General features: G+C 38.8%; 3 protein-coding genes across 3 annotated transcripts; 1 reads left to right on the plus strand and 2 right to left on the minus strand.

Annotated features, from left to right (window-relative positions):
• Positions 1 to 1,275: 1,275 nt before the first annotated feature.
• Positions 1,276 to 29,722, minus strand: dnaaf9 (dynein axonemal assembly factor 9). Its single transcript, XM_042500469.2, has 37 exons — positions 29,536 to 29,722; positions 28,257 to 28,336; positions 27,952 to 28,077; positions 27,730 to 27,854; positions 27,193 to 27,289; positions 26,924 to 27,030; positions 26,679 to 26,756; positions 25,743 to 25,844; positions 25,496 to 25,551; positions 25,263 to 25,398; positions 24,538 to 24,619; positions 24,186 to 24,222; positions 23,991 to 24,075; positions 23,828 to 23,904; positions 23,664 to 23,708; positions 23,470 to 23,515; positions 23,284 to 23,395; positions 22,950 to 23,020; positions 22,681 to 22,728; positions 22,488 to 22,578; positions 21,975 to 22,078; positions 21,652 to 21,795; positions 21,183 to 21,268; positions 20,692 to 20,793; positions 19,906 to 20,023; positions 19,657 to 19,745; positions 19,375 to 19,509; positions 18,908 to 19,033; positions 15,185 to 15,222; positions 14,086 to 14,221; positions 12,585 to 12,671; positions 11,750 to 11,856; positions 11,369 to 11,443; positions 10,364 to 10,551; positions 10,157 to 10,222; positions 8,476 to 8,569; positions 1,276 to 7,401 (listed from the first exon to the last, which is right to left on the minus strand). Exons 1-37 carry the CDS (start codon positions 29,589 to 29,591, stop codon positions 7,295 to 7,297), a joined length of 3,459 nt encoding a protein of 1,152 aa, XP_042356403.2. The 5' UTR covers positions 29,592 to 29,722; the 3' UTR covers positions 1,276 to 7,294.
• Positions 29,723 to 31,509: 1,787 nt separating this feature from the next.
• LOC121954069 (GTPase IMAP family member 8-like) lies at positions 31,510 to 37,236 on the plus strand. Its single transcript, XM_042501392.2, has 3 exons — positions 31,510 to 31,668; positions 31,868 to 32,704; positions 33,736 to 37,236. Exons 1-3 carry the CDS (start codon positions 31,659 to 31,661, stop codon positions 34,449 to 34,451), a joined length of 1,563 nt encoding a protein of 520 aa, XP_042357326.1. The 5' UTR covers positions 31,510 to 31,658; the 3' UTR covers positions 34,452 to 37,236.
• On the minus strand, positions 36,515 to 38,825 carry cfd (complement factor D (adipsin)). The gene is made up of 5 exons (XM_042501393.2): positions 38,690 to 38,825; positions 37,947 to 38,103; positions 37,481 to 37,622; positions 37,060 to 37,350; positions 36,515 to 36,930 (listed from the first exon to the last, which is right to left on the minus strand). Exons 1-5 carry the CDS (start codon positions 38,751 to 38,753, stop codon positions 36,751 to 36,753), a joined length of 834 nt encoding a protein of 277 aa, XP_042357327.2. The 5' UTR covers positions 38,754 to 38,825; the 3' UTR covers positions 36,515 to 36,750.
• Positions 38,826 to 72,089: the final 33,264 nt, after the last annotated feature.

Consider the following 72,089-nt stretch of genomic DNA (forward strand, 5'->3'; position numbering starts at 1 on the left):
TACCAATTAAGGCCTTATTTCAAATGACTTCAATGCCTTTTAAGACTTTTTAAGGATCTGCGGGAACTCTGCATATTGGCAAAAAAATTCAACATTGTGCATTCCAAATAATTTGAATTTAACATTTATGAAGGTAAGAGTCACTGCAGCATTGGTGTATTAGATTGCATAGCTTTTAACTTGGCTTACATAGTAAACTGGCAACGGAGTGTATGTCGTGTTTAACAACATGAATTCAAACTCGTGGCATGCAGCCGGAAATAGTCAAAACCCAGGAGACGTTTTCAAGGCTGGTGATACTTTCCTTTCCACCCCACCGAAACACGCAACATATTGGCTTATTAGCTTCAGTTTAAAAGAACTCCCCTGCAATCTCACTTAATAAAAACGAACAAATCCAGCCCTGTACAGTGCACTATTGTTGCAGTGACCTGGGCCCACGCTGCAGGATTTGGCAGACGCCAGTGAGAGTGATGAGTGTTTACATGTGGCTGTCATAATAGCCCACAAATAGACTCGGCTCACTGCCTCGGTAAAAATACAATACAGGGGCGGGGAGGAGAAAACGGGCGGTTAGCGGTGTTAGCGTTATGGTAAGAGTGTGTTTTTAAGTGTGTTAAGTGTATCTGGGCGGGGGGCCTTGCCTTGAGTCGCTGGGGAGAAACTGGCGGCACAGTGGTGGCAGGAGAGAGGCGAGGAAACGCTGATGTCAGAGGTTAGCCATGTGGAGGACTGTATCTGCCTGGCAACAATACAAGGACACACAGACACACACAGACACACACACACACACACACACACAGAAACACACACACAGCATGAGGAAATGGAGGACTAAAACTGCATGCAAGGATTCCTCACATTCTTTCAGCACTATTTCAGCTGCCATTTTTTCTCAACTGATTTCGTTCGTAGCCAAACCACAAAAAAAACACAACTTTTACACACACTCCGCAGACAGTTTCTGTTTAGTCTACATCTCCTAGTCCCAATAATGGAGCGCTCCCTGCCTCAGTTGGTGCTGATACAGAGTTTGGATGCACAGAGTGAGTCAGTGTTCTCTCACCGAGTGACAAGTCCAACACTATGCTGAACTGGCTGCTAACATAAGAGAAAAACAGTTATCTCACATAGTGCAGCAACAAAATGTGGACCTTTAGGTGAAACTTAAATGACTACACGTTGCATAAAGTGATAACGGAACAAACATTATTGCATATAGTGATAAAAGAACAAACATTGTTGCATAAAGACATAAAAGAACAAACATTGATCAACCATATAAATATTTAATGGATTACGTGGTGCAAAAAAAACACAATCAGATTATAAAAGCATCAGTCACAGGAAAAAAACATAAGTTACAGTAGTTTTGTGCAAACGCAATTTCCGTGAACACCCTCAAAACAAAATGTGGAAGTCAGTTTGGCACTTTTGAAGTTAGTTGATTTTTTCTCTCATTACAATAGAGACCATAAGTTGTTTTTTCCTTTTTTACTCTGGACGGCCTGTAGATAGGGGAGAAGAAATGAGCCCTTTGCTTTTTTGTCCCCAGATCTAATTCTGCCATCACAACATCAAACACCTCACAACTTGAGTCGTTAGTGTTCCTCTACATGAATAACAACATCCTTTTTTTGTACGCGTCTGTGTGGCCAGCCGGTACTTTGCTACAGACAGAAGATATTAACCACAATTTCACCCCCATCTTCTTCTATAACACGCAGGTTTTAGGGCAAATATGTAATCTCAGGTATGGAAATAATAAGTACACCTGAGGAAATTCCTCTCGCTGTCTGTGAGGACTGTGGGGTGAAGAGCCCGCCATTCCCTTTTAACCTCGATGGGACAGAACAGCCCAAACAATTAGCATCAACAGTCCCCTGAGGCCTGAGAAATATTTGGACGGTTAAAAATCCATTTTCATGCTGCCTTCTCCAATAAGCAAAAAAAATACCTTAAAAATATCCACTTCTTCAGGAAGTGCATACATTCCACACTGTTGGCCTTTTAATAAACGTTGAAGCCAATCTTAAAAAAAAAAAGAACAAAACCCTCCACAGTGCGTTACCACATTGCAGTACAAGAATACCATATTCTCCCCCCTTTATATAAAACCAATTAACACCAAACTTTGTTTTTGTCCTATAACTTCAGCTACAAAATGGCTAGCCTCCACATACAGGATGAAGACACCAGGGTGCTCAGTTTGCCAGAGAGCTGCATAGCGGTCACACTGAGAGGCTTGTGGAGGGCTCTTCGGGCCCCCGATGTGCAATAAGAGGGAGTCACCTCACAAACTTAAGCCTTTTTTGTGTTTTGTCCTTTGATACAAAACGTTATTGTATCCCAACTAGGGCTGGGTATAAATCAAATCATTTCCATTTCCTTTAAAAAAAAAAAAAAGTTAATAGTTATAGTGTGTACGATTTAGTGCCATCTAGTGGTGAAGTTGCAGACTGCAACCAACCGAAATTTCTCCCGTGTGCCAACCCCCCTGCACCACACATCAATATGATGAGACAGATGGATGAGAATCAGATTGACAGCAATTCCAACATCTAACAACTGCGGATGCAGAAATATACGGTTTCAAGGTATACCATGAAATGAACATTAACCGTTATTTTACCATGTAAATTTGCTTATCTGCGGTATTAACAAAAATGTAGCTAGAAGGAGAATCTCAACTTCAACTTTTTTCAAACGATAAACTTTACCCACACACTACAAAAATGTTTTTAAGTTTCAAATATGAAACATCTGTTTAACTAAAAATAGCCCTTAATTCTGCTAATCTTTCTGAGAGGATTATCGTACTGAAGATTATCAAACCTTTACAACCCCACTAAAATGTTAGAATTTCACATTACGTGGATATAACCATTACAACATGTTGAAGACAACTAAAAGTTGTTATTCTACATCAAGATGACACAGACATGAGATGCTGGGAGAATGTTGGATTTTGGTTACTTATGAACACAATTTAAAAACAAAATATCATCGTCATTTATCGTCAGTACTCTACGTCAAATCGACGTTGGTGTTAGACATAATGGCAGTAAATCTAAACAGCTCATTCTAAGGTAACATAAAAAAAGATGAAGAATTCTTAATTTCAGGTGATTACACAGTTATAAATATTATATTTCCTTTCTGCCAATATATCCCCATTATCCTACACACTACTTTAAAGGAACGCTGACAAAAAACAGCTTAGTATTTCCACAAACAAAATTAATTTCATCTTATCCAGTTGAATTGGTAATAAATCAAAAAAAAAGAACGACCGAGAAATGTCATACCCAGCCCATACTCCAACATCTTTTTGGTTAGCTAAATATACCTGATTCGCTCTGAGCCCTCCGGCGGCCTCCCCCTGTGTGACCTCGCCTACTTTACCCTCTGACTTAGTAAAAACACATTGCTTTAAAGAACGACTCTATGGATTCCTTTCACCAACACTGTTGAAGGACGGATCCTCGCCTGACAACACCTCCTCCCCCTGTGACAGGGAGAGGGATGGAGCTCTGAATGCAGCTTTAATCTCTGCTTTTCTTAGCCGTAGCCAAGGCACTGCTGGATCAGAGAAACCTGACATCTCACAACCGATCAGATTCTCTTTTTTTTTCCTACAAAAAAAATTGCATCTGCTTTTGATTTTTTTTGTAGCTTGTGCGAGAAGAGACGTTTTGCTTGCATCAAGGATGTTCAATTCACAGTCTTACAAAAATACTATTTGTCATTTCGAGGTAATTCAAATTCTTAGCAGATATTTAAAATAAATGTGATTATTTTTCTCTTTGTTGTACCAGTTTGGTGAAAGGCAATTCTGTCAGAATATATGAAGTATCATATTCACATGACATCTCAACACATGCAAAATAGTGTACTTGTAGTAGCGTATACGTGTTAGTGGTAACTTTGATTTAAATATCACAAACATCTTACATAACCCTCAGCTCTTTAAGGACTCATTTTTGATCTCCTGGCCAATTACAGTTTCAGTTTTCTCTGCTCTTTGACATGTGGAGCAGGTTTCAAAGTTTTGGAACCTTCAGTCTCCCATACATCAGCCTCACAACTATTTCACTGTCAATCACAGTAAGTCTCTGCAGTATTACATAACTACAGAACGACAGCAACTGTTGCTCAAAACAGACTGCTTTGAGAGCGCATCCCTGAAACGCTAAACAGAGGATCCAGCTTAAACAACAGATATCATAATGTAAACAGAGGATTTAAGTTACATTTTGTCCACTTCCAGAAAAAAAGCTGTTTGCATTAAGCTCTATGTCATTTTTAAGTGGAATTAAAGCTAAAAATTAGGTGGCACCTAATTTTGCAACAAAACCTTTCACTTGTTGTTAAAGACCCTTTATGGTGTTATGTGAGCTACGAGCACTCAAAGGCAGAATCCAGCAGACCACAAACACAAGCGGTAAGAGACTGAGAATTTAACAGCTTATTTGTTTGCTTGACATTGTCCTTAAAGAGCTTTTTGAGGGTACTGTAAGTACAATATATAAAAACACAAGGTACAATTGCACTTCTTTTATAGAGTAAAGGAGAAGGGAGTGTCAGAGAGGAGTTAATGGAATGAGTAAGTTGGGGTGAGCTCCTCCTCTCCATGTGAACCCCTCTTTTGCTGGCTGCCAGGGTAATACATGTTAGAGGCATTGCTATGTTCTGTGCTATTCTATGCTTTGTATTATTCTTCTAAAAGACAGTGGCACATCTAGCGTAAGGTGGTATGGCTTCAGATCAAAGTGGACTGCGCTGAGAGGACGGATGGGGCCAGCAGTGTCAGGTTGAGCTCAGATTCAGGATTATTTGAATCATCTCACAGGTCATCTGGGGTGGAAAATAACTTGCTAACAATGTTTGTTCACTTTCTTTTTCTGCCAGCTGAAAACAAAATTGTTGATTCTTTTTACTGGCTGCTGACAGACTGACATGTAAAACATGACATAGCCCGCGTTGTAAAAGGCAACCTAAAATACACTAAGGTCACCACTGATCTAAAAATATCTTAGATAAGAACCCAACGGCAGCGAAAAAGTGTTCACCTCACTAGCAAGCATTTCCCCCCTCTCCTTGGGAATTAGATTATGGACTTAAAATATGCTCTTAGCAAAAAACACCCTTCCTCTCTTATCTGAAACGGTGAAAATCTCAGAGTACTCATCATTGAATACAGGCGATTTTTTGGTACAGTGTATAAAGGCCAATGTAATATATCCGTCTATTCTCATTCCAAAGGCGTCAAATACAGATAAATAACTTAAAAAATAAATAAATAAAAAGCTGCAATCACCCTTTAGTATCTTTATGAGATGCACAAGCGTTTTTCACTAATTCCAAGCATAGACTGAATACAAAAACGGATGACTTAGGAGCTCTCCATTTTAGTGTTATGGGACATGAGCCAAACTAGAAACTCAAAGTACACGTCAAATAAATTTCTCCCAAATATGGTTTCTGAAATTTAAGGTAGTCCTTATTAGCTTGATGTTTGTTCAAGTGATCATTTTTTCTTATAGGATTGGTTTAAATTGATAATTTGATGCGATCCCACAGGACATGATAAAGCATCTGTATCTAACAACATGGGAATAAGAGCAGGTTGAATATATTGTACCATTGTAGTAGCAGCATTATGTGCACACTTCTATGTGCATTTAAATGTTCGATAGTATTGATTCACTCAAGTCAAACTTAGCGCCACATGACCCGAAGATCAATTAGTCTGCATGTTACACTGCTGACCCCATAATAAATTTAAGCCATCAAATCTCCAGAGATTATTGCAGGGTTCCTACACCTTTTCACCTTCTACTAATTTACCACACAGCTGTGCGAATGACAACACAAGTTTTCCACAGAAATTACTAAGAGCTTATCAAACATATTTCAAATCCTGTGTAGGAACCCTGATAAGAGGAAGACATGCATAGAACATCAGTGTGACACAGAGCAAACTGTAGCATAACTACTCATTTAAACAGGACATAAAGTCTGATTCTCTGCAAAGTCACACCACCAATACAAAGCCTTACACCTTTCAATAAAGGCTCTACTCATGTTTACCCAAACCTGACCAAGTGAACTGAATCTAAATTTCCCAGATTATTTCAATCCCCCTTGTCCTTCCCAAAACCAAGACCCAAAACATAAACATGGGAATGTTCACACTTCTAACAAACGCAGTAACATTTTGACCAAAATGGTGAAATGCGTGATCCACACCTGGCTGCAGCGAGGCTTAGCTTCACTTTCTGTTTCTACCTGGTTTCTCACTGTTAACTAGCAGCATAAAAATAAACAGAATACAGTGCTCTGAGGAAAAGTTGGACATGGAACCTCAGTGATTTAATGTGTGTCTTGACGACCTCATCTGTTTCGTAACTACGACACTTTGATGCAAGGACTGAAGTCTGCTTTATTGCACTTTCATTAGATTCACTTTAGGAGTCTTAAAATAAAGCACTGGGATGGCGTTTAGCTATGTGATTAATGGCATCATTCATCAGTTGTCTGCAGCCAACAGGCTGTCCAATGTTTACAGCTCTATGGCCAAGCGCTCCCTCTGCTGCAGCGTGGCACGCAGACAAGATAACAGGTGGGCCATGGATTGGGTGACAACAGAGGAGGAGCGATTCTTGAGAAACCCCACCAGGGAGCCCACCAGAATCACACGGCTATCCATGCCTGTCCAGAAATAGAGGCATTAATTTGCCAACTGTGATAAACAGAAACGCACAAGCTGTAGGAGTGAACGCCTGGAAATTCCCTTCAATTGTGAAAGTCTCATAGCTTGCAGGCTTAGTGGCGTAATCACATCGGTTTAAATGTGGAGTCTTGTGTTGCGTTATGTTTCAGATTTGTCTGCAGTTGTGTGCAACTCTCATCTCTCGACAAACGTGTCTTAATTTGAATCAACACAAGTGACTTCATCAATTTGCCACTTTGATTTGATAAATATGATCTCTAACTCGCCAAAGTGCCAACTGTATAGTGGTGTTGCAGTGGGAAGTAAAGCAAACAGCCACACCGTAACATTACTGGCTCTGATCAGTGATGTCATTGTTTAAAAGCTCATCTGCTCGCAACCTTATTTATGCCACCAAATTAGAAAACAAAAGTGACATAGTATGTGGTGTGAACACACATTGACCATTCTCTTGGAGTATTCAGTATGTAACCCCCGCGCCCTCCCTGTCCCTCCCACAGCGGTTCCCTTAGAGTTAAATAAGACAGATGGAGGCAGTGGACATGCAGACAGATTCTATCAGGGATCAAACAGGTCGGGCTGGCCCTGCAGCTCCAGCTGACGGTTGAATAGCTCGATCTCTTTGTTGGCCTCTGTGAGATACTCTTTGATAAACTCCTCCATGTCTGCAGCAACAGCATTATAAGGGAAACAACAGCACAGTCACACAACAGCAAAAGAGGCAAGCAGATCTGCACAATGGTCCATGATTACGGCTCTCTTTAGGTTTAAACAGGTTTTAATCTGTATCCGTCAATTAAACTGAACTAATTATTACTGACTTATCAAACACTGGGATTGATTTTTACTGCCTAAACTAACTCATATTGACACCAGATATGTTTTTGTTAAACTGCTGATTTTGTAACCAGGACAGATTGCCTTGATTCCTTTAAAAAAACATGAGAAGAAGGCAATGAGCAAGAACAGAGTAAATGACCCAAAAATCTGTATATGAAAAAAACAAAAAACAAATAGAAAGTAGAAGAAAAAACAAAACACTGACATGCCCTTTTTGTGTGTTGCTGGTGTTATAATAATTGTCTTTTTATTTATCTGATGATTGCTGTACGACACACAATGAATTTCCGAAAGGTTTAAAAATATTTTTATCTATCTATGACCTGGAAAAAGTGCTCAAAAATGATCACATATTTTTAAATATGTAAATAAGATAATTAAAAAATAGTTTTTTCCCTAGCTATTTTCTTTTATCCCTAGACATTTTACCCTAGTTTAAAAAAAACCCATTTTCTTCATCTACTAATTTGAATAAACCTTTTTTTAATATGTAAAAAAAAAAAAGCAAACAAGCTTTACGGCCAAGTGAAATTAACAGAACAAAAAAAGAAGGCCTAAACAAAACCTACACATTAATCTCAATAAACAAAGCCACTTAAAATATCACATGTTGGAAAAGGAGTGGGGAGAAATAACAAACGTCTTTCAATTTGTGGACCATTTCTTTCAAAGCTGCTAATTTCTTCTTTCCATCTTTTTTGAAAGAAATTGCACCAATTTTCTCAAGGTTCAAATGTTGAAATATTTGTGACAGGCATCTGAAAGCATGCACGAGAAAAGTGATGTTGCACCAGTTTAAAATGTACAGGTTTGGAAAATATCCAGTAATCAAAACCTGAGAAACAAATTAGATGTGGTTGAGGTTCTTCAACAGGCACTAACCATCATGAAAAGGATACTGGGATGGATGTTCATTTTCTCCCCAAAGATGTCAACATATTGACAGCCGTTGTAAAAGTAGCCTGGTGGAAGCGGGTCCAAGTGCCTGGTCATCTAAAGAAAAACATATAATATCAAGATCAGTGGAGGTTATTGACTGAGAAGGCCCGCATCAATAACAGTCCGACCCAGCCCAAGCTCTCTCAGAAGATAAGGAAAATCCACAAACAAACAAAAAAGCACCAGACCACTAAGACAACATTGGCAAATGTCTATTGAGGCTTGTATCTAACATCAAACATTTCATACTCTTTTTGTGGCATTTATTGACAGCAAACTAAAAGGTGGCCTGTGGAGTTTTGCTGTAAACAAACACAGTTATGTTTACACTCATTGTTTGTCATGAAGCATATATGTGTGTATTCCTGAGGCCTGACAAACATGTTGGATGTATTTCATTCCACACGCTTACAAAGCAAGAGGTTTTTTTGGAATATTCTGAAACAGGGGTATTGCAGTATACTTGTTTTGAGAATAACTGTGATGTTTAAAAGTAAAATTTTAATATCATGTCAATAATACACATGATAAGACTGGGTAAACAATCCAACACCTCTTAAATAATTTCTGTTTCTTCCTGTTCTCGCTTTGTCTCCATTCCCCAACACCGTCTGGTTGTCTTTTCACTATACATGAGAGCATGCTTTGTATTTCAATTTGGACCCTATTTGTCTGTGATTTTTGTTTTTAAGTGACTAATGGGAAAAAAATTTAAACAATTTTTAAAACTGGTCCAGTGTTGAGTGAGACCACTACAGCTGGAAGTGGCAAAACAGGCAGCATTGTAACCATTCGAAACATGTTTGCACTGTTAATTTTTGTTAACTCTAAGTGTTTGTTTTTCAGGTTCAGATTGCTATTTTAAGTGTCTGATAACTTATTGGAAGGATCTCTAAAGAGATAGACCTTTTTGTCAAAGAGAAAGATCATTTCGTCTAACCAAAAACACCCCCAAGTGGTTATTTGCAATTCAACCAGACTCCTTTAAAGTAAACAGTAATTTTAGCATGTACAGAGCCAGCTTTTGACATCAAACTGTGTGAATTAAGGGTTTATTTCAACCAAACCAGAGTTGGTGATTTCTTTAACAGTGAAAAGATGAACAAGGAAAAGCTTTTGTGAGTTTTATTTTGTGTCTGTTGACTTTGAATGAAGTGTGTTTTGCAATGATGAAATTACTGTTTATTTAAACAGAGTCTGGTGGGATTGAAGATAGCAATTTCAGGGTAATTTTTGGTTAAAGAAAAAGGATCTTACACTTTAAAAAGTGCAATACTGTCAGACAACAGTGAGCTCTTTGTGAGCTCAATAACCTTGTAGTAAAAATCTGATATTATGCCAGCCCTATTTTGAAACCTGCATTGTTTACATCCACGTTTAAATCAGCCAGGAATGTTCTCCCGCTCCATCTTTTGCCGATGCTATGCTAAATTTCTTCTGGCCACAAAACATGAAAGCAGCAGCAGGGAAATGCACATTTGCATTGCATGCATACTAGTAATTCAATAACAAAGCAGGTGCTAGCTCATGAAAATATTGCTCCTAGTTGACAAAACAGTGTAGCTTTCAAGCAGTTGTTTCAACACGCAGTTTCACCGCTGGTATACAGAAAATCTTAATTATGAACATAAACACACTCACATGTATGCTCTTGATTTCTTGTGGTGACAGGTTATTTTTAGTCTTCTTAGGCTTCTTTGTCTGCCTCTGCAAACACCAAAGAGAAGCAACAGCCTTGTGGTTACACAGCTTATTTCCTTATACAATAACTGGCTGATCATAATAGATTTGCACATGAGTCTAAGTGTGTACTGCGATCACAAACAATGAGACTATTTAAATGTCTACCTGCTTGGCACACAGCCTGAGCCAGTCCTTCAGTCCCTCATCAGTGAGGCCGACACCATCAAAGATCAGGAAGCAGGACGTGTTGGTCTCTTTGGGACCTGGGGTCACAGGGTCACCGCTCTGCTCTGGGACAATGCTCAGGCTCCCGCTCACTGTGTTGTAGCTCACTTCCATCAGCTGATCGGAGTCTGGAGGTTCCAGAGATGAAGGCGCTCACATCCAAGTGGCACATACAGTTCACACCTTGTGTAACACCTGCTACAGCAGCCTCACATGGTAACAGCATGCTGTTGGTGAGGTGTTAACGTTTTAACATCTATACAACCTCACTGTTCCTAAAATGGCTTACAGAACTCACGTGTGGGGTAAATAAACACGATAAAACATTTCAAATATGTTCTAACTAAAATATGTATTAGATGTGTAAAAGCTAAATACAAAAAATAAAGTAAAATAATTAGAACAGAAAGAAATGTAAATGGCACACTAGCCTAAAGACAGTGATTGAGATACACACATAACACCAAGTGAATGTGAGTATTAGGATAAAGATGATACACTTCAGGCTCCACATTCGTTCCATACAACTGTATCTTTCCAGCCCAGCTTTCTACAAATATCTGCACACTCTCTACACATCTCCTCACAGGCACCTGCACTCTCTCCTCATGCAACTCTACACAGGTCTTTAAATGAAACAAGAGTGAGAAAACTATGAGGAGGAAACCAAACCAGTGGACTATGAGCTGAATTCTAAACACCAGACACCAGAGCAACAACCGAGCAACATTCCTACCGTCAGGAGCTTCTTGCCTGCTTTGAGGGCAACCTTTTCTCTAATAATTCCCCAAACTGGGAAATGCAAATGCAGGTCAAGTACTTCACCAAGGAAAGAAGTCACATTTGTTTAGTAATGCTTTACAAAAGCAAGTTATCTGGAATCCATATTTTGTTCTGAAATTCCAAAAGTTAGCAAAAGTGGAAAATAAAATGTGTTATTCCTACCAGAAAATCTGATTTTCCCCCAAACATTGTACACATTCCCACGGAAGGGGCTCGGCCTTAGCGATGACTTGAATGCTTCAGAAAAAGATGAAAGTTTTAACAGTTAGTGCTGTAAAAACATATTGTTGGATTTCACAATGCTGATTTATATGAGCAGTTTCCTGAAAAGCAAAATTGGCAGCAAGATGTCATGAGTGCATTCCTTTGGGAATATAGATTGTTTTGCAGCAACAGCGGACAATTACTGTGAGGCCTCAGTTGTCTCCATATTTGGAGGGAAAGGCAGCTTATGTAATCATCATGAAACCCTGCCAGCTCATATCTGGATCTTCTGTCACGTGCAAGAGTCAGAAAAGGGGGGAGAATTCTTTTCCGTCTCACCTTTACAGCGGGCGACAAATAGAGGCCTCTCTAGGGGCCGGCTGAAAGCCACGCGCTGCTGGGTGAGGACCAGAGAGCCAGAACCGGAGAAGAAGCGCCCTTTGCACCTGAAACACACAGCACATGCACATTACACAAATGGTGAGAAAGTTAAGTTGAGAGCAAGCCAAATGTTTGTGCTACATTTTGTCTTTGGCTGCAAAGTTGTTTACTCTACCAGCTGCTCACAGGGAGGAAGACAGTGTATGTGATTTGCTGGTAAAACTGGAAGTGGATGATAAATCTGTAACTGTGGATACTGTCACCAGCAGGTGAAAGAGATTCTTGTCTTAGTCCAAAGGTTAACGTTGTGTAAGAAGCATCTCAAATGTGTTCACATACACATGCACACAAAATAAAGATTGAAGATGACTAAATCAAAAGGGCCAGACTGTGGCCAGATATCCAGTTTATGATCTGAGGGGAGGATTTAGCAGAGGTTCATATTAGGCTGACCACTGAGGCATGAAGGCTGAATGGATCCGGTCCAAAGGGAAGGAGACCCCCTCTGTGTACATGGCAACTGCATGGCCAACAGCTTGTTACTGTGCTGCCAGGAGGCAGCTGGTGATAGAACACAAGATGCCCTGAGGGGCTTTACAGCAATCAGCAGCCGATACCCCCACCACTGCAGCCGAGTGGCAATTAAACTGCGGGGAGGGAGGTGAGGCAGGACGGAGGAACGCTGAGGCAGGAATCAACCGCCAATCTGTCGCTCAGCGGCCAAAAGGTTGAGTGTGGACACAGGAGGACACATGAGGGTCATAACCAGTAGAGTGGAGGGTGAGGGTCTTACCATCCAGGGTAGAGGACGTAACGTGCTCTGAGCATCTGGGGCTCACTGAAGCTGCTCTCAGAAAACATCAGGTTCACGTCTTCATTCCTTAATGATAAAAAGAAACAATAGAGAGTGAATAACTTGATAAATATGCACAGGCAAACCTTTTTGGGGTGACGCAGGGGGCAGATCCCCCTAAATAGCAACAGAGCACGACACGTCATTCCTGAAAACATCGCCCGCTGTGGGGGAAACTTTCTGCTCCGCTCCATACAACTAAGGGCTGAAACACTAACAAAATGCCTGAAGCAAAACATTAGATATCAGCATGTCAGAGACGAAAAGTAATAGTTTACTTCATCATCCACAGTATATCTGCTCAAATTAGCAAAATACTTGCTGCTTACAGTATAGTAAGTGTCAGAATCGCACACTTTCCACTTATTCTCTCCACTGATTCCTCACTTCTGTATCCACTTTAGTCCTTTATTTTTTTTGTTTTGGCAGCTTATAAAAACATAGTTTTGGGTTCCTAATACTGCTGGTCGTACATTCCATCTCGAGCTGATTAGTCGGAGGCTCGAATCATCAGTCAGAGACTTTCAGTTGGCTGAGATTGCATCAAGTCGAGCAGTCTTTTTTTGTGAAGCGTACTTCTGGGGACATTTTGGTCGCCAGAAGTTGGAGTGGAGTGTTCTTAATTTTCACCGCCACTATTTGCAGCTGCAGACATGCTGCAGTGGGACAGAGAGCGAGAAAGACCTCAAGGTAAGGAAGTAGTGAATTTACAGCTCACAGCAAGTTAATTCGATACAGTCTCTGGCTTTTGTTTGATATCTGGTGTTGGCAAAAAATGTTGTTGCACATTTAGGGCCCGTCTTTGGCGCCATTAGCTTGTTGTTTCTGAATGTCCCGCTAGCCCTGTTTCAATTTAAAACTTAACATGGAAAACTGAAAAACTGTACAATTCCTCCATTGCACATTTTGTACATACATTTTGTGTCCCTTATGTTCTATTTTGTCATTTTATACATTTAAATTGCTTCTATATTTTTTTATCTTATGTTCTATTCTATTTAAATTCACTATTTTTATTCTGTCCTTTATTTAAATTGTTTTGCACCAAAACACCAAGCCACATTCCTTGTATATGTAAATGTACTTGGAAATAAAACAAGATTCTGATTGTGAAAACAAATATAAATATTCATGTTGAACAGCCAAATCTGATTCGACTGACATAATTCTGAGTCGGGTACAGAACAAATTCCATCACACAAGATGATAATATCCTTTATAGTTTGTAATTGCAAAAATGAAATATTCTTTAAGTACAGAATGCATTTGGAAATATTCATGACACATTACTGTTCTAGCCGAGCAGCGCTCTGACCCAACAGATGCAGACATAGACTCAAAAAAGTGGAATAAAATGTAGCCCGGAGTGAATATTTTCGTCAAAGATAAAAGCAGTTAAATGACTGTTTGCGGCATTGATCATGATTCTGTGGGCGCCTACCTGGTGACAGCTCCTCTCTCTGCCAGTATGAAGGCTGCGGTGGGGTTGGCAGAGCGTACCAACTGCTGAACATGCTGCATGAGAGGGTGCTTCTGCTCTGCTGTCAGCCCGGTGAACACCACTGTACTCACAATACCTGACATATAACGAGGCACAAAAAAAGAATATGAATTCTGGGAGAAACTGGCTCACTTTCCAGAAAATACAAAAACACATCTGTGTTGCCAGTGCAGAAATACCATATCTCACTCTACGTTTGATTTATTGGCACTCCTGCTGCGGTGTTGTTCCTGCAATCTGAATTTTTAGGGAAATTGACATTTCGATTCCTTCAACGCGATTGCTAAGTTAAAAAAGGCATAATAAATAATTCAGTGACAGCCAGACTTCCTCCCCACTATCCGAATTGGGATTTCTCTGGTTCCAGACAAAATTTTAGTAAGCATGATATCAGTAACCCCAAATAAAATCTCCAATATGTCACTTCAGCAGATGGAAAGTGAACTGAGTGAAAACATGAAATTATTGTTGGGGCAATAGGGCGCTGATCCTATCCTCAGCTGGCCCTTTAGGTTAATAGATTTTAATGTCTCTGTTAAACTTCACCTAAAACATTTAACATTTGTTTTGACAACCATCACCGTGAGTTCAGTATGGCAAACACAAACTCCAAATGTTAATGTGTTTGGAGGGCCTGATTTGTAAACCTTAAATATCAGACATTCACATCAGTACATTAACTGTGCATCATCCCAGGATCACGATTCTCACTAGGTGGGTTTCCATTGGATTTCTTACTTAACTCTAATGTGAAATATGACTATTATTTTTGTCATGCATGTACAACTTCTCCATTGACTTAGTTTGACAAATATGATACTTTTTTTTTTTTTTTTTTTTACTTTTAATGGTTATATGGTGCAAGCTGGCAGCATAACAAATGTTTGAAATGACTATGTTGAACAGCTTCAAAAAATGCATTACACTTAGTATCAATGAATATAAATATCTCCTCAGTATTAAATGAACAAAGGTTATCCTTAATGCATTTAGTTGTTGAGATACTGGAGGGCAGAATAGTGCAACAGACAGAACTTACCTTGACTGCACTGCTCCAACAGTTTAGGAAATGCAAACCTGGAGGGACAGACAGGGGACAAAAGAATTTAAGTTAACTACACAGTATACTTGTGACACACATAAGAAAGCTGTTTGTAAAAAATGTTTTTAGTCAACAACCCTTTTTTATTTTAAACCATGTCATGTTCCACAATATCACCACTAAAAATACCTCTATTTATGACTAATGGGTGCTTGCCAAAGTTGTGCAGCAATAAACAGCACAATTCCATGTTATGGCTCTTGGCGAGCACTCTGGTTATCAATTGTGAGGCATTTTTCATCGGATGACATCATGACTGTGACTGGCAACTGACCAATGTAAAAGCTTTCTGTAATCTCATTTAATCTAAACATAATTTATCCCGAGTTTTCAAATCAATCAGTGTTATACACCACTTTCTGAATAACTGTTCTGAGCCAAGTCCCCCTCCGGCCACCACCGGCCCTCCCTTGCAGCTCTTAGGGAGCCTGCAGGCTGGGGGATCAGCGATCTGAAAGGCATTCATCTTTCCTGTCCTGATGTAATGAACTGTCTACATTCATCACAAAGAATGGATCATGACTGACTGATGAGCTTCACTGAGGAGGGGGTGTCGGTCGCACATGTGGACCTGGGGATTAGAGGGCTCTGCTGAGGGGGTTGACGGGCAGGTCAGGCCTAAGCTGGGCTAACCATACCCAATTAGCGCCATAGTGGGGGTTCGCAGATCTCCATACAATCTATGACTTCAGAAAGTGATAGGGGGCTTGTTGAAGATGCCTCACATGGAAAAGTCAGTGCTAACCACATTGCTAACTAAACCTCTTATTACACATTTTTCCACTGAGCCAAGTGGGGCTCAGAGTTTGACTGGAGGGTCATCGCAGCATGTTATATCACAGATTATATCAAACAGGTCCAAGATTTATTTTTAATAAATTATTTTCAAAGCTCAGCTCGCTAGAAGATCCCCTCATTTCAAAAGCTGTGGAAGTTTTCCAGGTAGAACTTTTTCTTGCATATAAGCTCTGGTACAGGGATACTCAACTTGCTTTTGCAAAATGACAGGAGGCCAGTCCCAGCAGCTCCATACATGTTTCTAAGATTTTAAGACATTTCAAAGATATTTAGATGTTTCTAGGATTTTAGGACATTTCTAGGTTTTTAGGACTTTTCTAAGATTTTATCAAGTTTCTAGGATTGTAGGACCTTTCTATGACTTCAGCACATTTCTAGGTGTCTAGGACCTTTTAAGGATTTTTGTACATTTTTAGGATTTTAGGATGTTTCCTGGATTTTAGGACGTATCTGGTATTTTAAGACATTTCTAGGGTTTTAGGACATTTCTAAGACTTTAGTATGTTTCTATGATTTTAGCACTTTTCTACAGTTTAAATGCTTTTCTACAAATTTAGCACATTTCTAAGACTGGCACATTGCTATGATTTTAGGACATTTCCACAATTTTAGAGTGTTTCTAGGATTTTAGGATGTTTCCAGGATTTTAGTGCATTTCTAGGATTTTCAGACATTAGGGGGTTAGCTTGGATGTCTGTGGAAGGAGTTACTCCACTGACCCTTTTTTTTTATATAAAAAAGCTCTATTTTGATGCTGTTTCATGCACTCTGGCAACTTATGTGTACTAAAAGTACAAAAACATTTCCAAGTGTGAATCATTTTATTTTTATTGTGAAATAGAAAATGGTTGGGGGCCAGAATTGGCGTGTGGGCTGTAAGTTGAGTGTCACTCCTCTAGTATTCATAAATGTTAATGTGCAGAATCAAATTCTTATACTTTAACTAGTTACCAGTGCCTTTGTTATTATACCTACTAGCTTTTCAATTACATTTCTGATTAAATAAAAAAGATGGCAGCAGTAGTTTTAAAGCATTTTGCATAAGCTAAACCCTCCAGACTGCAGTCATCCGTATGTATCACTGGCCAACACGGCTTGGCTCTGCAGTGGAAAACAGCCTATTACCCGGAGTGGTATGCCATATTGTGCGGAGCAGCTCAGTCAATCTACGACAGTGAGAAGCTCTGTAAGCTACGTCTAAAGCCTGTAACAAAAGGAGAGTGAGATTAAATGTAGGACTGATCCTCTCTGTAAAAGGGACCCAGCCTTGAGTCTTAATAGCTAAAAGCGTCATGTAACCTCTTCCTGGAAACCTCCAGTGCAGTTTATCAACATCCGGCCCTGTCTGTCATCATGTGGTCTGTCCATATGTTATTTGAAAATATAACATAACAGTGTTATAACAGTGAAATCTTAAACTTGAATCTCAGGCCCTGTCACTGATGTGTATTCATTTATTAAGCTTCTTTAAACTTAAAAAATAACTACGCAAAATAGGTCAAAACATGACTACATACACACTTGTTGCTGGCTACATGCAACTACATTTGCATACAGTGGTTGTAAAAGAAAACAGGCAAGCAACAACTGTGCTAGAAACAAATAGAAGCTAATTTTGGTGAAAATGTATGTTCTTTGAAATGCTAAGCATACAGACAGACAGCAGGATAAAGGATTGTGCTGCAGAGGTTACTTTAGTCGCTTTTTGTTCAGAAAGTGGGTCACCAAATCTAGTCACTGCTGTGAATCCTGTGACTGAAACTGCAGTCCTCTACGTAAGAGCAAGCTACAAACTCTGATGAGTCAAGTCTATAGATGGTGAGTAATTGCTACTCATTAGGTAGATTTTTTTGATGACATATTTTTAAAGATGCTGTTGATAGGCGATAGGGATGCACGATAATTATGGGCCTGATAATGGGACTTATGATGTCATACCGTTAATTCCGATGATAACATTTTTGGCCGAAAAAAAGAACTGATAAAAATAAACAAAAATTGCTTTGATTTCACCGGTTTTGCCCATGGTTTCGCTCTTGCAGTATTACACACACTGCATTATGCCGCCTGTCAAACTGCTGCTGCTAGATTAGTCCAGTGATCTGGTGTCCGCATCGCCAGTGTCCGCTCTGCTCTCATTCTACGCCAATGTCTCTGAATGTCTGCTCCCCTCTCATTCTCCGCCGGTGTCTTCACCAGTGTCCGCTTTGATCTCATTCTCAAATGAAATTCATCTGTACTCACCACATCACAGCTTTTCATACCCTCAGGTAATGAAAAACAAACAAAAAGAAATTATCGGTTATCAGTATCTTATCGGCCACGAGAAGCTGAAAATGATCGTATTATTCGGTATCGGTTGAAATAATCATTATCGTGCATCACTGGTAATAAATGTAGCTGCTTCATAGTAATAGCCTTTCAGTCACTGGGGATCTTAAAAAAATGTCACAAAGCAGGAGAAACTGCTTGAGGGCATTTACTGTAAAGCAGCTGCAGGATTGTGACATATTCTGAAGTGTTGCGTTTGCTCTCTGCAACTGGGTCACTAAACTGCTTGTCTTAACAACGGGATATAAGAAAATTACTCATCTCTTATCAATTTTATGCTTGAGCACGAAAAATGTTTAAAATTATTATTACTATTTCATTTACACAGCAAACAATTTCTTACCCTTGTCTTCTATATGTACAGTGTGAAACGCCTTGAATTACTGACATCTTTCTTTGGTCTTCAGCTTGATGTCAGTCGACATAATCTCATCTGACAATATACATTCCTTTATGGCCGTCAAAGATTGTTTAGTTTTCTCCTAACAGAAGCAGAGTTGAGACCTAGTCTACTGGACAGAGAGATTTCACCTGTGCTCCACACAGGAGGCGAGGGGGTCCACACACGCAGTGACAGCGCCGATGGTGAAACACGCTTGGACAACTGGGTCAGGGTGGAAAAGCACAGCTTGGACTACATCCAGAACATCTGTGTATCTGTCCAAGTAGAAACATTTGCAAATGAATATGTCATCACACACTGATAAGGAACAGTACAGCCATCCCTTCTTTAGTTTTTATAGTTTCTTTAAATATTGTCTGTTATTGTTTGAATACTCAAACATATGCATCAGGCACAGAGGATCTGTTTTATGTACCGAGATCATATTGTTAGTTTTCAAGACACTGAATGAGGAATGTCTGATAACATTGTTTCGAAACTGTTGTATTTTTGGATGACTTCCATTTAGCTCAGCTTTGCTCTGCACTACTGAATCAACTGGAGTCTTGACTTTTAAGTTCCCAGCTGTATCGAGCTGATCTGCTGGCTTTCTTACCCAGGTGAGAGCACCAACAGACGCTTTTTGCCTCCAGGGCCTCTCTGGCTCTCCAGGAAGCTGGACAAATACTGCTGCAGGTGAGAGGCTGAGAAGCTGTCACAGCTGTCAGGACCAGGCTGGTACACCACCCACCTACCAATGAAATTACAGTGAAACTGTAGTGCATTTTTGTGTGCTGTTATTAACAATATAATTACTATAAAATAGTTACAGCATATTTACAATAAAAATAACAGAGAAAAATGTAAAGCAAAGAAATCATGTTGGATGAACTCTCACTTTCCACGTTCCTTGTTCAACTGGACCAGGAAGTCACAGAGTCTCTTCTTATGGCTTCCCGGTAATCCAGTGATGATGGTGATGACAACCTTTTCACACACAAAACAGTTTACATCAGATGTGAATTCTATCAGCTAAATTAAGGATGACAGAGGAGAAAGCATTCTTTGAAGGAGCAAGAAGAGTTTTTTCTCTTGTCTACATTTTTCAAATAAGGAAGATCCACTGAACCTTTGTCAATATGCTCACCTTGTCCCCCTGACTGTTGACTGAATTCCTCAACTCTGCAGAGGGGAAGAGCACCCCCAGGTGGTCATACAGAATGGGCTCCTGACCAATACTACTCAAGGCAAAGTGCTGAAGAAACCTGGCACAGACCAGAATACAGCAATCAGTGAGCAGAAATGAGACCGCAACTGACTGGCATGGCTAGATAAAAGGAGCATTTTTTGAATTAACAATTTTTTAAAGCAGTGGACAAAAATCAATGCAACAATTTAATTCTTATTACTCATATTTGCTCCAGCTTTTGCAGACATTAATGTAAAGGCAATTAGGTTTTATCTCTGTTGGATCAGAGTGCTTAGAAATGAGACTGACAATACAAAATTGTGCAAAAGAGAGCAACTATTGTAAGTGCTGTACTGTGTTTATTTTGGGCGCAAATGCTTGAAACAGTGGGTTGTCTAATTATACCAAGTGACAGATTTGGGACAGATCTGGAAAGACCAAGGAGCGGAGTTATCCTTGCATGTGGTCTTCTTTGTTTTAGCTTTAATGGCAACAAAGAGAATGTGCATGAAGCATTTATTTTTGCCAGATAATAAAGCTTCATTAGCTTATAACTTTCTATCAGATGAAAAGACCTTTCAAGTGTTGATAGTCACCAATGATGAATACACTGTATCAAGAAACACGGGCTTAAGTACTATTTTGGGGAGGCATACTCATGTTTAAGTGATACCTGGCATCAGGTTTTATTACTTGTTCAGTGAAACTGTGAAGCTCTACTGAGAGACTTGAGTGTGTACTAACATGTCCTGCTCTGGCAGCTGGGAGTATGAAGTCTTCAGACTGCCTCTGCGTTTGGCAACGGGTGGCTCCTGACTGTTGTGCAGCTTCCTCAGTCTGGTATGCCTGAAAGAAAAAAGTCATTTCAGTTTCTTAGTTGTGATTACAATGTACAGAGTGAACCTTAATTACTTACCTTAGACGAATGCATCATTAACCTGAATAACCCTTGTGACAATACGACACAGCGGCATATGTTGGTAAAACATATTCAAATGTTTGTTCATATTTTCAAAAAAACAAAAAACCTGGTAAAATGATTATGATATAATTTATCAAAAACCTCTGCATGTTTGGTTTGATGTGTTTTTAATTGATCTTATTGGATAAAATTAGATCATAATCATTTTTTTTTAAGTGTAATATTACATGGCAAAACACACTAAGGAAAATGTAACAGACTCTAGTATACAGATGACTGATCTTAATTTGTAAAGAGAATTAAGTTATCTTACATGTTTTTCTGGTTCCAGGTCAGGTGCTCTTGGTCCACCAATTGCAGAGCGAGTCCAGATTCAGAGTTTTGCCACACTGACAAAACCTGAAACCAAGACAGATTAAGGTTCATGCAACTGGAGCTGTATCTTTAAGAGAATTAAATGAAGAAGAAGGATATCTTGTATTTCTTTTAAAACTCAAACTCCCTCACAAAAACATAACAAAACAGGAAAAAAAGCCCTAGTTGGTTTTAAATACTTGACAGCATATGTTTTTGAAGATTTATCAATAGCATTTTCTTTATAGTAAAACCTCAAATGGATAAACACTAGTCTATATTTTAAATACGTTATTTTTAACACTTAAGCAATAAACAAATCCTGAGATTATTGTTCTACAGGCATGAAGGCTGAATGATCCTCTATCAGATGGCACATGTGTGTCTTTAGTCTCAAATCCTTTCAGATGTCTGGCTGAATGTCTTACCTTGGAATAGAAGGCCCTGTGGCTCTTAGACCTGGGCTGAAGAGCAAAGACCAGACAACAGTCCGTGCTGTGCAGAGGGAATGGTAGGTGGGGGAGCAGGCTGCTCTCATACTCCACAATGAGAGATGCCACCGTGCTGGAGTCCTGGTAATGAGAGGATACAGGAATCATATACAAGATGGAACAAGAAATGCCAAAAGGATTCGTACATGTTTTATCATGCTTATATGGGAAAGAAATAACTCCTTTAAAATCATTAATGCGCTATAAAACAAAACAGATGTATGTAGAAAAGTATGTCATGTGTTGACTGTAAATATTACCGGATCATAAAACTTGATGGACCGAATGTGATCCTTGGACAGGGTGATGCTGCCATATTGAGAATGGATGAACAGGAGTCCCTCGGAGAAGAAAATGATTTTTCCTAAGATGAACATTTGAAGAGATGTTAAAAATGATGCATCGCAACTCTTTGTCACACAAGTTACAGGGCCAGTATATATGAAAAAATATATTTTGTGCACGTACTGTCACATTCAAACAAACAGGAAATATAAATTCATGAATAATATAAATATAAATAAAATAATCTATTTTATATAATATAAAATAGACTTGACCCATAGCCTTATTCACAGGGTGGTGTAAAGTTCACTTTGAATTAAATTGGAAAGAACATATTCATTTCATTTGTACCAAAATTCTGAAGTAACTAGGGATCATCAGCAAACTAGAGAGTTTTGTAAATGTATCTTACATACAGGTGCAGTTTTTAATTGTGTCAAAATAAACTAAACTTTAAACCACATGGCAGAAATGTTAAAGAGTGTCACCTTCTTCGGGTGTGGAGAGCTGGCTGCTGGAGAACACATATGCAGCATCTGCTACAGTGAGAGCAGTTCCCAAACACGTGCCTTCCTCTTTCTGTTGAAGACACATACTGTAAGTGATTAGGTCACATGCTCATACAGACATAAATACATTTATATATGAACTACACTGGTTACATGAATCTTCTGAACTGACCTTAGGAAGATGTTGGGCTTGCTCAGACTGCTTGACATCAGATTCCATCTAAAAACAAGATGACCGTAAGACTTTTGACAACAAACAAGCAATAAAACTGAGGATGAAGCTATATGTTCTCTGAACAGAAAAAGACTTACATTGTGTGTTTTGGACATACATTCAACAACATACATTCTAAAACAATCCACACTATGGAACTCAGTCTGTCTCTAAACATTCTGTTTATCACATCCTCATGCAAAATTGATTTTCAGTCCCACACATACCAGCCAGCAGGCGTAGCGAGGCACAGTTGTAGTCAGGATGGTGTAGCAGCTGTCTGAGGACACAGTGCCATCTGCAGGAGAGGAAACAGACATGTTCAAAATGAAGCACAAACAACAAAGGATGACACACAAGAAAGATGAATCACGAATATGATCCTCAGAGCAGAGAACAGGCTATTTTTAGACTTAGTGCTGTGTTGTTTCAAAATGACTTTTGGTCTTTTCTGCTTAGGGCGAACTGTGGATTTGTCCTGCTTATTGTGTAAACAAGATGTCCTTTGTGGAATCAATCAGCAGTCCATTTTTATTTTACTTCTTCTGATCAATTTTGTACCTTTCTGCTGAATGTTGATGCTGGACTCCAAGAAGGATTCAGAGAAAACCACAGAGCCCAGGTCCCCACCATCCCACTGCAGGTCAGGGATGTCACGGACAGTCATAGACGCCTTAAAGAGAAAAGTAGAGTCATTTCATTGGCCTTCTTTGGTCAGGCAAAAAATAATATGCTTCTATAACTTACTGTTTTTACTACATAACGGCTTTCTTCGTCAGCCAGAGGAATGATTCTGAAAACAAAAGCAAAACAGGCTCTTAAGATCTGAAATCACATATTCACAAATGTTTTTTTTTTTGTTTTTTTTTTAAATGAAAGCTTCATTTTAATATACATTTCTCAAATAACATGACAATCAACACAGACTAGTTAACACCCACCTTCCTTGATTATTCACTGCTTGAATGCTGAATTCACATTTGGACCTGAGAGGAGAGAAAACACAGACTCAAACTGATTCAAATGTAACACTGCACTTCATGTTTGGCTGAATGTCTCATACAGAGGACAACATCAGTGACAAAAAATCCATACAAATCTGTACCTGAGAGGACTGCGGTATTGACTTAAATTCATTGAGTCCAAAGCCAACAGAAAGGTGTTCTCTGCTACATCCTTAGCCTGCAATAAGGGACATTTCAAAATTAGAAACTGTACAGTGCAAACAGAAAATAATTGTTAAAATAAGTGTTGTTTGTTTTTCGTACCTTGGTTTGGCTGGAGAAACAGGAGTAGCATTTGATTCCCGAAAGGACTGCTTGAACAGCAGCTGAATAAATCTGTGACAAAAGTCTGAGGAAAAAAAACTCTTTCATTTAGACATTCTTTAACATCAAGTGATGGCTAACATATTGTTTACAGAGAAAAACATGAATTATGAGAATAGAGAGTAAATTACTTACAAGACTTCTGTTTTCTTTTGCTCTGTGTTTTGATTCCCTGTGTGTGAAATACAGCAAGTGTAAACAAACTGTATACTAAAGATGCAAATAATCGCTTCTTATATAATGCACATAAGGGGTAACTGATAGGCTTAGATTTGAAAAAATAAAATTACCCTTTAACTCCAGGCAAGCCAGGGCCTTTCTGAGTCCTGCATTTCACTCCATACAAAGCTACATTCCTGACTGTTGGTACTGCTTTAACCCCTGGGTTAATATACTGTGCTCAGCAGCAGGCTTACCTATGAAATGTGACGCTTAAAACAACAATATAATCTACACATATTAGCAAAGTCATACAGTAAAGCCTCACCAAGGTATGGAGTGTGGGTGGTCCCAAAGAAATAGGTTCGAGAGCAGGCTAGAGGTCCTTTGGGTGCAACACACTGCAGAATCTAATGGATGAAAACAAGATTTGAAAGATACAATCATGGCATGCCCCCACTTCACAAACAACACAGACAAGAGTGGTGCAAAATCTTATATATACATAGACCTAGGATCAGTAATCACATTTTCTGGCAAGAGATGTTGGAGATAATTTGTTATCATTGCTGTGCACAACACTGGTTGAACAGGATTGCTTCAGCAGGTGGTGATGGAGGCCAGTTCTCCTCTTTAACTTGAGCATTGTCATTTATAAAACATTTAAATGTAACCTCACTCCCAGGTCTGAGCGAGGTATATTACAGTATTAGCCTGGCAAGGTTCAGGGCTGACCTAGACCAAAAGCTGGTGTGCTGAACCATTTTCAACCAATTAAAGTTTGGTAAGAAATGATAGTATTAACACTAGCAACAATGTGTTTCATCACTGTACAGTCAGGTCATTCAGATGACAGCTCAAAAACATGTTGAAGTATGCAGTGATTCTTTAAATAAATATGAAAAAAAAAAATCATTTGAGAGAGTTTTTACAGGCGCAAGTCCACTCTACTAACTTCTCCTGCTGGTTCCCAGCCATTAATAGGGTTCCTATCATAATGCACATAGTTTATTGTTTACTACGTCATACTGTTTTCCATTTCAGTCTTCTCACCATGTGTCTAGCTGCAGAACCCCGAGGCCCTGTGTTGCGGACCTGATGACTCTCTGAGGGAAAGTTGAATGAATAACTCTCCAGATCCTGGGATGAGGAATGCTTTCCAAACAACACAAAGGGCTGCTGACTTTTACTGAAACGAAGGAACATTTGATTAAGTGATAGTATTAAGTGAGACTACAGATGAGCATCATTTCAGTATTTAGAAATTATTTTAAAATGTAGCATACCTTTTATCTGTGATGTTGCTTGAGATCAGTCCATGAGAGTAATAGGTACGGAACACCTGTGAATTGATGTGAAAACACTTTATGCAGACACAAGTAATCTTAGATGACTAAAAAAAACAGACATTGAATAATGCTTTTTGCAAATACTGTGTCGACACCGACTTGATCTCTTTGCACTCACTCCAATGCACCACATTTACTGTGTCCATTCATACTTTTTTTGTAGGATATATGGCATAAAACATACCTCTCCTGCCTGTGCTTCAGACAGCTCCAAGATGGACAGGTGGCTCTCCAGGTCCATGCTGGAGAAAAAGCCACTCCACTGCTTCTCAAAGTTCACCAAGTCCTAAAATACGACAAAAAAAGACAAAAACAAGGTCAGACATACTGAAATGTCACATTCACAACTTCACATCCTACATTTAACTGTTGATTATTGTCAGAAAATACTAGTGTCAGTGATTAATCAGCTAGCTCGATTCTGTAACTTTTAACTTTAATAATTTTCTGTTAACCCTTGAACCTTGAGCAAATTGGCTTGATTTCTTTCAAAAAACATGGGAGGAGGGCAGTGAGTAAGGAAAGAGGAAATTACCCAACAACTAACAAGAAATCAGTAAAAAAGTACAAGAACATTACCCGAAACTATAAAAAAAACCCAAAACAACAAAATAAATAAAAAATAAAACAGATGTTTAAATAAGTGATCAGAACATTTTGAAAATTCTGTAGCCTAATTTTAAATATGTAATTACGATAATTTTATAGCTTTCCCCTAGCTTTTTTTCTTTTCTCCCTAGACATTTTACCCTTAAAAAATAATAATAATAACTTTCTAAATCTGCTGATTTCTTGCAATTTGTGGAACACTTCATACCAAGTTGCCCATTCCCCATGGTTTTCAAAGAAATCACACCAATTTGCTCAGCATTCAAAGGTTTAAATAATTGTGAACAGTGTCTAAAAGCAGCACAAGAAAGGTGATGTTGCACCAGGTTTCAAAGGGTTAATCAAATAATGTTGATTAAACCAAATATTGATCAATATCAATAAGTACACTAGATTCCTAAACATGAACATTTTAGAAGAGGATACAGATGTCACAGGTAGGCCTTGTGGTTAAATGCAACAGATCCATTCAAAGTTAAATGAAATGATGAAAACAGAATCTCGGTGTTACCTCTGTGAGCAGATTATCCAGTGACACTGGGTCGAGTCTGTTGTAGACCTGCCAAAGTTTCTCACTCATGTCCATTAGCTGGAAAAACAGGATCATAAAAAACAAGGTGAAACAAAAAGCATAGAACCACAAACACAATGTAGTAATAATAGTACAAATATTTTTTTATATGGGTTATCTTCAATTTTGCCACCCCTCTGATCTTGACAAATATTTTAGTTATTTTTTTGTTTGTCTGAAAGTACCTTGTATTTCATGGTAAAAAAACTTCCTCGACCAATGCCTTCCAGGGCAAATGCTTGAATTAGGGGCCACTTTTCCACCATAAACATATCAAACTTCTGGACGTGCCCTAAAAGTAACAGTAAAGTAGCACATTCACCTCTGTGTTTCCATGATTATATTTTACAAAAAAATAAGAGCATGCTGTCAAGTGGGTGAAACTACATTGTATTCTGCAAGAACATGTTTCACAATGTGTTGAGCATATGTTTTGAATGAATGTGGACTCTACCCTGGGAGCTGTAAGGTACTCCGATACGATAGCAGTCCTGCACCATTGTGACAAAACTGGAGATTTTGAATTCCTCTGCTGCCTCCTCATCTTCATACTGTGTGTGGAGGTGGAAAAACAACAAGGGTAGACAACTTAGAAAAGGGCTCAACCTCGGGATTAAAAATCACATTTACAAACACTGCTACAAAAGGTCATATTTACAATTTGTAGTGATGGCAACCACTACCTGGATAGGCCTAGCTGCCTTTGCACAAACTATTGTTACATTGGCAAAAACTAGAGCACACTGTGCCATTGATTAAAGTTAATGTGCTGCTTTCGGTGCAGACAAGGTGTGACATTTAAGCAGACGTGTCTATACGTAAACTGCCTGAAAAAGCTTAAAAGTAACCTGCAAGGTTTAAAATTGCAGGCAGATGGATACATTAACATGCCTAAATACTCTTGATGAAGTTCCTACTCATAAATTAAGCATACAGGAATTCTAATTAACAACAAAGATAGGCCTGTAGGGGAGGATGAGGGCTTTTTTACCTCTGTCTCCGTCATGCAGTAGAGATGCAGGTTCCTCCAGTGGGACACGTAGGGCAACAAGTAGCTGTAGTTCATTGGGTTGCAGTACAGATGAACACACTCAGCTTTGATCAGCAGGATTACATCTGGAAAGAAGAGAAGTATTGTGTCGGGGAAGATAAATACTAAAGCGGGTACAAAAATAGGATTAAAAATATAGTGAACAACACTTAGAGAACTCACCATCCAGCATTTCTTCAGGAAATTCCTCAGGGACGTGCTCCAGATTCAGCTGATTTCTTCCATACAGTCCATAAAACAGGTATTTCGCCAGCTCAGTGCACCCCTCATTGTATCTGCTGTCAATTCCTAAAACACACAAAAGAATCATGTTTGATTGCTGTTTTTGAATGACCACAGACACTGTTTTATCCACTATCTGTTTCAAAAAAAAGATTTTCCTCTAGCCTTATCAGTAGGCAGTGCTGTTAACTAGGCCAGATGAAAACATAAAGGTTAAAGATAAAGAAGTTTGCAACTTGACATACCAAGCGAGCACAAGATGCCATCAGGAGTGGCAGTGCCCCCCTCACAGAGCAGAGACTGAACCTGACGCAGGCGACAGCAACTGAAAAACGTGACAATAAAAAGATTACATATAATCATGGTTTTAATAGTTATTTACAAGAACTTCAGCTGAATGTTAGGCTAAAAAGTTCATTTCAACCTTTAAAATTGACTTACTTGTTGAGAGTTCAACCATATCTCACAGTTTGATCACAACAAATTATCTTCAGTCAGTTGGACCTTACATTAAACTTGCAAACTTGAAACTCAAGAGTCCTAATACTCTCACCTTTGTTAGAAAAGGGTCTCCTAAAGACACCCTAAATATCTCAAGAATGGAACAAATTTTGAGGACACAATTTTACTCATAATAACTTACACACATAACATTTAATAATTTTCCTGTCATTTCAGCAGCTTAAATACTAAATTAGTTATGAAATAATGATGAGATTCAGAAATGCCTTCTTGATCCACGGGGAGGAAATTGTGTTTCGTTACAGTGGCTCTGATGTAAAGCATAGAAAATTATAAGAAAGTAGGAATTAGAGTATAAAAATAAGTATGTGAATATAAAAATAAAATACGATGTAACACATAGAAATAAGAATAAAAATATAAGCATTATGCTACAATGTTTGACACTTGTATACAAAAAAGAAATGCAAAAATCTATAATGAGCTGAGTGTGTAAAGTGTCTAAAAATAGTGAAATATGTGCTTTCTTCTAAATCACAATGCATAAACTAGTAAAGTTTGAGAAATACAAAAATATGTATTATGCTACAATGTTGAACACCATACAGTATACATCAAAAGACAATAAAAAATAAGAATTATGAACAGTATATGTATTATATATATATGAACTAACTGTAAAAGTTATGTCAGTCAAAAATAGCTTTCCCTCATGATCTGTAATTAACTAACGTTAGCTTAATGTTTGGGCAATCAAATACAACATAACCTAGCGATACTTGACTGATGTGCGGGGAATTTCTGGAAATGGGTGTTTTGACACGGCTAGTTAGCGTGAAATAAATATAAAGCTCAGCTTAACCGACTAATAAATACGGAAAGTGTAGCCTACACCTGGCTACAAACATTGCTACCGTTAGCACCGCTGTTAACGGCTAACCGTTAACGTTAACTGCCGTTTTAAAACGTCGATAAATAACGGACAGCGGCTCGCGCTAACGCTAGCTACGTTAGCTCGGCAGCTTCACCGAGGCGTTTTCTGTAAACACAACTCGATATTACCTGACTGCCGGGTTGACTCCCGAGAATTTCCCGTTAACTCTCCTCATACCGGCCATCGTAGCTGTTTTAACGGTTAATACAATTTACGTTTTAAACCGAGAAATGTTGTTATTTTCGGGCGAGTAGCTACATCTTCTTCATCACCCTGGAGAACGTCTACAAAAGATAGCGTAGCAACGGAGCAAACCATTTGATATTTAGGGGCGTCAAGAGAATATTTTATTTTCTTTGGGGAAAACTTTTGGTAATACACACCAGTAATCGTGACATTTTATGAAATATTTTCTGTATTTAGCACCACTGTTTGTATTGACCGAAATAAACAACACACAAAAAGGAATGTATGCGAATTTGCCAGACGGGTTTCCCCCATTTTACGCTGTAGTGCTGCCTTGACTGGGGCCGTTTTGACAGCTGCAGGCAGCAGCAGCAGCACTGGGAGATGGTGCAATCCCTCAGTAATCTCAGCTGCTGTGGATGTGGGGGAACTCCATGCACTGAAACTATGCATTATGATAACTGCTTGTGCTATCAATGATTATTTCATGTTTTATTTGATCATACTGTCTTTTAGAGACTAGTTCAACTGGAAAAATATATTGAATTGAATGATAAGAATTTAACAGGGTTTGATTACCCCTCAATGCAGACAATGTTTAGTTCTCGTTTACTCTTAACATTTTTAAATTCATTCATTTGCTGGTCTTGTTTTTCTTTGCATGTTTCAGCTCTTTCTAACATTATCATATGTTTATTTTCTTTCTTTTTTTAATTGAAAGAGCAAAACCACCAAGAATATTTCAAGTTTTTCCCCAGATTTGTTTTGTCCGATGACAGAAAAAAGGGTAATTACGGAAATCACACAAGTGGAAACAATCATTACACAATGTATGGGTAGCAGTGACACCAATATTACCAATACACTACACACATAAAATAATAAAATAACTTACATAATGAGATGAAAAAAACAAACAAATGAAAACAAAAAACAATAAAACAAAACAAACATAAAAAAATGAAATAAAAATACATTTACAATTTTAAACAGATTTTCCTCATGCTTATCAATGTGAACAAGCATGTTCACAAGGATGTTGACTCACATTTTGATAGCAAAGATATACTATGTCTGTTTTCATTGAATATCTGCAGTGAGGCTGATTCAGCAATTATGCAGACAAGAAACAATCACAGGATGCTAATAGAGTCTTGTAGGAAAAGGAAACTGAATCAGGCCAACTGATTAGAAGTTTGCAAATTCCCATTCCCCAATGACTCAGTTGAAAAGGTTCACCCTAAATATGACTTTTGAAACACTGGAATATTAATAATGTTAAATACTCTTACAGAGCACTCAGAGGAGCTCTCTGAGTATGTTTGCATGATCATATTGGTGCAAAATTGGTAGACAATATGTATAGAAAAGGTTTATTTTCATTTAAGCTCAAAAATTAATTTTCATTTCAGTTATTAGTGATTTTTTCCCCAACATAATCATTATTGATGGATCTTAAATCCTATATCAGTTTATTTAAGATGTACTCAGATAGTGTACACAAAGTCACTTCATGAACAGTCATTTGCTGCATTTGAGGAGGCATGGTTGGTCCCTAAATCCTTAATTTAAATGTAGTTTTTGGTAAAGGTAAGAGTTAGGCTTGGGGTTAGGCCTGCTGTGGATACGGTTTATTTTAGTCTTCAGTATATGTCCTCATAAATGACTAAAATAACTCTATGTGACTGAGCATGTATGATTAAAAAGTTTGCAATTTGGAATGGATATTTGCTACTGAATCTTGGTTTAAAATGCACAAAGGTGTTAGTAGGAAGTACTGCTTGTTATTCATGAGTAAAACAATGTTTGCGGGGGAAGGAGCAGAAGTCAAGCATGACCTGAAGCACGTGGGAGATGCACTGGACAAGTAGCTTGCTCATTCAGGTTGTAAAGTGGAATGCACTTCCTTGACAAAACAAAAACTTCAGGTGGCACAAGAAATGTTGTAATCAGGAAGCTCTTTGCCCTCATAATGCTTGTTTCAGAGCCAGAGATTCCAGTTTCAGGTGATATCTTGAACTAACAAGGACCTTCGAGCAGACCTGTAGGAGCACCTGCAAAAGACATGTCACAAAGTAAGTCATTCTTTTCTACATTAATTTGTTTTCCAACTAATTTGGTGTAAATGTTAGCAATTACAAAGCCTGAAAAATGAATGGAATTACGTTGCAGTAACTTTATTGCAAGAATTTTTAGTTATAGTCACTGTACAGAACATAGCCATCTCTTGTGTGTATGTAAAATGATTGCAAGTTATTTCACTCTTGTTTCCAGACGGTAAAACTAACAAAAAGCAGACGATGGTGGTCATGTCCACAGTGGAGGGATGGCTCTCTCTGAAGGATTTGCAAGAAATCTCAGGGGACAAACATCTCAAGATAACCTTTAGATCTCTGGAATCACATCAAATCTGTGACATGACAGTGGGTGATCGCTTGGTCAGTTTGCATTACGCAGATTTAAAGCAGGACATGACAGAGGAGGGCATCAGCCAGGCGATGGATGGCTGCTTTAGGTCTTGCAGAGATGGAATTCGTGCATTTCTGCTGCTGATCCAAGGTGGACATTACACAAAGAGGGAGAGACGAATGGTAGAGGTACTGCAGGCTCACTTTGGAGTCGAGGCTTTAAAGTACCTGGTACTTATCTCTTTAGAAGATGGGAAGGTTGCTGATACAATGGACGACGCCCTCCTGGAGTTGATAAAAATGTGCGATGGAAGATACTGCCGAATCACATCATCTGAGGCAAGACAGGAGCTGCGCACTCTACTGGAGATGGTGGACTCGATGCTGGCTGAGAACAGTGCAATGGGCTACACAGAAAGCATGCTGACTGAAGCTAAGAAAATGAGCACTGAAGACTCGGCCATGAAGATGCTGAAACAGAAGGTGCAAGAGGTCGAGGAGAAGGAGCAGGCCTTCAAGCAGCTGGTGCAACAACAGGAGGAGAGAAGAGCCAGAGAGATGGAGGAGCTGAAGGCCAAACATGCTGAGGAAAGAAAGAAGGAGGCGGCTGAGAAAAAGCATTACGAGTCAAAGAGAGAGAGCCTTGAGGAGGCCGTGATAAGCCACAGAGCCATGCTGCAGCTCCAGATGAACACAACAGATGGTAAGACTTCAGTTTCAGTTTTATACCAGAATAAGTTGAGAAAAAGAAAATCTCTCTTCTGTACCCCAAACATTTACATCTGCCCAAATATATCCATGAATGGATTATTAAACAGGCCTACTGGGCACAGGCCCAATGGCACAAAGTGTCAGGGGCCCCCCTGAACTTTGACTGCAAAATGTCACTTAAATTAACATGCACTGACCAGGAAGAGACTTATAATGAGCACAAAGTGAAAGGAAGGGGCAAAACAATCACAATGAGACACAAAGTAACTACAAAGAGACTCAAAATTACCACACAGATACTCTAAATGATTACAAAGAAAGAAGAAATGACCCCAAAGAGTTACAAAATGATTAGAGATGCATCCAACTACAAAGAGACACTATACTATACTATATAGAAACACAAAAAAGACCAAAAGGAAACAAAACATGACCACAAAGAGACTTGAAATGACCACAAAGAAACTCTAACTTACTGCAAAGAAATATTAAATGACCACAAACTCTAACTTACTGCAAAGAAATACTAAATGACCACAAAAAGACTCAAAATGACTTGAAGTGATACAAAATTATCACAAAAGACTCAAAATGGCTACAAAAAGACCCAAAATAACCACAAAGACGCTTGAAATGGCTACAAAGGGAAACAAAAAGACCACAAAGAGACTCAAAATGACTACAATGAGATGTGGAATGACTACAGAGAGATTAGTAACAACTACAAAGAACAACAAAACAACAAAAAGAGGCTAAACAACGATCAGATCTGTGTGTTTTGCTCGGCTCCTATGTTGTGGGGTGTTGTGCATATCTGGACAGGTGCCCATTGTCTCATAACTGGCTCATAATGATTGTTGTATAGTTTTCAGTTATTCTGATGCAGCAGCTTCTTCCACTAGGGGGCGATACGGTCACACATTTGTCTGGACGCTGATCAGTGATCATCTACAGTACTGAGGATCTTAACGTTTTAAAAATGCTCTCTTAACTGCCATTTTTCTTTTCTTTTTTGCCTCTAAGATAATGACAATACGAAGAAGACGTCAGTGATCCTGCTTGGTCTCTCTGGCAGCGGGAAGTCTTCTGCTCTAAATCTAATTCTAGAGAGAGCAGGTAATCAATACTCAGTTAGTGAGTCCAGTCATGACCCCCCTCAGCCCACCTTGTATTGTCAGAGAAAGGAAGTGTTTGCAGGAGGGAAGCGAATCGTCCTGGTGGACACCCCTGAGTTGTGGGACGAGGACGGTGTTGAAAACCTGCAAGTGGTCAAAGACTGCTTGGCTTTGTCCTTACCTGGACCCCACGCCTTCCTGCTGGTCCTTCAGGTGGGCCGCTTCACCCAGGGCGAGTGTGAGATGCTTTGGCACCTGCAGAAGATCTTTGGAAAAGATTTTGCAGAGCACGCCATCATCCTCCTTGTTCAATGCGAATGCAACCAGCACAAACCTCAGAAGATCGATGACTATGTTGCCGGGGCCCACGCAACCCTGCAGGATCTGATCAGGAAGTGTGGGAGCCGTTACTATGAGCTGAATGTTACAAAGTACCAGAATGCTTTGAGCTATCCTCAGGTGAAAGACCTGCTCTCAGGTGTCAACAAGCTGGTAGCTTCACATGGAGGACGCTCGTACTCAGTGAGGAGATTTTCTGTGCAGGAGCTGCAGGAGAGGAAGAAAGTGATAGGGGAGAAAAAGGAGGGGGCTTTGGAGGTGAACTACTTATTAAGAGATGCTTGATTTCCATACTCACAGGCAGAAGGGGGGAACACAACAAATACAACACCCAAACGATGTGATTAAATGCAATACAACATGCATACATTTAATATTATTTACTTATATTTGTTAAGTTTATTCAACCATCAGGAATCAGTCAATGTACTGAATTACATTGCAAACTTTATCAATGCTATAATCACATTTTCTTGCAGAAAATTGCCACTTGTGGCACTGTGTGAGTGGATTTTATAAAATGTTAAATCATTGCAATTTAAGAGAATTATCTTTTTATATATTTCTAATTATGTATTTCATACTTGCACACACTAATTAAAAGCAAATGACATATTCATTTATACATTTAGCAAATTAGCAAATTTGCACATCCCAGAATAATTAAAGAATGACCTGCCTTAGGACCCAATCACATCAAGATGTGCTACTAGAAAAGTGTTGGCAGCAAAACCATTGTTTCCCTACGGTACCCTGTGCCTGTCCGGCACTTTTGTCTTAATGCTGCTCGACAGTATTTCCTTGTAGTTTTTGGGCATGCATGAAAGTTAAAATATTTTCAACTTTACTGTTCAGGGCACTGCTTGTAAATATTACTTTTTGACCATGCACACACAATATGTGCATGCAGTCCCGCTCCACAGGTGCTCCCAGCTGTTTTTCCAGATGTGCTTCCAAGGTGTTTTTTGAGAAGTCACCCCTGGTGTGATGCATCTAGGTGTGATCGGCCCCTTACTCTTCCTTACCCTAACCCTAACCAATCCATTTAGTTCTTATACCAAAGTACTAAATACTGCTGTTTTGACAGTGCTTCTGGCATTAAAACCACCTTTTGCATTACATGATATGCTGCTAGACGTTGTCAGCTGAGCATGTGGCCAGAAAGGACCGTTCGTGCTGCTGGACGGCATTATGATACACAGATGGTCGGCCTTATTTCATAATGCAGCCGGGCAGAACCTTTCACGTCCACATGGCGTGCTTTTGGATGGTGTCAGGTTGAAACATCACCAGTAACAACATAATATAAGGAGCACAAAGGTCCCTATAGGGCTGATGGAGGGGGCAGTGAGTAGATCAAACAAACCCCGGACTTTCATTCAGGACTGTGATATTTTCTGCCTCTTCTGCCTAAGCCTAACCATCTGTGCCAACTTGTGCATTTGTTGATGTTTCAGTGTTGGTTGCCATGTGCTTTTGTTGTCTAAACATAACCACATACAGCATAATCTCACCAACTGCTCGTGCTGACATCATGGTAGCGACATCCCGCAATGTAAATAGCAGCTGCAGAAGTATACCTAGAGCACAATATGTAGACATGAATGTCCACTGCAAAGTGGCAACATATAACAAGTCGGGATGAGAAAGTGAGAGTAGGGTGGGCCATTCCTTCACTATCCTATAATTCATGAATTTGCTCCTTTGAGTGGCTACTACTTTTTGCCTTCATTTGTTGGTTAGGGTTAAAGTAAGCATGTCAGGATAAGCAGGGGCAGGGTAAGGTGGGCCATTCCTTCACCATCCTAGGATTTGCAAATTCACAACTGGTATATCCACTCAAAGTTATTTATCGAATTAGAAATGCTTGTTACATTTTTTTGTGCAAAAAAAAATCGTGATTGTGTGGGGATTTTCCAAACTTAACAGAAGGGAGGAACACATTAGAAATGATTCACGTCAATGTTTATCGACATAGAGAAATGAGGGGAGGAAAAGAAGACGCACAGCTGCAGATTTAATTTATTTTTGGACTTCCTCATTGCCACGAAGACTTATCTGACAAGTTTATAAAATGTGCTTGTTGTTATTTTGATTGCCTAACAGTCACATTCTTTAGCACCATCTTTCAGATGGATCCTGATCCAACAAACTGATTCAACTGCAAAAAAAATCAACGAAACTGATGCCGATTTCATTACAGCAGTCATTGTGCAACTCTTATGTTTTGAATCTATGATTTAGTATGCCATAATGGCTGTTTACCCCTGCACATCTCTCTTTGTTATTGTGTCGCACTGTATCTGATGCTTTTTGTGCTAGATATTAACAAAAGACAGAAATCTTAATGTGAATCAACTGTATTTTATTGATTTCTTTAAAACGTGATGGCTATTTTGTACAGGTTCTTATTGCATGTGTGCTATACCGTAGATCTATGTCTAAAGCCATGTGCTGGTTATAATTAAGAACACTTGTGTCGAACATATGAATACATTTGCTTCATATCTACATAAAATAATCAGTGACTCAGCACAAGCAGGATTGTGGTGTAAACACAGAAACTGTGATATCTGCTCTTTATTTAGCTGCTCTGGTCTGGTGTTGCAGTGGACTGCAGGCCCATGGTGTTATCAATCCACTCAGTGTAGTGGGAGATGATGGTGTAAATTCCAGGCTTTTTGACTTGGCCGCACTTCTTTCCTCCATTGGAAGTGATGCCCACTACGATGCCATTGTAGAGCAGAGGACCTCCAGAGTCCCCCTGAGAGACAACACAAAGACACGCAAGGAGTTCAAGTATTTTGCCATTAAGTCCTTGAAGCATAAATCACAGAAAAACAATAAAAGGTTGTATTTTTAATGATGACAAATACACAATACTGTAACTTACATCACAGCTGTCTTGTGTCTTATGTGGTTGATCACAGGGGTCGGGACACAATTTGTGTGCACATATCATGTTAGTAGTGAACTTTTTGCCAAAGTAATCAGAACGTCTGCACCGACTCGAGCTGACCACACCAACGACCACCTCCCTGAGCTTGTCTGGTCTGGAGCCCAGGTTATCGAGGGATCCCCATCCGGCAGTTTCCACCTCTGCGTCTCTGCTGGGGTTTGTGCCACCCGCTCTCAGGAACTGCACTGCTCTCACAGCATCAGTGGCATTAAATGGTCGATCCAACTGCAAGAAAATCACAGAAAATCACAGAAAATTGTTGCTTTTTACTATTTAAAGGCTTTATCCTCAGTTGGTTTGTTTCCAAAAACAGAACAATTTACATTTTGGTATCACTAAATGACTTTACACTCACCTTAATTAAAGCAATGTCATTGTTATAGTTTGACATGCTGAAGTCTGGGTGATTGTGAAGTTCCAAAATATCAAATGTCTGCTTTGTCTCTTCAGGTTCACTCAGGGAGTGGACACCCAGCACTACTTTCCTTCCATTTGGCCTGTCAAAACAGCACAATAATATTATAATATTAAATCGTCATAACATGTTATGATGTTATGATAACATGTTTTCTTTATTTCCTATTAAAAAAACAATATAATCACACAAAGGGGACATAAACAGTTATGATAAAGTCCGTGTTTTGTTTCATTATATAAGATTGCTAACAATTTACAAAAAAGTGACAGCTGAACTAAATACTTTAATTATAACATATACTGTCCTCTAGGACCAAATATGAATATAAATGTTCTTAATTTTGTCATTTCTGCTTCCCACATAACAGACAATATTCATAATGGTCAGTGGAAGGTTTCCTCACCCATCTGGCAGACAGTGAACTGCAGTCATCACCCACTGATCGGCTACCACAAACCCTCCACACTCATGTTTCATATTCTCTCCTTCTGGCACCTGGATGGAGGCCATGTAGGGCCGAGAGTGTGGCGCCGCCTCTCCGCCACCGATTATGCCCTCACCTGAAAGCATCAAAACACACACCCAAAAAAAAAAAAAATAATAATCATAAAGTAGTTTAACATTAGTTAAACTACATTAGTTTAACATTAGTTAAACTAGAGGTTTACTGGTAAATTTTGTGATCACATTTTTATTTTCCAACACTGAAGGAACAAATACAAATTATTAGCCTTTACATGCAGCTGTCATATTGGATGTATATTATGACATTCATCAACTCCCCAACAAAGGGGGCTTAAAACACAAGACTGGAAAATGGCAAAATAAATAAAGGAAAAGAAATCTTAATTAATTATAGAATGTAAAGTAAAAATACAATAAAATATGTAAATATAAAAAATAAATAAATTAATTAATATTAGGATTGCATTTAATTGGCAAAGTATATGTTGTCATAATAGCAACACTTAAAAAATATAAATATTAAGAAAATAAGATAAATAACAATTTTAAAAATCATATTATTAACACAATACTACAGCAAAAGTAATACAATAAAAAAATACATAAACATTGAACATGAATTACTAGCAAGCCAAATCTCGATAAATGAATCATTTGCTACTTAAGAATTAATAAACTCACTGTGTGAAATGAGGGCAAAAACAAAAAAAGCCACGGCCACCAGAAGGTCTTTCTCTGACGCCATGATGTCGGTTTAACTGAACCAAAAAACAGCAACTGTGCTGTTTTAAAGGCTTTCACTTAAAGGACAGGAAACATAAATCAAGCAGATATGCAAGACACAAGTGGGAGTCTGACAGCCTTCCTGTTCCCTGTTTTCCCGGAATGAAAATCAGGAAAGCAAACAACATGTTCACTGACAACTTTCACTTTTAGAGGTACTTTCTTAACTTAATATTATGTAGCATATATATATATATATATATATATATATATATATATATATATATATATATATATATATATATATATATATATATATATATATATCTACATTTCTCAACAATTATTCTTGTAATTTAGTGGATCTTTAACTCTTTAACATGTACGATACATTTCATACATTTTAACTCTCATTTTTCCCTCCATTCTGCTTTACTTCTTGCTTCAATCCTGTGTGTTATTATTGACACCAGCAACCAAAGTGCAGAAAGCTTAACTTTTTGTGTGATTTAATGTCATTTGTTGTTACGTAATACTTATTTTTGGGTGACCCCTCCCTCCCCCACTGACCTTGTCCACTGGAGCACAACACGTACAGAGAGAGAACATATCTTCCTCTTTTCTTCCCATAAATGAAGCAGGAAGACATGAAAAACAACCAATCAGAAGTACATTTGGCATACTTTACAATAACAATAGCTCACAAAATATTAAGAAATTACGTGTTTGTCCGTTGCACTTTTGTGCACGCAACTGTCACTTAGATGAGCATGCTGTACAGTACATGCAAAAACGGAAAAACACACAGTTTACCAGTCTACAAACAAACCTTCCTGTAAATAAGTCACAGTGACAGATAAATGAAATGAATGGCCATTTTAATTACTGATAAAACAAACATGATTGTAGTTGTAGGTGTGGACTTGGAATGGCTTGAGTCAGACTTTATTCACAAATTTGCTGACCTTTGAGTCAATTTTACAAAATCAGTCTTGCCACTCGACTCTGACTTAAACACAAATGACTTGTGACTTCACTTTGACTTGAATAGACTTGATACCCAAAAGATTAAAGTGTGCCATGAGCGAAATAACTTCCCTTTATTTCCTGAGTCAACCAACATTTACTCAATTAATTCCCATCATGTTGACACATAATTCTCCAGATCTGCTTTGTTTAAACTAATCCAACAGCATCCAATCAAGTTGCAGAGAAATCCACCAAAAACTAATAATAATAAGCAGCAGTTGGGGAAAAAAAGAAAAGATAATTTTGTTCATGAACAAAAACTGCATAGTCATCAACAAAACATGAATTGCTTTATACAAAATATGACGGACGAAAATTTCAAAGATGCAACAACTTCCAACTTCATTTAATATTTGAAGTTGCACAAAAACGATAAGTTAAGGCTGATATTAACACATTTAGAGAGCTAAATGTGTAACTGGTTAATACTGTTATATGCTTTGAAAGTGTCATCATTAGTATCATTAAGATCAGTCGCACTTGTTTTAACAAACTTTTTGTAATTAATAGGGACCTACAATTTTTAAAAAGCATTCACAATTTTTCTAAATTTAATTATTATTTTTCTCTGTTATTAAAACGGCATTACATTTGGTGAAGTACACAAAATGACCTATTTGGCATTAAAACTTAAAGCTTGCTCTCACCTGTCAGCAGGTCAGTTTGACTGTGTAGCAAAACAATTTTGGAGGAGCTAAGGTTGCTTGTTTGTTAATTCTGAAATTCATTAAATTCATGGAAGTGCAGACTAATCTAAAATCAATGGAAAAAACCCAAATGAAACAAACAAAACTGATTCATTTGGACTCATAATTCAAGTCAGCCTGAAGCCTTTTTTACTCAACAAAAAAAAAGGTATTAAATCTTATTCATCCAATACTTGCAAACATATTTTGGGCAGTGCAGAGTCAGCAGAGATACTGTAGGAGATGAGATGTAAAGGAATTCCTCGTTGCCTTCAGCAGCTTCTGTCAAAGAGACAAAAAAATCTCAGACACAAACAGACACAGACAGCAGACATCGTTCCTCCAGACTTCATTAAAAAGGTGACTAAAGATTTATTACTTCGGGACCCCAACACATCCAGCGAGGGAACCTCATCTTAAGCCATCGAGGAGCACAGATTCAGATGTCAAACATGAATCTGATATGTAAATACCTTCTTTTCAATCACATCTGATTACTCTGATGCATAAACTCAGCTGAAGCAAAAGCCCCGAACACGTCTCTTTCTCAATACACAGCTCCAGCCAGGATGTAATTTGCCAAAGGCTTTTATATGCAGAGTCTGAGCGCTCACATTGGGAAAGACTATAATTGCAGTGTTGTCTTGAATTAAATATTACACCCTCATTTCCACTGTCGTCACCTTTTGTCTTTTAACTTGGCATCGCTTTGACGTTACTTGTTCAGACAAACTGCTTCTTGCACAGAACTCGAGCCGTGAATTAGTTTCTGCTTCCAGTTTCTGCAGCTCTGAGAAATGTTTGTTTAACTCAATCTTCCTTTTGGCTGCTGTTTGGACAGAATAATCCCGAAGTGAACTTGTAATGAAATATTGCCCTGGGTTTGGGAAATGTTCAGTTTGGCTGATTATATTTTGGGGTGGAGGTACAGGGCAGATGAGAAGTCTTGCATGAGATTTAATTCTGGGAAATATACTTATGTTTTTTTGTTTCAGCAAAGGTCTGCTGCACTTGATTGGCTTTGATTAGACGTCCTGTTCAACTTTTGCCATCTTTGCCTCCTGTGCCACCACCTTGTGCAGCTTGTACCTGTAAAATTAAGCATTACAGTCAACATTATATTTTTTAACATAATAGTTATATCTGTTATTTTTCTATTTTGTCCCCCTGTTTTTAAACTAACATTTTTTTTATAATTTATTATTTTTTAATTTGTGCATATATTTTGTTATATATTGCAGCATAATGCTTTTTTTATATGCTCATTATTCACGATTTCTTTTTTCTTAAAATTTCTTTATGGTAATTGTTATAAATATACAAAACAAACTGAATGTCATTTGTACATTAGTTTACAGTATTTTGTGTCTAGTTTGCCAGCGAAGCCAAAAACTTTGTTTTCACTGACAGAAAACAGCACAGCTCTGACATTTTTTAATTTTAGACCTGCACTGCCCTCTACAGGTACAAAGAAGCACTACTATAAAAAACAAGCCCATCAAAAAGTTTGATAGCTGCTTTAAGATTTTTCATTGACGACAGCTCATATTAAGTTTTGAAGCCATTAAAATAAACTCAACAGTAAAACACATTAAAAAAATGTCTTGTCATAATGTTTTAAAGTCAATTGATTGAACTGAATGCCAATTTTTTATCATTACAGCAATTTTCTCAGAATTAGACCAATTATGAAAATTAAAGTTGGGCAACTGCTTAAGAGCCTTTCCTAATGTCTCAGGGGTTTGACTTAACACTGACTCTGTGGTAAAACCACTGCAGAGTGGGGAAATAATTTCTCGTTATAACATTTTCCTGCTCCTCAACAATTAAGTCATGACTCACTTACTCACAATTACAAGTTAGGAGGAACATAACAGATGGAAATTACAGACTGAAATGGACAAAAACATCTGTATCCGCCTCCATGATGAGGAGTTAATTAGGCTGCAGAAACACTTGCTGTGAAATGAAATAATCTGTGGGTGATTCACAAAACGACATTTAAAGCAAATTTTGTTTTCTAGATTCTCTGGATTTTCTAGATTTTAAAGGGTAACATCAGTATTTTTCAACCAACACCCTATTTTCCAGTGTTTTTGTGTCTATATGACGAGAAGAATAATCGAGCAAGAGCACTGCAGCCGGCAGCGGCTTTAAAGGCTGCAATTTAACTACTTGCAGGCATTTGTGCACAAACAATTTGTAGACACTAAAAGTGCAAGTTTTTGTCACTGACATCCTCTGATTATTATAAGTGCTTGACAACATTATGGAAATGATCTCTACAGACATAAACCTTTTTTTGTCAAGGAGTGAGATCTTTTTGGTTTAACCCTTTAAAACCTGTGCAGTTTAACAAAATAATAACCCAGAAATTAACAAGAAACTAATAAAAAGTTAAAAGAAACCTAAAAATGTGCAAGAAGATAAAAGTAAAAAACAAATATAAACAAGGAAATGACCTTCTTCTTATTCTGTCATATATTTTGAATATTTAATTATTATAATCATAGATGTAGTCTCTGGACATTTTCCCCAATTTAAAAAGAAATCCAATATTATGTTTTTCTTCCTTTTTCTCACTCTCAACTCTATTTAACGTTCATTTTCATTTGTCACCTTTTTACCAATTTGTTGCAATTTGTGTTTCGGAATAGAATTAAACCTATTTGCTCGTTTTTCAGATGTAAAATACTTGTGTAATTGAGTGAATAAAGTGTCTTTTATTTTTTTTTACAGAACCAGAGAGATTGTTGGAACAGAGGAAAGACAAATCAAGATGGTTTTTGTGAGTTTTATTTTGTTTCTGTTTAATTCTAATGAGGTGTATTTTATGATGATAAAAAGACCGTTTAAGTAAATGGAGTCTGGTGGCGATTTTGGGGCCTTTTCTGGTTAAATGAAAAGCATCTTAATCTTTCACAAAAAAGTCTACCTCTGTAGGGATCCTTTCCATTACAACCAGACACTTAAAATGACAATCTGATCTTGTCAGTGGCCAAAAAAGACACTTTAAGAGGACGTAAATTGCAAAAATACCCCTAACGGTTACATTGTAGCCTGTTTCGCGGCTGCTGGCTGCAGCAGTCTTGGACAAAACTGGATCAAGTTAAATAAAAAATTCTTTCTCCATTTGCCACTTTGACACAAAGACATGCAGCACAGGGTTCATATTGAAAATAACCAAAGTTACCCTTTAAGGAACGAGCTGCTGACAGCATTATGAATCGACTGTAGTGCTGATTATAATTGCTCTGCTCGATTAGACGTTTGATTGCCACCTGAGCGTTCTTGTTGTTGCCATGGAGATGTGTTACAGCAACTATAGCCTCAAGCAACCAAGCCCACCCAGCCAGGTATACTGTGTGTGTGTGTGTGTGTGTGTGTGTGTGTGTGTGTGTGTGTGTGTGTGTGTGTGTGTGTGTGTGTGTGTGTGTGTGTGTTGCGTGTGTTTGTGTGTGTGTGTATAGATATCCATATCTGTTCATCCATGTGTGTGGTCTGGCACTGAACCAATTATCAGAGTTGAGTTAACAGAGTCATTTTCCACTTTATGTTTTCTAAATGTTTCATGACTCTCTCTCTCTTTTTGCATGTCTCTCCTGCCTCGCTCGCTCATTCCAATCTCTGCCTGCCATTCTCAGACGCTGAGTCAGCGAGCCTGTCAGTTTGTCTGGAAGGCTTTCGAATTATCAATCGATCAATCACTCAGTTTGTCTGTCTCATTATGTCTTTAGTAACTCTTTAGTTCTGGCTTGTTAGAGCGCTTTGTGTTTGTTTATTTCTTTTAACTATTAACTTAAAGTATTTAAAACAACAGACAGTAGTCCCAAAAACATACAATTAGCCTCTGCTTTAAAGCACAGTCACATCTCTGTTAGTGCACAAGTGAGTGTTTCTTCCACATTTTTTTTTTTTACAGCAAGGCCTAAAGCAAAATGACTACATGCAAGTAATTACTATATCATATTGGCTTAATTCACGAAGAAAGAAAGAAAAGAAAATAGCTGTTTATTTGTAATTAGTTTTCAGTTGAGAAAAATACAACATGCATATAAAAGTCACAGATTGTGATAAATGTAATGAGGATAATGAAACTACTTAACTTTACATGACTCACTTGTGTGGCTTAATGTGTACTTGTGATTTACACTGAGTCACTGGTGCACCAGTCACACATACCTGTGCGATGTGTTGAGAGGAAACGTCTCAAAAACATGACAATAAATAGCAACGGCAGAGTCTTCATTAGGTGAAGACTGTAGTTAAAACGAGTTATTCTACTCGTGAATTACAAAACGTTTTCGACCTGGAGAATCATCACTTTTCTCGTGCTGTTTTCATACACCATCCACAAGTCTTATAACCTTTGATCTCCAAATTTGTGCAGTTTCTCTCAAAAGCATGTGAAAAAAGGATATGAGCAACTTGGCAAGAAATATCCTGCAAATTGCAAAACAATTATTGATTAAGAAAATTATTTTCAAAAAAGCTATCTATTTCATAATTATGTATTATAAATTATTTTACAGAATTATTATAGTTTTTACTGAGTTTTTAAGGTAATTGTTTTTGTTTGCTTTATTTTGAGTTTTTGACCAGATTTTCAGGTTATTTTCTTCTTCTTCTTCTTCTTCTTTGATCATTTCTTGCTAATTTCGGGTCATTTCTTGAGTTCCTCATAGCCTTCTTTCCATGTTTTTGAGAGAAATCAGGGCAATTTGCTCACGTTTTAAAGGGTTAGCCACAATCTGACACCTTTCACAAGTTTTTAAACCTTAAAAGCAAGGGAAACATGTCCAGCTGCTCATTGCCTCCCATGTTTCTGAAACAAAACCAAACCAAACATAGCGCCAATTTGTCTCAGTTCCAAAGTGTTCAAGGAGTTGTTCTGGAAAATGAATAAAATCCTAATTTCTTAATGTTTCTGTGGCACTGATGATCTGAAAACTGAACAAGAAAATGTGCAGGATTTCTATGTGACAATATGTGGGAATATTTGTCCAGTTCGGCGCGTGATTAAGTTGACTGCAGCTTTGCTCTTACAGGCTGTAATGTCAAACAAGAAAAAATTATCATAAACTTTTGTAAAAGTTTGAATTTTGTTAAAAATGTGGACTCTGTGTGTCTCTGCATCTCTCTTTGTCTCTGCAGTCGAGAGGTGGTCTTTGGCTGTGTGCTGGCGTAGCTCCAGAGGAGGGGGATTACTGCTAAACGGGTATAATCTCTGCTGTTTCCTCCATCAGTCCAGGCCCTTCTGATGGGAGCCGGTGTTTAAAAGGGGCTCCACAGGACGAGATACTCTTTAACTGTAATCTCTCTAATCTCTCTTCTTACTTCAGGCCGGGGTCCCACAGACCTGCCATCCTGCACACTCATGATTCTCCCAAAGCCATCTGAAAAACATGACAGCCTGTATTTTCAGTCTGGAAAATACAGCCACTTTTTAAAGGCAAGCATACGTTTTTCCTCCAATGGTATAACCATCAAAATTACAATGGCACTTTTAAGAATAATCTTTTTTTCAGTGATGATAAATCAGTTTTGATGGCACAGAAACATTTATACTGTAAAAGGGCTTTAGAGATACTTTGGTTTTCTATGTTTTTCAGATATTGCCTTAAATTTGGATTAAAAATATCAGTGTTTTTAAGGCTATCGTTGTATTCTTTCTAACTGCAATGCTGGCACTGTGCTGCATTCTGCATTCTAATGATCCAGTGTGTAAAATTTAGGGGTATTTAATGGCATTTAGGGATGAGAACTGCAGCCAGCTGAAGTTTTTCCTGGTCAGAATTCAATTTTAACACGAGCTGAATTATAAGCAAAGGTCTCCTACTCCTTAAAACAAATGGACCGGGTGATTTAAACCAGTAAAACACGGAATAAATATGTTTCAAGTTAAAAATCAGTGTTTCTCTAAGGCTGTTTGGCATGTCGGGGATGGGCTGCTTGCTCTGCTCCCAATTTCACACTTCCTGTCCTATCTGAATAAAGGCAGCCCCCCCCAAAAAAAAACAAAAAAAAAAAAAATCTGTGTTTTTACTTAAACTGTCGTAGCAGAACTGATGGTGGCTGACCTCAAAATGCAAAGTGCCCTATCTAGACTCAGTGTTTGGTTTGTCCATTTTACATAGGTAACTGTGGAAATGTGACAGCTCATTTTAAGTTAATGATAACACATCAGTCCTTAATTTCAGATGAAAAAAAAACATACTTAAAAACATACTTATGATATTGTACTCCATTCTTGTAAATACACCCCCCCCCCAAATCCGAAGCACTGAGCCTTTAAATGAAATTAATTTATTGACTAATCCAAAAAAAAGTAAAACATTTGTTTTCACAGATTAAAAAAGGCATTGAAATGTAATAACATTACATTACACAATAAAGAAGAAAGGAAGCAGACACTTAACATTCCTTATCTGAAGATGGGTGAAAATATTTGCCATATTTCTTCATGTGTTTGGCTACTGAAAGTTATTCAAGTTAAGTAAAACCCTCTGCATGTAAAGCCAGAGTGCAAAATGAAAATTCAAATGCTCACATGAAAAAACAAAAACAAAATCAATATTATTTATTTCAATAAATTGTTTTTTGGATACATATATAGATTTTCAAATGCAGCCACTTGTTTAATCATATTTTATTTTATTTTATTTTATTTTCCAGGAGCAATGGTTATGGATAAAGAATGACTGAATTAATAAATAGTTAAATTGAATCTATTTTTTTTATTTTAAATTTTGGGCATGTTAGTGTATGAATATGAGTATTTGTTACCATTTTCCCACCCAAGGGTGAATTATCTGACATTTGTGTGAATGTATGTTTGTGTGCATAATCACATAGTTACTCAGCTTCTTCAGCCACACTCTTAAGTAAAGGTGTGACAGTACAAGTTTGAATATGCCTGTGTGAGAAGTCCATAGGTGTGATTTCTCAGGATTGATAAAAAGTGCAAAAGCATCCAGTTATTCCATTTTCCCAGTGAAAGTGTGTGAACGCCTGTCCTGCATGTGAGTGCGTCAAAGCCTCCTTGTTTCCCAGGAGAACGGTGAATCCTGTAAATCTGACGTTTCTCTTCCTGGTGGTGGTCTCAGGAGGATCGCTGGGAGATTCCACCTTTCCCACATCGCTCCTTGATCCACCTGACTCCTCCTCGCCTCGCCCATAAGCCTGCCTTTTGTCCCCAGCTGCGTGCAGCGCTCAGTTTGTTTGTACATCCAGAGAGCAGGGTGAGAACGTGCGACAGTCCCACACAGCTGAAAACTGGCTGCTCACATTCCCACAATGTCCAGAACACTTTCATACAGAAAACAAGAAAAGATGTATCTGTAATTACCTCGGGGGAATAAATATTAATCCCTAAATAAACAACATAACTTCACAAAATCTGTGGAAAGAAGTTAGAGCGAAAAATCTCAGAGTCCAAAAACTGGAGACTTGGGAAGACGAAATCTGAGGAAAAACCTGTGAGAAGGCACGAACATCTCTGCTCACACTTTTTTTTCTTCAGCATTTAATGCCTCTATATATTGGTGCTTTACAAGCTTTTTGCCTTTTAAACGTTAACTTAAACACATATAGAAACAAATGTGACAAAGATAGTTTTTCACAAGTCAACTAATAAATAAAGATAGCTCACCATATTCACTATTTTCTCTTTAGTTTTGCTCTGTTAAAATCCATCACTAACACTAACAGATCAACTTTGTATCTATGCATGAAGTTGCTTTTGCCATGTTTGCATTTCATATGCAACATTATTAGCTTAATACATTTTTTTATACTGCTCTTGTGTCCTCTCTGAAATCAAAATTTAGTCACTGATTTCCATCCTGATGGGACATAAAGAAGTATTTTAGCAAATTGTGATTTTAGTGAGAAAGAGAAATGACAAAAAAAAATATATTCTCATTGTGAAAAGAATGTTGCAATGCAAATGAACATTAAAATTAATATAGAAATGTAATGCAAGAAATTGATTGCATGTATTGATTAGTACACAGAGTCAGTTCTTAGACTGATAGATGCTCAGTTGCACTTAATTAATTGCTCAGAATTTAAATCCAACTTCCAAGTTACTTCCATAAGAGTAATTGATCAGTTTTGAGATGAATATTATCAAACCTCCACTGACATTGTCACAAGAGAGATCTTTATCATGAACCAGATCAATATACCAATATGAGTCATATATGCTGATGATTTTTCTCCAGTATTTTACACTGCACTGTTACCATCAGAACACAGCAATACTGCAGTAAAACTCTGTACAAGCTGGTCTTTGGCAGATGTAGAGGAGTACTGAGATCTTTTACTTAAGTAAAAGTAGGACTACCACAATGCAGAAGTACTCTAGTCCCGCATAAAAACATCTAAGTTTTCCTTTTCTTTTAAAATTAGGGGGAACCTATGAAAGTGTGGTTTTAGAGGTCCTCTTCAAACACTTCCTGCATTCTGGTGAATTTCTGATGAACTGAAATGTCAAAAGCATCAAAATATAATAAAAGTACCAAACATAAAGTACTCATTATGTAGAGTAAAATATATTACATGACTAAACTATTATTGTGTTGATAACTTAAATGTTGCAGCTGGTTTAGGTGGAGCTGATTTTAATTACTCTAAATACTGCTGCGCAGCTTAGTCTATAATTATATATCATAATATATTAGTTGACTTCTATTTTTCAATGAAAATCTAAGTCTGTGAAGTATCTAAGATGAATGTAGTGTAGCAAAAAGTACAAAATTTGCCTCTATCTTGTAGAAGTAAAGTAGCAGAAAATGGAAATACTCAAGTAAACTATAGTACTTGAGTAAATGTACTTAATTACATTCTACCACTAGTCTTTCAATTGAAAATAAACATGTTCATCCAAATTTTGATCATATATTATTTTAACCTATAGCGGCTGAAATTAACCTGACCTTTAAATTCTGCAGTAGGTCAATATTTTATATGAATTAGGATTGTTTTATCGAAAAAGTCAGAAGATGGCGATGACTAAAGAAATGAAAATACAGCTCAAACCAAACAAAAACACAATAATGTGGAGCTGCCAGAGAAGACAGAAAGAGTGAGACACAGTAAAAGGTAGAAAGATGAGTAGATGAAGAGAAAAAAAGGAGGGAAACAAAGAAAACATGCAGAGAGGGAGAAAGAGAGAGAGAACGATCTGCGGCCGCAAGCCTCGTCTGAACATGTCGTGAAAGTGAGGTTTTCAGACGCTGTAATTTACGCAGATTCAGATTCGGATCACTTTGGCAGAATATCGGACCACCTGCGCTCCAGCTCATGTGAGCAACTTGCAAAAACCTGAGAGCGAAGACAGAAAACCGGTGTTTTACTAAAGCGTGAGATCTGAGGCCAAAAGCAGCTCACAGCGCTGCTCTGACAGTCTGACACATTCAGTGTGTTTGGCCATACGTGTGTGTGTGTGTGTGTGTGTGTGTGTGTGTGTGTGTGTGTGTGTGTGTGCCTCAGCCCCGAGCGATTCAAAGGGCTCAGAGCTGCTGTCAGTGCTAAGGAAGATGAATCTATTGGAGGCTGTCAATGATTTAATTGAGTTGGATGTGGAGCGAGCCACTGTTTCTTTATTCTTTCTCACGTCTCCCTTTGCCTCCTCTTATTCTTTTTTGTCTTAAATTTAAAAAAAAGATTTGTGGGCGTTTAGGCATTCAGGGACAGACTGCTGAAAAATGCTTCAAAAGATGGTCCTCAGGTAGATTTCATTTTAAATGACATATGGCACGAATTTCTGCCAAGTTCTGAAGTGATATGAGTACAGGTAATGTTTGTTTTGCCTCACAATAAAACATACTTTCACAGGGTGCTATGAGATGTTTGTAATAGCTGAATTTCGGAGGCCCTGAAGTGCAGCGATTTCTCACTTTATGCACATGCAGCAAAGTGCAAACCTGCTGTTACATCATAATTAAAACACATCACATACAGTGTGCACAAAATGTTTCTGTCTCCTAATATTTATGGATGTTACTTTTCTGGCGGAGGATTCCCCAATCCATTCATTTGTGTCGCCTCCTTAATGTTGACACGAAACCTGCACCCTTGCAGAAAGCTTGTAGCAGTCAATGGACTGCGCTTGAGCTGTGTGGGGAGGATCCTTGATGGCACTGAGTTGGGTCAAGCCAGCAGCCACCATGGCTGACTATGGTCGATCAAAGTATGTGCACCCAAATCTGCATCCCCATAGTATCCTTAGATTCAAAACTAGAGGAACGAAGAATAGTCCTGAGCCTTGCAGAGGGATGTTGGATTTTAAAATATCTGCAATGTATCCATACAAGTCAGCTTATTTGTAAAGCATAGTTTAGAAACAACCAGCAGATGACCAAAGTTCTTTACACAGAAAAATATTTAAAAAATGACAAATGACACAAATAAATCGCAGAACCACACACTGACATACCCAAAACATAGAAAACCAGAGAAAACAATTGTTTTTTTAGCCACTGGATTTAAAACTTTCAGTGGTAGGGACTGATCGAGATGCAGCAGCATTTTGCACCAGCTGAAAGTGTGACACAGTAATCTGACTTATCCAAAACATAGTGCATTACATTGATTCAGACGAGAAGAAACAAATGCAGATCATGTCTCAAAATCTCTGCGAGAAAACGTGTGCTTGACATTGCTTAAAACTCCAACATGGTAAAAAGACAAGTTCAGTATTTTTGGAGCATGGCACCTAAAAGAGACTAAAAACCTGTATACCTTGGCCTTTGGTGCATTGATTTCCTCTGAAAATCTGTCGGTGAGTCCACTGACTTAAAGTGCTTAATTTCTGGACTGCCCATTTAATCAGGACACTGTCAGAAGGGCTGAAATTTAATTGTGAGACCTTGTGCAGGCTTTGAATTTTTGATTTTTTAGAAAAGATTTCTCAGTCAAGAAAAGCTTGATGGTAATTTTTGGATTGTTTTTAGTCATTACTGATATGTTGGTGAAAACTTATTTGCTTTTATTTAGTTGTATAAAAAAAGGAAAGAAAAAAATGGATTCTGTATTCAGATTCTGAAACGCTGTTTGCTGTGTAAACACTTTATTGGCTTTTCACTCACTTTCTCCTGAGTCTTCTCTTTACTTTCTATCACCTGGAGCTTTATGTGAGCTGTCAGTGTTGCAGTGAGGCTTGTTTACTGTAAATCGTGGTAATCCTTTTCCTCTCGCAGCAGTAAACACTTTGCTGTGTAATGACATGACAAAGACACAATGTATTCCTCTAAAATGTGGACTTGCAAGCCCGAATTCTTCTTCATTCATGCATTTCAATGGCATCTGACTCATCACTTTCAGACACTTTATTTTAATTTTAAACAACTGATAAACTGTTTCTTTTTTATCCACATTATGCCTTCTTATTCAGTATTTCCAAAATACTTTGTGTCTGCAACTGAATGTGCTGGTGCTATTTTTTTAAACACCATAATAGTTGCTCCTATTATCAACCTGACTGAAATAATTCAGTCTGAATAAATAATTTAACCCCTTGAAACGTGGACAGACATGACTTTTCACTGATTTCTTTCAAAAACATGAAAAAATTGGCAATGAGAGAAGTATCTTACAAATTGCAAGAAATTGGAAGATTTAGAAAATAACTTATATATAGGTGAAAATGTCCAGAGAACTATGTTTCTACTGATCATAATTATATATTTATAAAATATATATGTATATTTTTTAATGAAATTATTATAATTTTAAGCATTTTTTTTTAAGTCAGTTTCTTTTTTCTTTTTTACATTTTCCACATTTTTGGTACTTATTTTCAGGTAATTTTCTTATACTTTTTACTATTTTCATTCTAATTTCTGGGTCATTTCTTCTTTCTCTTTTCACCCATGTTTTTGAAATAAATCAAGCAAATCTGCCTTGGTTTCAAAGCCAGTTTGCTCTGACAGCACTGACCAGGAACCTCAATGTCAATGCTAAAATTCACCTGGGGACACCTTTTGCATGTCATTCATTTCTTTCCCCATAAACTGTTTCGATATTAAGATGAACTGAGCAGATCTTTACGGAGCGATGCATCAATGGCATGTGTCGCATGTCCATTTGGAACAACAGGATGTTTTATCAGTGGGACCTTTTCCAAGGTGTGTATGAATCCTCTCTCTTGTACAGTGTGACAGGCGCGGACGCTGACAATAAGTCTTTGATGTTCAGGCTGTGACGGGCCGCCTCCTTTGAAGCTGGTGTGACTAAGTGTTGGATGCAGACTTTGGTCTATTGGAGGAACGAGGGACTAGCTAAGGGTCACTCCCAGGCGCTGACCCTTCCAACCATTTTCACACAAGATTGAGAGTCACTCAACGAGGAAAAAACACAGACTAATCTTTGGGTGTAAACAGACCTGTGCTGCTGATCTTTGATCCCAGCTTCAGAGACACTCACCTTAAAACAGACCGGGGAATATTCAAGGATGAGTGACAGAAGATTAAAATGTTCATAGAGAAATTGTTTCAAAAATAAACTCAGAGTAATTTTCTGCATAACTGACAGCAAAAGTGTTCAGATTCGTCCTGCAGTAAATTTGGAACGCAGGTTAAAGCGAATGCCAAGAACAAATACAGTTTGACCCTCTGGCAATGCCTTAGACACACATACATGCAAACACACACACAAATCAAATCAGACTGGCATCTTCGAGTGGGTGTCATCCGCTGTGCCCATTCACGGCAATGAAAACAAAACACCAAATCTGAGGAATCCCTTCTGTCAGTCAGAGGAAAGGCAATCTCTTTCATTTCAAGGAGTGTAAACACCCAGGGATTCAAGGACTAATTGTTGAACATAGTTACAGTTGTCAAGGTAAAATCTGCCCCATTTGAAGCTCCTCTCCCTGCAATGTTTACATTGGAAATGCTTGATTGACTGCCTCGGGCGTATTATGGCTAGACAGGGCCAATTGTCAATAACTGTCACCCACAGAGGGGAGGAAGAAACAGGCCCATCTGCCTTCGCCTGCCGTGTAATTAGTGCTAAAACAAAATGCTTTGTGTTGAAACGCAGAGACTGGCACCCCTGCCAAGCACACATAGCATCGCATGCCCAAAGAAAACATCGATGGGTGGCATGATGGAACATAATAGCCCTTTTCCGACTCATGAGGTATGCAAATGACGCAGATCTGGGACACAAAGGCACTGTTACTGGCTAATTAAAAACATTTGAACTATGCCATCCATTCTGCGATGCCGTCTCCCGGTGTGTGTGGGTTTGTGCAGACGCAGCGAGAGAACGCACCTAACATCCACCTGTTCCCCCCAGGGCTCGGCGCTAAACAAGCCCGCCTGGAAAGGAGGGGAAGCCTGCAATCCAAACTGGTAACAGATATATGTGAATATTAAAAGCACTTAATATCATCCTCCCCTACCCCGGAAAAAACAATTGCGCCATTGTGCTCAGTACCTGACTGTGTTTTCCTCCATGTTTTTTTTACTAATGGGTGTGATAAAAGCGGCTCTCTAAGTGGCTTCCCTCTGGATTTCTCTCAAACACAACGCCTCCGCCAGATTGTCCTCACAGTTGGATTAAATTCATCCATGAATAAACAGCCAGTGAAACAAGCTGCCAAAACTAACAAATGCTGATACAAAGGTGTTGCTCTGATGTGAGTTACTGTAAGTTTTTGTTGTTAATATAATAAAATGGCATAAAACGTTTGACATTACATCTCAACTTATGCTCTCTGTTCACTTGCAAAGTGAAATTAAGTCATGGTCAAACACTTTGACACAGGACTTTAACCCAGGAGACTGCTGTTTGTGTCCCATGTGAAACCAAAGGCCAAGTATTAACTTTGCTTTTAGAGCCTGTTTTTCTTCTGAATTGGGCAAATACCACTGCTTGGTTAGTGAATTTTGCATCAGACACCAGAACACAAAAGCACCTTTCGCAGTAATATGAAACACTGATGGACAGCATTAGTTGGACTTTTAGGCTGGTGTTTGCTTGTGTATAAATGTTGAGCAAAACCATGATGTTTTTTTTTAAACCTAACCACGTGCCTGTGTTGCACAGGTATATGAACGTAAACACAAGGTGTTTTACCGATGTTGTAAGTTTATTTTGAAAAAAAAAATGCATCAAAGAAGCAGAAACCTGTGAATAAATGGGTATTTTGAAAGAAAAGATGCATTTAACGGCATAAACTGACATGCCATTCTGTAATGTCAACAACAGATGCACCTGGGATACCTAGCACGTCAGGTTGGGATAAGAATGTGTTGACTTCTAACTTTTTATATGTATGCCATGGTCCTATACTTTTTTCGTTTTAAACAAAAACCAAACTCAACAAACGGTCTGTATGTATTTCTTCAAAAAATGCATGCACCAAGCCATGTATTTTGAAAGGCTGCAGTCACGTGACCAATGCGCTGACAAGAGTATACAAAGAGGGAGTCATTTTAATGTATGTCCTCAACACATTTTTTTTCTTAAACCTAATCATGGTAACCATTATTGCTTGAACGTTGATTACGCAACTGTACGTTAAGGACGAAACGTCATTCATGGGGCGTTAATACATATATATCATACGAACCGCTCTATGAAAACATGTTGACCAATTACTTTTGGTGCCAAAACCTAATAAAACTGTGACCATTTCACTTCATTACAATGTCTTTAAAACTGCGACGGTTTCAGTACGTATTCTTAGCTTATTACATGCTGCCACCACTATGTAATGCGATGTTAAAGGGTTGTGGTCATTTCATGTATTTCTGTGAGATTAATTTGGTGAAAAAGGTAGGCCTGGCAGAACCGTACAGAGTTTGGGGATTATGCTAACCCTAGCCCTAACCCCAACAAGCTGATATTTAGCAGGGATAATGTTCACTGTCTTAGTACATATTAGCATGCCAATAGTTGTTGAGATATTTCAGTCTGCAACAAAGTGGTGAATGGACCAACGGACAGGCCAATATCCCTGGAAAGACATCACTTAAGTCGCTAAAAAGTAAAATGGATCGCCGTGAGAGCCCCCGAAAGATGTATCCCAGTCTAATCTGTATGAGTTGCGGTGCTCCACTCACTGAAGCTTGTTAACCTCAGAGCTTTTCCATTGACTGCTGATGCAAATTGTTTGGCTGCTCATAATTAGCATTCACACATGTACTCCTCAGTGGTTTGCTTTGAAACAATTTGTCAACGAGAGTCTTGTGGCATCATAATAATCAAAAGCTGGTCTGGGATTTGTTGAACTTGGTTGGGATTTCTGTGATTTGTCTCTGGAGAGGGGTTAAATTCCTTGTGGTGTTGTTGCTGAACAATCCTGCCACTGTTTCTCCTTCTGAGTTATGGCTGATTGAGTGTCTAATTATAATCCTGCAAACTGGAATGATCTTTGTGATCTCTATGGTTTATGTTGATTAGCTATTATGGTGTTATGTTGCAGTGTAATGGAGCCAGAGAACTTAAGTCAAATGTTTTGAAATAACATCTGACAGTGTTATTTTAATCTTAGTGACAAAACGTGCAGTGCTTTATGATGGGATTAAGGCTCTGACTGCCAGAGTCAACACACATCTCACATCCTACACTCCTAAAGAAACATAAAGTCCATTTTGTCTTAGCAGCTGCCTAACACTCTGTGCTTTCTTTGCCACTACAGCAAAGTGGTTAAAGGGGATAAATAAGATGTAATACCAAAACCAACAGCAAAATGTATTGTTTGTCTTCCAAAGTAACCCATAACCGTGATCCAGGCCTCTCTATGGTAAAGGTTCAGACAACTTATACAAAATTCACACTACATGACCTCAAAAGTCAGTAGATCCCTTTACTGTTCATACTACCCGACTTACTTATAATAAAAAAGTATAAAACCACATGGCAAACCACCAATAATGGGGCACAAAATAAAAGCTCTTTCACCAGGAGGAATCATGGATGAGTATGTCCAAACTACAAAATTTGACAAAAGGCATGCTCGGGACGGGATATTTTGTTGTCGTTTGCACACGTGTTCACAGAATAGCCTGTTTTCTGTAAGTGCAATAACTTTTATCTGTGTCACAAATGAAACACATACAGAAACACATTTTGTTCCAGGTGACTCCTCCCTCAGGTTTCCCCTCAACCTGTGTCTTGGGTTCTCATTGGCTATAGCTTGCTGACGGGTCCCTGACAGATCCAGATATTTCACAAATGCATAAAGACACCTGGATACAGTGTAGGAGGTGGGGCCCCGTTCATTCCTACAAAAGCTGCTCAGCGGGATATGAAGCCAAAAAGTTGCGTCGCATAAAATTGCCTAGATGATTAGCACTGCTTCTGGACTGTGAGGCCCACCGAGCAGTCGCACAAGAGCCTTCTGCCATCCCAGCTGGCTACTTCCAGCATGGCGCTGGTGTGGCTTTTCTCGACTTTCCAAATGATATCGGATCAAATGGATCAAATGCTGGTATCCAAAGAGCCATGCAAGTCAATGGTAAAAAGTCTTTTGGGCCACATGGCATCACTTGACAGATGTGATTTCACTGTTTGGCCACCTAAAAAAACTGGTTTCAAAGCCTGGCACACTTCCTGAGGGTGAATTTGTGTTTCCTAGGATAACGAAGGAATGGTCTGCCTTACTGTACCTCTGACTGGTTTAGCCTGACAATCTAACCCAAACTACTAGCCAACTAACCAAACTAGATACCAACTTTGACTATGGGTGATAGCCTGCTCTATAATCCAAAGCATCCATCTTGACCTTCTCTTACTCATACTTTAAGACATTTGGACATTAAAAGCACAACAAACCGCAAGTAGAAACATTTGACAATGACTGAATTTCACTTTTCAAGTGAACATAGAGCCTGACTTGAGATATAATCTCAACAGTTTTGTGCTATCAACTGCAAAAACATACAATAACTAATTTAAAGACCGATATATGTATCAATAATTGTTAGTTTTGGCAGTGTGTTTCACTGGCTGTTTGTTCATGGATGAATGTGTGAACTCCTCCCATCCCTCTTTATTAACCACGCTGATGAAGTGAGCCCCACCCATCCAGTGCAGCAGGAAAAGAAAAGTAACACGAAATAAGAAAAAGGAAACTTGTCTGCATCATTACTGTTATGCTGCTGTTGCTAGGGTATTTTTTTTATTTCCATAAGCTGCAGATGAACTACTTTAAAGTTTCTCAGCCAGCCTCTGTGCTTTTAACCCGTCTGCCTACTTACCTACTTGTCTGAGCTCCTCGCACCTTGAAGAGCCTGTTTGCTCAAGCCTCGTTTGAGCCTGTCAACAAGCACAGGAAGCTCCTCCCTCCCTCTTTACCCTACTTTTTCTCCTCTACCTTGCCCCCCCCCTCCCTCGCCTCCCCAAACACCGGTTTGATTTATGGGTCTGTCGAGCTACCTGGCCCACGACGACAGGTTATTTCCATTACTGCTGGGATTCTCTGTAATAAGGGGATCTGATATAAGGACATAGCACGGGGGCCAGCTGTCTTGTCCCAGCAGAGCAACAACAACACACCTTCAGAGAGCGAAAATATTCATACTCTTTTGTTCCAACACTCGATGTTGTTGGGTTTATCTGCGGCAACACGTGTTTTTAGCTACGTTTTACTCATCAGACCATGAGTGAGGTGATGTTTTGTAATCTCTATCTATAATTTATGTTTGAGTCTCAAAAAGGAAATCCACCACACACAGCCTCTTACGTAGGAGGCGAGCGGCTGGGAGCTTGTTCACATTCGCCCAGAAGAACTGGATTCTGCACACGACAATATCAGCATTTTGATCTGAGTATGAGTGACACCAGACAAGTGACACCAAACTGAGAGACTTTTAAGACTTTTTCACGGCTCCTCCACTGAAGCACCTCGTCTGTCAGCGAGGCAGGACGGACTCTTTGATTTCGGGCTCCGTGTTGTTTTTGAATCTCCAGGCTCGACGTTGCATCACTTCCCCAGACTCAGACAAAAAGTGTCACTCACTCGTCGTTATCTGTGTAGCTCTGACAAAGGTCAGTTCACACGTTGTTTGAACCCTCAGTGCCTCTAACAGCTACTTGATCAAGGGTTACAGTACCTCACATGACTTTTGCTGAAAATGTTAAAGGCATGCCACTTTTGACGTAAATGTCTCTTGTTAAAATCAGTTTATGTGACAGTCATTAGGAAGTATGGGCAGGTAGACAATTTTCCTTTTTTTTCATTTTAAAAAGGAATGCAGCCATCATGTTTTAACTTGTTAACATGTTCATTCAATCTTGATTAAAACTGGACAAATTGTGTTGAGAACTAAAATAGCACAAAGAGTATCTTGCTTCATTATTGCTTTATTCAAGTCATGGGCAATATATGCAATTCAACACTGTTTTGAGATCCCAGTATGCGGAAATATTTTAATACACTATTTTTTAAAAATGGCAATGCACTTTTTCTCTTGCCAAAATCTTGCATAACTTTGGAGTGTTATTAAGCCCCCTTGCACACAATATAACATGAGATGCTTGGTACTAGTGGATACCTTAGATTGTCTACTTAAATTTGATACCTGAGTCTTCACTGTAGGATTTAAAGCCCCCCCCGTGGCCTTGGACCAGGATCATCTGTACACTTTGATCCCCCCTGACGGCGGGCCTGATGACATGATTTGACGTTACGTGCATACATACCAACGTTTCCTTTTGGTTTCACATGGGACACAAACAGTGATCTCCTCGGTCAAAGTCCTGTGTTTGTTTGACCCATCAATCCACTCTGACCCCTCTCAAGCTTAATTGCTCTTTATACTACATCACCTGACTTCCTCCTTTGCTCCCGTCATATGAGGGAGGACAACAAGGTGTTCTTGTGCACAAGAATTTATATATAACCAACACAATCATGAGGAGCAATTCTTTTATTCCCCACATAATTGTGAAGGCTGCGATCACATGACCAATGCACTGACAGGAGTAAGAAAGAAATTAGTATAAAGACTGAAAGCCTGTGTAATGAGATAGGTTGGGATGGTGGATGGGTCAAAACACAGGACTTTCCTCCAGGAGACATATTTGATATTTTACTTTAATCTCAAAGCCACTGTGTGTTGAGCAACCAATCCTCCAACCCATACAAACACATAGGTTGTATGCTCTACCCTCTGATATGATCCATAAGAGTGTTTCCTGAATTAGGGAACCTACCAGTGGACGATAAAAAGCTCTTATGGCTATTGATGGTTACAATTTTAAAAACATGGGTAACGTTACAAAATGGTTGCACTTGCACCAAACATCTTGGTTAGGTTTTTTTTTTTAAAAAAAACATCATGTTTGGTTTAAGATAAGTATGTTTATTATTAAGGTGATGTAACCTTGCTCATGTGACATTCAACATGGGAAGGTGAGGTCCTATGAGTCCCAAGACCTTGTGCGGTTGCACACATTGCACAGCCCATGTGAAGGATCTGGTTTGGAAAAAAATAGGGTCCATCCCCTGCACAAGTCAGTGGTGAGTTTATTTTCTCCTTTCTGATTTTAATGTGTCGGAGATGCCAGGTGCATACCCAACATTACTGCATGTGTATGGTAAGCTAAAACTGAAATATTCTTTAACCACATACATTTTTACATAAAGTGGCTTCAAACCACTTTTGATTTGACTTCAGGTGAAGGTAGCTTTTTGATCTTGAAAATTCTAATCATGTTTCCCCATGTGGGTTAAATGCATCAAAGAAGAAACTCGACCCATGCATCTCTGTAACAAAATACTGATATAAAGCACAGTTTGGGATTAAAAGATGGATCCACGCTCAATATCGAGCCAGCGGTGTCCAAGGCGCGGCACAACAGCCTGATGATGAAAGAGACAAAGCCTAAAAGTTCATTAGGAAGTGTAAGATGAATAGACAGATGTTTGGCCCCAGCTGCTGGAAACTCTGCCACACACAACTTTTCAGCTCACCTCATGCATAAAACACTTGGCTGTGATGAGCTGCAGACCGCAGCCCACAATGAATCACAGCAGTCTTAATAATGGGAAGTTGTTTATGAACCTGAAAAGGTGGATGAATTATTATTGTCATCGGGCTGCTGACAGATGAGCTGTCTGCTCTGTCTGGCGCTCCCTTTCTGTTAGTTTGTTTACATGCACATTTACACTCCAACATTTATTAGAATATAATCAGACAATTTAACAACTGAAACATTTGTAAACATCTTGTTTATAATCGGTGATTGATATGTTTTGAATTTGTTAATACTGACTGATTGTAATTGTGGGTGAATTGAAGCGATGACTTGCAGGTTTCCACCACAGATCAGTGGTTTCATGCATGATTAAAAGTCTTAATACTTCAGTTTGATTCCTCAACAATGCAATTTACTTTCCACCTCTTTGGAAGTCTTTGAGGGAGACCCCGACCACCTCGGACCCTGACCACCTGGGTGCTGTAGCAGGTTTTTACACCCGTCAGGCTGCAGAACAATGTTTGAGACCAAAATTGGTTTAGTGAGTGATTGCTTTGTTACCAGAGACTTTTTATCCTGTGCTGTTTTTCCACAAAAAGCAGTTGATTTTTTAAACTAAAATATCTCTGCTTTTCCTACCGGGATAGCAGCACAGAAAGCAATGTTTTTTACAGAAACATTTAAGGCTTCACTAGCCATGATTGTGCCACAAAAACAATTTTTTTGGAAAGCCAAAACATAATTTTTTCCCCCAACTTTAATCAAATGTTTTTTTCCGCTTAAACCTAACCACAGCTTTGTTGAAACGTAAAAGGTTTCAGCATAAAGTTTCAACGTATCCGCTACATCATAACGTACAAATGTAATGTGTCTGTGGTTTGTTGAAAATGTTTCAATGCCGAAACAATAGACTGTAAAGATAATGGACGTAGCTACTGTGATGTCACTTATTGGTTTGTGGACTGCCGTTTTTAAAGCCCTGAGCTTGGCGTTTTTTTGCCATTGCCATATTGTTTTTTTGGAGCCAGAAGTGACCATATATGGACATTAGAATAGAGCTTTGTCACTCAGAGCATCCCCACTCTTTAATAAAAGTAACTTTGGACCATAACATAATGAAATCAGGAGCATCACAAAATAATTAACCCCCTGTACTATTGTCATGAATGTTAAAATTAGCGATAGAGACCAAAACTGTTTTTGTTCCAAGCTTTGCACACTGTGTTTATTTCTGCTATAAATTTGGCCATTTTAACATGGAGGTCAATGGGGAATGACTCTGTTTAGGAGCCAGCCTCAAGTGGCCATTAATTGAACTGCAGTTTTGAGCAGTTTTACAGTTGACTTTATTTTTTAGCCTCGGAGGTTGCTGATTGGTTGCAGCCAGACTTAGTAAAGTCTAAAACTAGTTTTTAGTTACTAAAACCTCAGAAAACAAACAAACTGAGTAATGGAAAAGTAGGTGTAACCCATCCCGCTCTCTGACTCATTCTATACACTTCATAATTTGTCATCATTAGAAGACGTGTCATCATAATACCATATGTGGTTTCCATGGTAACTGTCAAAATGTGTTTGAATTTATGACCAGAGGAAGGAATTGTGAAGGTAATTCTGAATTAGGCTTTTACCTGTTTATTGTTTTCTCATGTCTACATACCAAGAGGTGGTACACAAGGAATTTAACTTTATTAACTGGCGCTGGCACATTAACACAGTTACACAATGCACGAAAAATAAGAGGACCTCACAGAGTGCAGACAAGGTGTACCGTGTGACAGTATACTAAACAAAAACACAAGTTTAGCTTGAAATGAGGAAGTTAGTTTATTGCATAAGCAATTTTTATGTAAACAGTTTTCCTGTGACAACATTTAGAATATTTTGTTTATGCAGGTATATTCCTGGTTTTAGAAGGTGCGTATCCATGCATAAGGTCACACAAACAAGACATTTATATATTGGTAAAGCGGTTGCTATATGCACATATATCAAGTCAGTTTTATTTCTACAGATTTAAATCTAAGTTATCTCGATACACTTTTCATTTACAGCAAGTCTAGAGTTTTATTTACAGAGACCCAAAAGTTCCCTCATGAGCAAACACTTGGCAAAGGCGACAAAGAAAAACTTCCTTTTACAAAAGTTTCATCAGTCTTGTTTCTCACAGTCTAAAAGTCCTTAACTATTTGAAACCTGGATCAACATCACTTTTCTTATTGTGCATTCAGACGCCTTTCACAAGTATTCAAACCTTTGAACCCCGAGCAAATAGGTTTGATTTCTTCTAGAAACGTGGGGGAAAAGGCAATAAGTAACTTGGCAACTTGACAATGTCCAGCAAATTGAAAGAAATTAGTAGAATTGTGGAAGCTTGGGGAAAATGTACACAAAACTCTATTATAATTATCATATTTATTGATTGATTTATTTAAAAAAGAGTTAATTAGAGTTTTCTAATTTTCAGGTAATTTTCGTGTACGTTTTACTAATATCTTGTTTCTAAAATCAAGCCATTTGCCAGGGTTTCAAAGGGTTAAGTTGCTCTCATGAGTGCTTCCCTGAGGAGAGGCTTCAGTCTGGACACTCTGCCATTTCTTTCTCCAACCTCCCCACAAGATCTGTGGAGCTCATCCAGAGAGACCATGTGGTTCTCGGTCATCTGTCTTAATATGAAGATTCTTCTCCCCTGATTGCTCACTTTGGCTCGGTGGCCAGCTTTTGAAGGAGTACTGGTTGTTCCAAATTTCTTCAAATTAAGAAGTATGGAGACCGCTGTGCTTCAGATTTTTTTTGTAGCTTTTTTCCTGATCTGTGTCTTAACGCAGTCCCGTCTCTGAGCCCAGTTCCTTCCACCTCATGACTTGGTTTATACTCTGATATGACATATGTCAGCTGCATATGCAGGGTGAATTACAATACTGGTACCAATGCAAGTAAAGTGATACCAACAACAATAGAGTACTTCATTTGGTAGCTTTGTTTTTCCTTCTTTCTTTTTTCTTCATTTTATATTTATCGTGTAAATTAAAGCATTCATTTGTGTAAAATGCCACCAGACGGCACAGATGTGTAGTGTAAGTATGGCCAAACTTTGGAAAAAAAAAAGAAAAAACAAACAAAACTGCAAACTTTTGTGCTCAACTTCACCACGACAGACTCTTCGTTGTAGCTGCTGCAGTGAGTCAGTCACATGTTGCATTAAATTACAGAATGCAAAAACAAACAAATAGTCATTTTTCTTGATCTGGGTACAAAAGGAACTGAATGAAGGTGTCATTTGACTGGAGAAGATTTGATACGACTTTGTACTGCATTATTTCAGGGTTAGGGTTATACCCTGAAGGTTTCTGAGTACTGACTTCCAGCTCTGAATCTGCGAGACCTTTTATAGAGAGGAACAAGCTACGCTAAATCATGTCAGTCAGCATCAGCTGAACTGAGCACAGGTGACCTCACAACCATCTCAGAGATTGTGACAAGGAATAGGAGACACCTGAGCTGGTTTTCAATGTCAATGTGATATTTCAGCCTTTTCTTTTTAACATATGTGTTTTCCTTTTAAGGTAGTGAGCTTGCATTTAACCCCTTGATACCTGGGCAATTTTTCTCATGGGGAGAATGAAATGGACAATTAAAAAAAAAAAAAAACAAACAATAAAATATAGGCCTAGTTAACTGGACATATTTTCCTAATTTAAAAAAAGGAATTCCCATATCTACTAATTTCTTGCAATTTGCCAAGTTACTCATAGCCTTTTTTTAATCCATGTTTTCAAAAGAAATCAAACTGATTTGCTCAGGCTTCAAGGGTTTAAATGGTGACAACAGATCTCCACAATAAAATTTCATTTCTCATTTTTGTATTTTTAAACACATACTGGTATACAATTTTGATGTTTACTTCTTATTTGGTGTTTAACATAACCTCAAAGTGTGTACTGGATTGAAAACACTTTTAATTTAAAAATATATTATTCTGGCTGTTGTTCATAACTTGTTCGAGCATCTGATTTACTTAATGTGGGATGATCAGGGATTGTTTTCTTATGAATTATGTAAATATGCTCGTAACACACTATGAGGCACTTTGGAAAGTATGCATCATCTAAATAAATCCCAAATATCATCACATCAGCTTTTCCAGATGTATTTACTTTCTCTGATGCACAGATACATTTACATACACTGTTAAAAGATAACAGTAAAGTGAAGAGTTTCCCTCCTCACCTTCCTTAGATAATTCGTGCGGGCCACCTGGCAGAGGGAGGCAGGCCAGAGGCGGGGAAGCGTTGTGGGTGTTCTGCAGCGTCTGGGCTGGACCAGGCTAGCGCTGTCTGTGGCTCAGCGGGCGGGTGAGTGTTGTGTAACCCAAAGCTGTGGTTGGATTTTTTTCCCACATGAGCTGTCAACTGGCTTCATGGCTCACACACACACACACACACACACACACACACACACACACAGAGAGAGAGAGAGAGAGAGAGAGAGAAAGAACAATAATTAATTCAATTAATTCCCACAGTGACAGTTTCTTTATGAGGAAATTATAAATGTGGTTTATTGTTTAACTGAAATCAGAGGGGAAATATGAGATTGTTGTGTTTGTAGTGTTGAGTTGTTGTTGACTACAGCATTTTTTTTTTCTTTGTTTCGGTATTTAACTCTTTGAAACCTGCTAGAAATATTCAAACAATTAAAGGTTAATTACTTGGCTTGACTTCTTTAGAAAACAATGGGGTAAAAATGCAAGAAATTTCCTGCAAATTGGTGTTGAAGAAATTGGTAGATTTTGAAAATTATCCAAGAATAAGCCATGGAAAATGTCCACCAAACTATTTTACATTGAATTTAGGTTACAAAATTATTTTTTCAAGCCATTTTCTTTATGTTTTTTTTGTTTTTTCTGACAATTTTCTTGTAATTTTCTACTAATTTCTCACCAATTTTGGGGTCACTTCTTCAAGTAGCTCATTGCCCTTTTCCCATGTTTTTGAAAGAAATTAAGCCAATTTGCTCAGGTTTTAAAGGGTTAACAAAACCTGGATGAACAAACAAACAAAAAAACCCTACATTTTGTCACATAGATGCATTTTTTCATGCCATAAAATGTGTAAATTTGAATGACTAACATCAATTTGATTCTATTTAGTGTAATAAACCCTATAAAATTTTTTATGTGCTCATAAAAATGCGTTCCTCTAAATTAGAAGGTGTTCACTTGGATTTACCCTTCATTACATGCTGAAATTTGCTTCGGATGAGAGCGACAAAGGTGGAAAGGCCAAACTGGGAACGTAATTGGGTAGAAAAGTATTGCTTTCCAGCAAAAATTCTGCACGAGAAAGTCGGTGCATCCAAAAACAATTGTATAGATGTAGATTTTTGTGTGCAACCCATCTTTTCTCCACCTATTTCCCAGACAAGACACTCTCACACACCCAAACAGGCGGGGATTGTGCAGTTGTGTGAGGAGAGGACTACAGGGGGGTAATTTAAAGCTGAATTAGGACCTTTTATACTTATGCCATATTGTCAACACGGCCCGTAAAACCTCCTCCTCCACTCCTCTCCCCCCTGTTCTCTGCCATTCTCCCTTCAGTTCCTCTTTATTTGTTCTAATTCCAGGGACCGGCTGGGTCTTGCCTGGATTTGGAGAGTGCTTGGTTTCAAAGGGTAATTGACACCTTACCTGTAATTTCATGGTTTCACTCCACCTGCCTTTGATGTCTGGGTCTCGGTTGGGGCCAGGATGCGGAGGGGAGAGACGGTGGCGGTGTGCTGCAGCATGCTCCGCCGCGAGTCTCTTCCAGCCCGCCCGAGCGCTTTTCTGAACATGAATGACGTCTCATGCGAACCCGGCTTATTAAAGAAGAAGAGGGGGGTTCCACGGGCTGCTGAGAAGCTTTTCTTGTGGTGACAAATCGGCCTGTAGAGTTGTCAAGTGTGAGTAAGAGACAGAGGGATCAGAGATGAGTCAGGGCCAGAGATGATGACCTCTCCAATTTGATTATACATCACACAAAAAAGTCAAAGATGAACTTTGGTGGAATTTAGAAAACAGTTCTTTGATCGGCAATCCATGACAGTGGAATATCCAGACTGAGTCTGCTTGATTCAGTATCATCTTACACATCATCTTCATAAATATTCTGAAGTCAAAGTTAACTTACAAGTTTTATTCCCAGCTTTTGTCTTCACTAAAACATTCTTAGAGTCCACTTCCAAGCACTTTTAAAAATTCTTTGCTAAAATTATTATTCTGTAAACATGTTCCTATGTAAAAAGTATAAAATAAAATAAAACAAAATCTGGAGGCCCAGTCAAAAATCTGGATCTGGCCTCTGGCCTACTTGCTACCGCTACTTCTGGTAGGTTTTTCTTCACTGTCTCCGGTGCTGACACAGTGCTTCTAGCAGTACCAGTCTGGTCTCATTCTCAACTCCTTAAATACTGACGCCTGGTCAGTGGCCCTCAGTATCAGACATCGACAACTAAGGCACCCTTTAGCAACAGTATGCACAGGGTGGCATCTTTTTTTGACACTTAGGGCAAGTACCAGAGTATAAAGAGAGAAAAAGTCTGTCTCGGGTGAATAGGAGGTGGATGTGTCCAACAAACTCTGGACTTTTACCAAGGAGCCTGCTGTTTGTGTCCCATGTAAAAACAAAAGTTAACAACAACATAATGTGCTAATATGTCAATATTATGCTAGTAACATCCAACACTTTCTCATCCCAACCCATCCCATCACACAGTGACCCTCTGCGTCTACTTATGAAGTTGTAGGTATCCCTTTGCATCAGTTGTTTACACTCCAGGATGCTGTTAGCGTGATTTCAAAGATGCAGATGGTGGAATGAAGCAGATGGGACCCATCCACCATCCCTCCTGCGCCCCCCCCCCCCAGAAGCGAAATACTTCGTGGCTAGCGGCAGTGTTAAAACATCACACCTTCAAATGCCTTCAGCGCTTCATGTGCACGCAACCTGTTCCATCCGTCCACGTTCTCAAGTGACACTGAGCATGCACGCTGCATTTGGATGCGCTCAGTGCCCTCTCGCCATGCGGAAGGTGGTTTTTGGCGTCACGCGTGTACGCCATAAGCACTGACACAGCGGTACTATTTGATGAGTTTGGAGTGACAACGGGCTGGGAGCAAGTTCCTTTCCTGAAGAAAGTTCAGGGATATAGTTGAGAGCCCTTGAGAAAAGCTAATAAGGGCATCTCAATTTTGGAATATTTAGCTTAATTTTCCATTTTATTTTTTATGATACCACGTTTTTCGAACTTCAAACTTTGGTTACGGTAAGTACGCTTAGAATAAAAATGCAATTTGTTTTCCTTTTTCCTTTTTATGTTTTACAGGTTGTGTGCTTGTAAAAACAAACAAACATACAAACAACCATTTGCAACCATCAGGCGTTTTCAGTCTGTTAATGTTAGGCTGTTACAGCTTATAACCGGTTGGTTGTGAATGCAGAAAGGTTGCTTAATGCCTCACTCATGTCTGCATGCTTGTACACACACATGCATGCATGTGTGCATGTACACACACACGCACACACACACACAGACATACATGCACACACACTGACTGGAAGTTAAGGGGTCAAATCGTACATTTTAATCATCCTTCTTGCTTTTTCTCGGCAGCAAATAATAATATTCGCGGAAAGAGCTGTTTTGGTGCGTGTGATGAAAGAGACCAGTTTGCGCTGGAAGCTACGGCTCTTCCAGAAACTGCGTCGAGAGGCCATTAGACTGAAACTAATGGAAAGTTTTTTTTTGAGTTGTGTCTGGTTAGCACAGCAGAGATGCTGCACGCAGGGGTGAGAGGAAGGTTAGCTGCAGATCCAGGCGAGCAGCACTGAGTGATGAGAGGGGAGTGACAATGAAAATTGCACTTGTGCAACCATGAATCATTACAAACAACCCTTTAAAAGGCACCCCTCACTGTAATTACCTCCTCTGCGATGCTCTATTACGGGGTACTTTATTACCTTCTATTACTCTGCTGTGCCTGCCTTGGCAGATGGAGACCTCACACTGACTAACAAAGTTTGGCAGGTGAATCGAAAAGACTGCTTTTCTGTTTGTGTGCAAAAATAAAGACACCAAAAAGAGCAGTGTTTTAGAGGAGGATTACATAATCTGTGACTTGTTGATTCCAACAACTCTGACAGACCACAGCAGCCAGGATCTGACACTAATATTCAAGTCACATTTTAATAACCAACACAAATTAATGAGCTAATTTGAGCATGGAAGCATTTACTGAGTATGTTTCATGCGATATTTAACTCATTTTTTTGACTTTACAGCGGTCAATTTATTGTTGTGTTTTTTTTCCCCTATGGGATATAAATAATTCAAACTTCTTAACAATGTTTATTTTGTTTTATCTTCATACTGTGAATTGTATCTATTTTATTTTATAATACATTAGTAATATATAGAGTATTTATTCATAATTTCTTATGATTGCTTTTGTTTATACAGTCTCTTTGAGGATATCTATAAGTCGCTTAATTCAGAGATAGACTGTATTTCCACTGGTATGTTCTGCAAACAATGGAGTCGATGAAGCGTCTGGAGAAGTCGAGGCAGACTAAGCTGATCACAGAAAAGTGGATCAGTGAGAGAACAGGAAGGGGGAGCGAGGCAATCTGAGGAAAAGCCGAATGAATGAACGAGTGAAAACATATTGGTCATCCTGAGTTCAGCCCCTCTCCCCTGCTGTGAGCCCCGACCGCGGGCTGCTTCACTGCCTCGCTGCCCAGGCTCTGCTGGGCACAAATCCAGTTTTCTGTCCAAATTACCAGCTCCGCTTCGCAGAAGAAGGCCAGCGGGGTGAGAAGATCTCACCCTCCACCCCCCTGTCTGAACCTCTCGCTGGCCCGGCGCAGAGCTGACGGAGCGTCGCGGATGGCCCTGGATTGCACCTGCACCGGGGGCTTTCCAGCTCTTCCCCCCTCCAGTACACACACACACACACACACACACACACACACACACACACACACACAACCCCCAGACCATAACCCTCTTTCCATTTCTGTGGGTTTCAATCAGATGGCCTCGAAATTCACCAAGACTCCAAAAGCTGTAACCTGCTGTAACTATTTGTGCAGAAAGTTTCTGAAATAAAGTAAAAATGGATAAATTACATTCTTAACAGGGTGCACAAGCACATACACCTTTAAACCTAAGAATTATTAAAATAATAAAATGTTGAATTTATTTACCACTTTTTTAAAGGAAATTCGGAAACTTCTTCACTGATACATTCAACTGACTTCGAGTTCAATAATGGAAACCTGTTTGCTTTCGAACCATCGCCTGAAATATGTATTAAAACTAGAGCGCGCCACTTTTTTCTCCCCCTGCTGGCAAGGAGATTAATTACACAAACAATGTCGATGTGTCGAATTACTCGTCACATAGCTCCGCTGTGTCACTGCTTTTGGGGTACAAGCGTGATGCCGAAAGCTGCCGAAAGCTGCCCTCTGGCAGCTGGGTGGCATCAGATAAGAACACAGGGGTGTTGCTGTTGTATGCTGGCCAGCGGCTGGATGCGTCCACATGCAACGCGCACGGGTTGCATCACTTGAGAACGCGGCCAGATGGAACCATTCACATGCATATGAAACGCTTTCGCCTACTCCCCACCAGCGCTGTGGTAAGGACAGTGCTGCTGCATCCCACCATGTGCATTTGTTGACATCACCATAACACAACCCCGAGTGTAAGCAGCTGACACAGAAGGATACCTAAAACATCATAAACAGACGCAGAGCGGCACCGTGTGATGAGCCGGGATGAGAATGTTTTTCATGAACAATTTGTTGTGTTCCACAATCAATTTTTGTCATGAGTTTTTGTAATTTTAAGTCGTATACTGTACCAGAGTTTAAAAAAAAAAAAAAATTCTTTTGCTTACTTTTCAAAATGTGCCCACGTACCTTTTAGTAAACGGTGAATATACCGTATTTTTATAGCATTTTTCTCATCTTAAAAATGACTCAAAGTGCTTTGTAACAAAAGTCAGCATTCACACAAACATTCTTGACACTAGTGGCAGAGGTTTCCATGCGTGGGGCCACCTGCTCATCAGGAGCAATAGCGCTTGACACACTGATGGCACGGCCATGGAGAATAATTTGTGGCTTCAGTATCTTGCCCAAGAACACTTTGACACGTAGACTGCGGGGGCCAGGGATCAAACCATCGACCCTCTTATTAGATGACGCCCTCTTTTGTTGTCACTATGGTTGCAAGGGAAATTCTTTTTCTTGTAGAAACGTATCTGCAGCTTGGTGCATCATTGTGAATAAGACTGCGCACAAAAACACCTTTGCAAACCACACAAAGGTGAGATTGCTGCTTTGTTAGAAGAGTTTTGTTTCAAACAGCATGATTCACTCTTACAGGTGGAGGGGTGAATTTACCGAGCTAACGTAACGAGCGGTGTCTGTAACTCAAATGTTTCTGGGCCCGGCTCATTCACAGTGCATGACTACTTCATCTAGAATTATCCAAGCATGTGGATAAATTATAGAATTAAATCCATCTAAAATACTTCTTGTGATTTCATAAGAGTGAATTAGTGTCACTTTTAACTCTCTCTGGGTATAGACGTGCTCCCCGGGGGGTTACGAGTGTCGGGGTATCATGGTGGATGGGCGGCCTCCCAGGGTTATGCTGTTTGTCCCGGCCCTGCCTCAGGGTTGGGGGTTGTGTTTACCTCATAACAAAAAGCAACATGGTTTTGATGCTCTGCCAGTATGCTGCTGTGTAAACTGTAAACAATACACACACACACACGTACACACACACACGTACACACACACACACACACACACACACACACACACACTGCTGCAGCAGCCACTCCCCTTCTTTGACTCTTTCTGCGTAGAGTTTACACACTAACACCATAACTCTCTCATTACCACCACTGTGCTGCCCTTGAGCAAGGCACTAAACATCTCATTGCTCCAGTGTTGCTGCCAACTGTGGTTGTACTGGGAAGCTTCCAGGCAGGAATGGTTTAAAGTAATTTCCTGTCTAACAATTGGCCAGTTAATTTAATTATAGTATGGAAATTAACTTGCAGAAAGCTAAACTGATACTGGCTTTTTGATAATTAAAATGGTTGAGTAAAGTGGACCTGTTATAAATTTTCCTTATTTTCTGTCAAATGTAATTAATTATTACAATGTTAGATGTAAATGTGGCCAAAGTTTCAAATAATGAGGAAGTGCCACTATATTTACAGTTATTCCTCGCGGTTATAAAGAGATGCAGATGACGTGGAATTGCTGACTGATCAGATCAGAGTAAAAGGGGTTTAAAGATGTTCTAATATAAACCCAATTCAAAAGTACAAACCTGAATATATGAGCAATTTAGGTCTCCTTTAATTAAAGGAATAAACAGTTGATCAAGGATCATCTATCTCTAATTGTCACATCTGATGATTTCAAACCACCCAAAAAAGTATGTAAAGTGAACGTGAAATGCCGGAAATTTTCAAGACGATATTCTGAAAAATGATTATAGTTATGTGATAACATGCACAACTTGTGGGATTAAACATGCAAAATCACAAGCTGCTGTTTTTATCCTAAACTGGCCAAGCTAGAGTTTGAAGGGCTGCTCATTTTTCTAAAATTCATACCCCAGATGTTCAACAACACTCA

This window comes from Plectropomus leopardus, chromosome 14 (assembly GCF_026936395.1).
Source record: "Plectropomus leopardus strain MGB_pleo_1.0 chromosome 14, ASM2693639v1, whole genome shotgun sequence".
NCBI lineage: Eukaryota > Metazoa > Chordata > Actinopteri > Perciformes > Serranidae > Plectropomus > Plectropomus leopardus.

Bases quoted from the DNA above. Each gene is read 5' to 3' on its own strand.
- dnaaf9 (XM_042500469.2), bottom strand. From the start codon at position 29,591: ATGGCCGGTATGAGGAGAGTTAACGGGAAATTCTCGGGAGTCAACCCG. The intron at 27,855-27,951 runs GTGAGTTCTCTA...TCTTCTTTCCAG, and splicing joins TCCTGAAGAAATGCTGGATG to ATGTAATCCTGCTGATCAAA. The intron at 8,570-10,156 runs GTGAGTGTGTTT...GTTTTTCTTTAG, and splicing joins AAGAAATCAAGAGCATACAT to ATGACCAGGCACTTGGACCC.
- LOC121954069 (XM_042501392.2), top strand. The intron at 32,705-33,735 runs GTAAGACTTCAG...TTTGCCTCTAAG, and splicing joins CCAGATGAACACAACAGATG to ATAATGACAATACGAAGAAG.
- cfd (XM_042501393.2), bottom strand. From the start codon at position 38,753: ATGGCGTCAGAGAAAGACCTTCTGGTGGCCGTGGCTTTTTTTGTTTTT. The intron at 38,104-38,689 runs GTGAGTTTATTA...TGATGCTTTCAG, and splicing joins TTTTGCCCTCATTTCACACA to GTGAGGGCATAATCGGTGGC. The intron at 37,351-37,480 runs GTGAGTGTAAAG...ATTTTCTTGCAG, and splicing joins ATGACATTGCTTTAATTAAG to TTGGATCGACCATTTAATGC.